The sequence below is a fragment of the Bos indicus genome, chromosome 5 (genome assembly GCF_029378745.1).
Source record: "Bos indicus isolate NIAB-ARS_2022 breed Sahiwal x Tharparkar chromosome 5, NIAB-ARS_B.indTharparkar_mat_pri_1.0, whole genome shotgun sequence".
Classification (NCBI taxonomy): Eukaryota; Metazoa; Chordata; class Mammalia; order Artiodactyla; family Bovidae; genus Bos; species Bos indicus.
Window position 1 is genome coordinate 31,240,404 of NC_091764.1, and position 68,381 is coordinate 31,308,784.

A 68,381-nucleotide genomic window follows, 5' to 3' on the forward strand; every position below is an offset into this window, starting at 1 on the left:
AACGTTGAGCATCTTTTCAGGTGTTTGTTATCCATCTGTATGTCTTCTTCATATAGCTAGTGGAGGTGATGGAATTCTAGTTGAGCTATTTCAAATCCTAAAAGATGATGCTGTGAAAGTGCTGCACTCAATATGTCAGCAAATTTGGAAAACTCAGCAGTGGCCATAGGACTGGAAAAAATCAGTTTTCGTTCCAACCTGGGAAAGGCAATGCCAAAGAATGTTCAAACTACTGCACAATTGCACTCATCTCAATGGCAACCCACTCCAGTACTCTTGCCTGGAAAATCCTATGGATGGAGGAGCCTGGTGGATTGCAGTTCATGGGGTCACGAAGAGTCGGACATGACTGAGTGACTTCACTTTCACTTTTCACTTTCAAGCATTGGAGAAGGAAATGGAAACCCACTTCAGTATTCTTGCTTGGAGAATCCCAGGGACGGGAGAACCTGATGGGCTGCTGTCTATGGGGTCATACAGAGTCGGACACGACTGAAGTGACTTAGCAGTAGCAGCAGCAACACAGGCTAGCAAAGTAATGCTCAAAATTCTCCAAGCAAGGCTTCAACAGTACATGAACTGTGAACTTCCAGATGTTCAAGCTGGATTTAGAAAAGACAGAGGAACCAGAGATCAAATTGCCAACATCCGTTGGATCATCAAAAAAGCAAGAGAGTTCTATTAAAATATCTACTTTTGCTTTATTGACTATGCCAAAGCCTTTGACTGTGTGGATCGCAACAAACTGTGGAAAATTCTGAAAGAGATGGGAATACCAGACCACCTGACCTGCCTCCTGAAAAATCTGTATGGAGGTCAAGAAGCAACAGTTAGAACCGGGCATGAAACAACAACTGGTTCCAAATAGGGAAAGAAGCACATCAAGGCTGTTTATTGTTACCCTGCTTATTTAACTTATATGCAGAGTACATCATGAGAAGTGCTGGGCTGGATGAAGCACAAACTGGAATAAAGATTGCTGGGAGAAATATCAAATACCTCAGATACACAGATGACACCACCTTATGGTAAAGTATCTTTAATATTAATTTATTATTAATTTCTCATTTAAATGCTTTCTTCTCTGCAATCACCTTCTATGCTTTTTTCAGTCTAACTGTATAGAGGCTTTTGATGGCCAAGTCGAAAATCTCTCTTGGTGAATGTCACATTGCACTTAAAAATATGTGGGTTATTTTCAGATGTATTTTTATATTGATTTCTAACTTAATTCCACTGTGATAAGAGAATGGACTGTGCATGATTTCAATACCTTTAGACAATGAAATTTTTTCATCTTGTTTTATGTCCCTGGATATGTTTCAGTGTCTACTAGTTTATAGTCTATGGGAACATGAATGGAATTTGTATCCTACTATTGTGTGAAAATTGTATAAATCTTAATTATGCTGAATTGGTCATACTGCTTTTCAGGTCTAGTATATCCTCCTACTTCTCTGTATATTCATTCTATTAATTTTTGAGAGTTTGATATTGAAACTTCAACTAAAAATCTTAATTTCAGTTCAGTTCAGTTCAGTCGCTCAGTCATGTCCGACTCTTTGCGACCCCATGAATTGCAGCATGCCAGGCCTCCCTGTCATCACCAACTCCTAGAGTTTACTCAGACTCATGTCCCTTGAGTCAGTGATGCCATCCAGCCATCTCATCCTCTGTTGAGCTACTTAAAAAATAATTGTAATATATAGTGGAACTATATATAACCTTGTTTTGTATTTTCCATGTCTTCTATAAATGAGTATCATACTTTCAAAATTAAAAAAATATATATATATATAAAGAAGAAAAACCAAACCAAAATTCTGCAACTGAAAAATGTAATAACTGGATTGACTAATGTAATATAGGGCATCAACAGCAGACTTTACCAGGCAGAAGAATGATTCAGCAAATTTAGGATTTTTGAAACTACTGGGGCAGAGGAGCTGAAAGAAAAAGGAGAGAAGAAACATGAAGATAGCCTCATGGGATGCCATCATGCAAAGAAACATATGCATTATGGGAGTCACAGAAGGAGGAAAAAGAGAGAAAGGGGCAGAGAGCATATATGAAGAAATAATAGGTGAAAACTTTCTAGATCTGAGGAGAGATTTGGACATACAACTTCAAGAAGCTCAAAAAAACTCCAGTAGGATCAAACTAAAGAGACCTACATTAAAATACACTATAATCAAACTGTCAAAAGTCACAAAGAGAGTATCTTAAAACTAGTTTGAGGAAAGTGACTTGTCACTTACAAGGGGGCTCTTAGTAGATTATCATCCAATTTCTCAGCAGACACCTTGCAGGACAGAGGAAGTGGGATGATATATTTCAAGTGTTAAAAGAAAAAACCTGCTAACCAGAATACCGTATCAAGCAAAAATGTCCTTCAAAAATGGAGAAATTAAGAGTTCCCCAGATAAAGAAAAACTGAAGAAATTCATTACCACTAGACCTGCCCTACCGGAGAAGGTGATGGCACCCCACTCCAGTACTCTTGCCTGGAAAATCCCATGGACAGAGGAGCCTGGTGGGCATGGGGTAGTGAAGAGTCGGACACGACTGAGTGACTTTCACTTTCACTTTTCACTTTCATGCATTGGAGAAGGAAATGGCAACCCACTTCAGTGTTCTTGCCTGGAGAGTCCCAGGGACGGGGGAGCCCATTGGGCTGCCGTCTATGGGGTCGCACAGAGTCGGAAACGACTGAAGCGACTTAGCAGCAGCAGCAGCAGCAGACCTGCCCTACAAGAAATACTGAAGAAGTTCCTTCAAGTTGAAACAAAAGGATGATAAACAGCAATACAAGACCATTCCAAAGTATAAAACACTCTGGTAAAGGTAAATATATGGACAAACATAGAATCCTACAGTATTGTAATGTAGGCATGTAAATCACATTCAAAGTTGGTATAGAACTTAAAGTACAAAAGCATAAAACGTAATTATAAATCTATGTTACTGGATATACAATATAAAAGATACCTTTTCTTTGACCACAGGGAATGTAAATTAACAAATCAATAGGGTTAAAATATCTAGAAACAGCTCTAAATATTGAGAATTTAAACAACATACTTAAAATTTTTTTTTTTTTCTAATTTTATTTTATTTTTAAACTTTACATAATTGTATTGGTTTTGCCAAATATCAAAATGAATCCGCCACAGGTATACATGTGTTCCCCATCCCGAACCCTCCTCCCTCCTCTCTCCCCATACCATCCCTCTGGGCCGTCCCAGTGCACCAGCCCCAAGCATCCAGCATCATGCATCGAACCTGGACTGGCAACTCGTTTCCTACATGATATTTTACATGTTTCATTGCCAATCTCCCAAATCTTCCCACCCTCTCCCTCTCCCACAGAGTCCATAAGACTGTTCTATACATCAGTGTCTCTTTTGCTGTCTCGTACACCGGGTTATTGTTACCATCTTTCTAAATTCCATATATGCGTTAGTATACTGTATTTATGTTTTTCCTTCTGGCTTACTTCACTCTGTATAATAGGCTCCAGTTTCATCCACCTCATTAGAACTGATTCAAATGTATTCTTTTTAATGGCTGAGTAATACTCCATTGTGTATATGTACCACAGCTTTCTTATCCATTCATCTGCTGATGGACATCTAGGTTGCTTCCATGTCTTGGCTATTATAAACAGTGCTGCGATGAACATTGGGGTACACGTGTCTCTTTCCCTTCTGGTTTCCTCAGTGTGTATGCCCAGCAGTGGGGTTGCTGGATCATAAGGCAGTTCTATTTCCAGTTTTTTAAGGAATCTCCACACTGTTCTCCATAGTGGCTGTACTAGTTTGCATTCCCACCAACAGTGTAAGAGGGTTCCCTTTTCTCCACACCCTCTCCAGCATTTATTATTTGTAGACTTTTGGATCGCAGCCATTCTGACTGGTGTGAAATGGTACCTCATAGTGGTTTTGATTTGCATTTCTCTGATAATGAGTGATGTTGAGCATCTTTTCCTGTGTTTGTTAGCCATCTGTATGTCTTTTTTGGAGAAATGTCTATTTAGTTCTTTGGCCCATTTTTTGATTGGGTCATTTATTTTTCTGGAGTTGAGCTGTAGGAGTTGCTTGTATATTTTTGAGATTAGTTGTTTGTCAGTTGCTTCATTTGCTATTATTTTCTCCCATTCTGAAGGCTGTCTTTTCACCTTGCTAATAGTTTCCTTTGATGTGCAGAAGCTTTTAAGGTTAATTAGGTCCCATTTGTTTATTTTTGCTTTTATTTCCAATATTCTGGGAGGTGGGTCATAGAGGATCCTGCTGTGATGTATGTCAGAGAGTGTTTTGCCTATGTTCTCCTCTAGGAGTTTTATAGTTTCTGGTCTTACATTTAGATCTTTAATCCATTTTGAGTTTATTTTTGTGTATGGTGTTAGAAAGTGGTCCAGTTTCATTCTTTTACAAGTGGTTAACCAGATTTCCCAGCACCACTTGTTAAAGAGATTGTCTTTAATCCATTGTATATTCTTGCCTCCTTTGTCGAAGATAAGGTGTTCATATGTGCGTGGATTTATCTCTGGGCTTTCTATTTTATTCCATTGATCAATATTTTTGTCTTTGTGCCAGTACCATACTGTCTTGATAACTGTGGCTTTGTAGTAGAGCCTGAAGTCAGGTAGGTTGATTCCTCCAGTTCCATTCTTCTTTCTCAAGATCGCTTTGGCTATTCGAGGTTTTTTGTATTTCCATACAAATTGTGAAATTATTTGTTCTAGCTCTGTGAAGAATACTGTCGGTAGCTTGATAGGGATTGCGTTGAATCTATAAATTGCTTTGGGTAGTATACTCATTTTCACTATATTGATTCTTCCAATCCATGAACATGGTATATTTCTCCATCTATTAGTGTCCTCTTTGATTTCTTTCACCAGTGTTTTATAGTTTTCTATATATAGGTCTTTAGTTTTTTTAGGTAGATATATTCCTAAGTATTTTATTCTTTCCGTTGCAATGGTGAATGGAATTGTTTCCTTAATTTCTCTTTCTGTTTTCTCATTATTAGTGTATAGGAATGTAAGGGATTTCTGTGTGTTGATTTTATATCCTGCAACTTTACTATAGTCATTGATTAGTTCTAGTAATTTTCTGGTGGAGTCTTTAGGGTTTTCTATGTAGAGGATCATGTCATCTGCAAATAGTGAGAGTTTTACTTCTTTTCCAATTTGGATTCCTTTTATTTCTTTTTCTGCTCTGATTGCTGTGGCCAAAACTTCCAAAACTATGTTGAATAGTAATGGTGAAAGTGGGCACCCTTGTCTTGTTCCTGACTTTAGAGGAAATGCTTTCAATTTTTCGCCATTGAGGATAATGTTTGCTGTGGGTTTATCATATATAGCTTTTATTATGTTGAGGTATGTTCCTTCTATTCCTGCTTTCTGGAGAGTTTTTTATCGTAAATGGGTGTTGAATTTTGTCAAAGGCTTTCTCTGCATCTATTGAGATAATCATATGGTTTTTGTTTTTCAATTTGTTAATGTGGTGTATAACATTGATTGATTTGCGGATATTGAAGAATCCTTGCACCCCTGGGATAAAGCCCACTTGGTCATGGTGTATGATCTTTTTAATGTGTTGTTGGATTCTGATTGCTAGAATTCTGTTAAGGATTTTTGCATCTATGTTCATCAGTGATATTGGCCTGTAGTTTTCTTTTTTTGTGGGATCTTTGTCAGGTTTTGGTATTAGGGTGCTGGTGGCCTCACAGAATGAGTCTGGAAGTTTACCTTCCTCTGCAATTTTCTGGAAGAGTTTGAACAGGATAGGTGTTAGCTCTTCTCTAAATTTTTGGTAGAATTCAGCTGTGAAGCCTTCTGGACCTGGGCTTTTGTTTGCTGGAAGATTTTTGATTACAGTTTCAATTTCCGTGCTTGTGATGGGTCTGTTAAGATTTTCTATTTCTTCCTGGTCCAGTTTTGGAAAGTTGTACTTTTCTAAGAATTTGTCCATTTCTTCCTCATTGTCCATTTTATTGGCATATAATTGTTGATAGTAGTCTCTTATGATCCTTTGTATTTCTGTGTTGTCTGTTGTGATCTCTCCATTTTCATTTCTAATTTTATTGATTTGATTTTTCTCCCCATAGATCAATGGAACAAAATAGAAAGCCCAGAGATAAATCCACGCACATATGGACACCTTATCTTTGACAAAGGAGGCAAAAATATACAATGGATTAAAGACAATCTCTTTAACAAGTGGTGCTGGGAAATCTGGTCAACCACTTGTAAAAGAATGAGACTAGAACACTTTCTAATACCATACACAAAAATAAACTCAAAATGGATTAAAGATCTAAATGTAAGACCAGAAACTATAAAACTCCTAGAGGAGAACATAGGCAAAACACTCTCTGACATACATCACAGCAGGATCCTCTATGACCCACCTCCCAGAATATTGGAAATAAAAGCAAAAATAAACAAATGGGACCTAATTAACCTTAAAAGCTTCTGCACATCAAAGGAAACTATTAGCAAGGTGAAAAGACAGCCTTCAGAATGGGAGAAAATAATAGCAAATGAAGCAACTGACAAACAACTAATCTCAAAAATATACAAGCAACTCCTACAGCTCAACTCCAGAAAAATAAATGACCCAATCAAAAAATGGGCCAAAGAACTAAACAGACATTTCTCCAAAGAAGACATACAGAGGGCTAACAAACACAGGAAAAGATGCTCAACATCACTCATTATCAGAGAAATGCAAATCAAAACCACTATGAGGTACCATTTCACACCAGTCAGAATGGCTGCGATCCAAAAGTCTACAAATAATAAATGCTGGAGAGGGTGTGGAGAAAAGGGAACCCTCTTACACTGTTGGTGGGAATGCAAACTAGTACAGCCACTATGGAGAACAATGTGGAGATTCCTTAAAAAACTGGAAATAGAACTGCCTTATGATCCAGCAATCCCACTGCAGGGCCTACACACTGAGGAAACCAGAAGGGAAAGAGACACGTGTACCCCAATGTTCATTGCAGCACTGTTTATAATAGCCAGGACATGGAAGCAACCTAGATGTCCATCAGCAGATGAATGGATAAGAAAGCTGTGGTACATATACACAATGGAGTATTACTCAGCCATTAAAAAGAATACATTTGAATCAGTTCTAATGAGGTGGATGAAACTGGAGCCTATTATACAGAGTGAAGTAAGCCAGAAAGAAAAACACCAGTACAGTATACTAACGCATATATGGAATTTAGAAAGATGCTAACAATAATGCTGTGTACGAGACAACAAAAGAGACACTGATGTATAGATCAGTCTTATGGACTCTGTGGGAGAGGGAGAGGGTGGGAAGATTTGGGAGAATGGCATTGAAACATGTAAAATATCATGTATGAAACGAGATGCCAGTCCAGGTTCGATGCACAATACTGGATGCTTGGGGCTAGTGAACTGGGACGACCCAGAGGGATGGTATGGGGAGGGAGGAGGGAGGAGGGTTCAGGATGGGGAACACATGTATACCTGTGGGGGATTCACTTTGATATTTGGCAAAACTAATTATGTAAAGTTTAAAAAATAAAATAAAATTAAAAAAAAAAAGATGGAAAGTAGTGAAACAGGTAAAGTGCTTACTAGAAGGAAAAGAGCATAGTATGTGTGGGTAGACACACAGGTAGGCTCAGAGAATCATGCCTTGTGGTAGCTTGAATCACTTTTACGGGGCATGTCTGTTGAGTTTCTTTGGCTATCATTTTGATTTGCCTGTATTTGGTATATCTCAGGATCTTCCCATATGTGCATGTACGTCTCTCAACCAAGATGGCCTATGAGTAGCTTTGACCTCACTCCCAATTTGACCTCCAAGAAACTCTCTAGTTGAGAAGGTTTTCTTGACTTCAAGAGTGAGAAATATGTGGTCTCTTATCTTTTATCTGGTCAAGGTCCAGCCTCCTCTCTCAATTGTTTTTTTTTTTTTAAATTTAAATTTATTTATTTTAATTGGAGGCTAATTACTTTACAATATTGTATTGGTTCTGCCACACATCAACATGCATCTGCCACGGGTGTACATGTGTTCCCCATCCTGAACCCCCCTCCCACCTCCCTTCCCATACCATCCCTCCGGGTCATCCCAGTGCACCAGCCCAAGCATCCTGTATCGAACCTGGACTGGCGATTCATTTCTTATATGATATTATACATGTTTCAATGCCATTCCCCCAAATCATCCAACCCTCTCCCTCTCCCACAGAGTCCAAAAGACTGTTCTATACATCTCTGTCTCTTTTGCTGTCTCGCATACAGGGTTATCATTACCATCTTTTAAAATTCTATATATATGCATTAGTATACTGTATTGGTGTTCCTCTCTCAGTTGTTCTGCTATTGATGTTTTGGAATTTCTGTCCATAGGGAATGAATTAAAGTTACTCGCCCTGGGGCTGGGCGCAGATCTACCTCTTGCCTCAAATGTATATTGTGAACATAGACAAAAAAGTCCTTAACAGAACTTTAGCAAACTAATTCTAGCAATATTCAAATATGCTTATATGCTATGACCAACTGTGGTTTATTTCAGGAATGCAAGATTGGTTTAATACTCAAAAATTAATTAGTGTTATTCACCACATTAAAAAATGGAAGGGGAGGGAATTCCCTGATGGTCCAGTGGTTAGGACTCTGTGCATCCACTGCAAGGGGTCTGGATTTGATCCCTAGTTGGGAAACTAGATTGTGTGAAATTACAAAAGATCTTGAATAACAAAAGCTATCCAGTGAAAGAACAAAGCTGGAGGTGTCACACTTCCTTATCTCAAACTACGTTACAAGGCTACAGTAATCAAAACAGTATGGTACTGGCATAAAAACATACAGGTTGATGGGACAGAATAGAGAACTCAAATATAAACCAATGCATACACAACTAATCTTTGAGAAGGGAGTCAAGATTACTCAATGGAGAAACAATAGTATCTTAATAAATGGTGCTGAGAAAACTGGATATTCACATGCAAAACAATGTGAATTGGACTATCTTATACCACTCACAAATATTAACTCAAAATAGATTAAAGAGTTAAATGTAAGACTTGAAATGATAAAAATTCTAAAGGAAATTTATTTTAAAAATAGTTTTCAGAATATAAACTTGCATAACTTATTAGAATAAAAAAATAATGTTACTATAGCACCAGGTACACAATGGGATATTATTCAGCTTTAAAAAAGAAGAGATCCTGACAGTCCAATATGGATGGAACTTGATTATGCTAAAGGAACTAAGTCAGAAAAAACACTCACTCCCCAAATTTTATTTGCTTTAAATAACTAATTCATTTAGGAATTTGTCTAAATTTGGGTTTCAATTCTAAAATCTAACTTTATTTTTCACCTAGTGATAACTTACCTTAATTATAGGAGGAAGCAGGAAAAGGTGAGGATATTAATGGTAATGTGTGAGTGTTAGTCGCTCAGTCTTATCTGACTTTTTGCGACCCCATGGACGGTAGCTCGCAAGGCTCCTCTGTCCATGGAATTCTCCAGGCAAGAATACTAGAGTGGGTTGTCATTCCCTTCTCTGGGGGATCTTCCCCACCCAGGGATCGAACATGGGTCTCCTGCATAGCAGTCAGATTATTTCTGTCTGGGCCACCAGGGAAGCCCCCATAAGGAGTAAGGAGTAATGGTCAATATTATTATGGCTCTCAGGGTGTTCCCTCCAAGTGGTGGCCGAGGTCTCTATCAATTACTAATCATCTACAAACCACAGTGTCGGATGGCTGCTGCCAAATGTGTTTTGAAGAAGGTGCTTCTGATTCCTCAATCTCTGGAAGTCCTTCATAGGACTGGTTTGAGAAACTTTGATTTTTGCCATCAAAATTTTACCCTCAAAAGCATCCAAGGGAATGAGCATAGCTTCTTAACGTATTTCTGAAAAATCCAGCATCTTGTAAATATCTCTTCACTTGCTTGAGCCAGATCTTGGCCTGCACAGAGAGCACCCTGTGTCTCTGGAGAGATTTTGGCAGAGGCTTTCCTTCATCAGCAATGCTCACGTCTTTCCATACACTTCCTCAATGCTGAGATTGTTGTTTGTTCTTCTTCTTTGATCCATCTCTAAGAACTGACATCTTTCTCTGAAAAGTTTGTAATTGTTTCCGAAAGATACCTATCTTCTTTATCAGACAACCCAGATATGCTATTTTATAAACATTTCTAAGGAAATAATGGTTCCTCTTGCCTGGGGTATATTTCTTTTCTTTTTTGCATTTAGTTGTGATTCCTTGCCTAGTATGCTGCTTCTTGGAAGGGCAGAAGCGTATAGAGTACCGAATTATAGGCAAATAGGCCACTGCCATAAACCTTGACTTGGCTGAAAGTGTAAGAAAGCCCCTGTGATTCATGACACATGGCCCATCATTTTATTCTATTACAGGTACTTTTAGTCCACAGCCCTGGGCAGGAGACATTTTACACCAGGTACCTCTGTTGAAAAGACTATTCTTTAGGACTAGATTTTCTCATCTATCCCTCTTCCACATGGTTCAAGGTCATCCTCTCACTCCCAGCCATATTTTTAATCATACTTGCTTAGGGTGATAGAATTTCTATTCCTGTTCTCCATGTACTCTTAGAATTTCTATTCCTATTCTCCATGTGCTCTTCCAATGCCTCTGAATGGAATGGAGGAGAAATGCAGTTGAAGCACTTCTGATATTAGGACTTTCTGCTCATCTCTCTTGGAACACCAAGATCCTCTACACTCATTTCACTCATGGTGCTGATGCCAAAAACTTGGTCTCTGCACTGAATTGAATCTTGGAGATAGAGTTTTGGGTGAAGTAGAAGATAATAGCTGTATTGCTTTTCAAAGCAAAGGAAGGACACAATGGGCTCATGCCCCTCAAAACTGTATGTCTCAACCTGGGAAGATTTGGTGAGGGTTTTTTTTGCAATGGTTCAAGGGCGGGGTTGTTGATAAGAGTAGGATGTGTTCAGGGCCTTCACTTTGAGCATTCTTTGGCATTGCCTTTCTTTGGGATTGGAATGAAAACTGACCTTTTCCAGTCCTGTGACCACTGCTGAGTTTTCCAAATATGCTGGCATATTGAGTGCAGCACTTTCACAGCATCATCTTTCAGCATTTGGAATAGCTCAACTGGAATTCCATCACCTCCACTAGCTTTGTTCATAGTGATGCTTTCTAAGGCCCACTTGACTTCACATTCCAGGATGTCTGGCTCTAGGTCAGTGATCACACCATCGTGATTATCTTGGTCGTGAAGATCTTTTTTGTACAGTTCTTCCGTGTATTCTTGCCACCTCTTCCTAATATCTTCTGCTTCTGTTAGGTCCATACCATTTCTGTCCTTTATCGAGCCCATCTTTGCATGAAATGTCCCCTTGGTATCTCTAATTTTCTTGAAGAGATCTCTAGTCTTTCCCATTCTGTTGTTTTCCTCTATTTCTTTGCATTGATCGCTGAGGAAGGCTTTCTTATCTCTTCTTGCTATTCTTTGGAACTCAGCATTCAGACGCTCATATCTTTCCTTTTCTCCTTTGCTTTTTGCTTCTCTTTTTTTCACAGCTATTTGTAAGGCCTCCTCAGACAGCCATTTTGCTTTTTTGCATTTCTTTTCCATGGGGATGGTCTTGATCCCTGTCTCCTGTACAATGTCACAAACCTCATTCCATAGTTCTTCAGGCACTCTATCTATCAGATTTAGGCCCTTAAATCTATTTCTCACTTCCACTGTATAATCATAACGGATTTGATTTAGGTCATACCTGAATGGTCTAGTGGTTTTCCCTACTTTCTTCAATTTAAGTCTGAATTTGGCAATAAGGAGTTCATGATCTGAGCCACAGTCAGCTCCCGGTCTTGTTTTTGTTGACTGTATAGAGCTTCTCCTTCTTTGGCTGCAAAGAATATAATCAATCTGATTTCGGTGTTGACCATCTGGTGATGTCCATGTGTAGAGTCTTCTCTTGTGTTGTTGGAAGAGGGTGTTTGCTACGACCAGTGCATTTTCTTGGCAAAACTCTATTAGTCTTTGCCCTGCTTCGTTCCGTATTCCAAGGCCTAATTTGCCTGTTACTCCAGGTGTTTCTTGATTGCCTACTTTTGCATTCCAGTCCCCTATAATGAAAAGGACCTCTTTTTTGGGTGTTAATTCTAAAAGGTCTGTAGGTCTTCATAGAACCATTCAACTTCAGCTTCTTCAGCGTTACTGGTTGGGGCATAGACTTGGATTACTGTGATACTGAATGGTTTGTCTTGGAAATGAACAGAGATCATTCTGTCGTTTTTGAGATTGCATCCAAGTACTGCATTTCAGACTCTTTTGTTGACCATAATGGCTACTCCATTTCTTCTAAGGGATTCCTGCCCACAGTATTAGATATAATGGTCATCTGAGTTAAATTCACCCATTCCAGTCCATTTTAGTTCGCTGATTCCTAGAATGTCGACATTCACTCTTGCCATCTCTTGTTTGACCACTTCCAATTTGCCTTGATTCATGGACCTGACATTCCAGGTTCCTATGCAATATTGCTCTTTACAGCATTGGACCTTGCTTCTATCACCAGTCACATCCACAGCACAATTGCACTCATCTCACACGCTAGTAAAGTAATGCTCAAAATTCTCCAAGCCAGGCTTCAGCAATATGTGAACCGTGAGCTTCCAGATGTTCAAGCTGGTTTTAGGAAAGACAGTGGAACCAGAGATCAAATTGCCAACATCCACTGGATCATCAAAAAAGCAAGAGAGTTCTAGAAAAACATCTATTTTTGCTTTATTGACTATGCCAAAGCCTTTGTGTGGATCACAATAAACTGGGGAAAATTCTGAAAGAGATGGGAATACCAGACCACCTGACCTGCCTCTTGAGAAACCTATATGCAGGTCAGGAAGCAACAGTTAGAACTGGACATGGAACAACAGTCTGGTTCCAAATAGGAAAAGGAGTACGTCAAGGCTGTATATTGTCACCCTGATTATTTAACTTCTATGCAGAGTACATCATGAGAAACGCTGGGCTGGAAGAAACACAAGCTGAAATCAAGATTGCCGGGAGAAATATCAATAACCTCAGATATGCAGATGACACCACCCTTATGGCAGAAAGTGAAGAGGAACTCAAAAGCCTCTTGATGAAAGTGAAAGAGGAGAGTGAAAAAGTTGGCTTAAAGCTCAACATTCAGAAAACTAAGATCATGGCATCTGGTCCCATCACTTTATGGGAAATAGATGGGGAAACAGTGGAAACAGTGTCAGCCTTTATTTTTTTGGGCTCCAAAATCACTGCAGATGGTGACTGCAGCCATGAAATTAAAAGATGCTTACTCCTTGGAAGAAAAGTTATGACTGACCTAGATAGCATATTCAAAAGCAGAGACATTACTTTGCCAACAAAGGTCCGTCTAGTCAAGGCTATGGTTTTTCCAGTAGTCATGTATGGATGTAAGAATTAGACTATAAAGAAAGCTGAGCGCTGAAGAATTTATGCTTTTGAACTGTGGTGTTGGAGAAGACTCTTGAGAGTCCCTTGGACTGCAAGGAGATCCAACCAGTCCATCTTAAAGGAGATCAGTCCTGGGTGGTCATTGGAAGGACTGATGCTGAAGTTGAAGCTCCAATACTTTGGCCACCTGATGCGAAGAACTGACTCATGTGATAAGACCCTGATACTGGGAAAGGTTGAAGGCAGGAGGAGAAGGGATGACAGAGGATGGAAGAGTTGGATGGAATGACCAACTCGATGGACATGAGTTTGAGCAAGCTCCAGGAGTTGGTAATGGGCAGGGAAGCCTGGCGTGCTGCAGTCCATGGGGTTGCAAAGAGTTGGACACTACTGAGTGACTGAACTTAGCTGATAGTGTAATCCATGGTACAGAATATAGGATAATAAAGAGGAAGAGTTTGCCCTGATTCTGAAGAGTTGTAGGATATAAAAGTTTAGAATACCTTTAGTTTGGAAGTCAAATTATTTACTTAGGATGGGTACCCACTGCAATATAAGAAATCAGGCTTTAGAGACTGATGTAGAGAGAATGAGCCCTGGCATACAAGAAGCTAACAGCTATTGGTTATAGCTGTTATAACCAATATATAACCAATATATTGGTTATATAGCATGAAGCTTGATGCCAGCAATTTGAAGGAACCATTTAGAACTAGTATCCTAAACTCTACATGTTCCAGGACACTGATCTTAAAGCTCAGGTTCAGAATCTTGTTTTATAGGCTCTAGGTGTATATTGTGGGGCTTCCCTGGTGGCTCAGATGGTAAAGTGTCTGCCTGCAATGTGGGTGATCTGGGTTCGATCCCTGGCTTGGGAAGATCCCCTGGAGAAGGAAATGGCAACCCACTCTAGTACTCTTACCTGGAAAATTCCATGGACAGAGGAGCCTTGTAAGCTACAGTCCATGGGATTGCAAAGAGTTGAACACAACTGAGCAACTAAGCACAGCACAGTACAGTATACACCTGTGAGGTGAAGTGAAGTGAAGGTTCAATGCAGGGTCTCCTGCATTGCAGAAAGATTCTTTACCATCTGAGCCACCAGGGAAGCCCAAGAATACTGGAGTGGGTAGCCTATTCCTTCTCCAGGGGATCTTCCCATCCCAGGAATTGAACTGGAGTCTCCTGCATTTCAGGTGGATTCTTCACCAGCTGAACTACCAGGTGGATACTACTCCAATATTCAAGTGCTTAAAGTCCAGTTTTCCCACCTTTCCCAAAAAGGTTGGGTCACTCTTTTTTAACCTTCTGTGGCCTACTCTGAGGCTGTCTACAAGCTTATATATTTATGAACACATTTATTGCAAGTTGTTAGTTTTAGATTTACAATGTGGTATCTGGCTATTTAGTGGTATTGGTGGTTGGGGATGGGGAGGCTGATAGCACCTCAGAGGGCAGCTAGATACTGTCATACACACTTTTCAAGTTCTCCATTTTTGTGAAATAGAAAGTCTCTGGATCTAAGTTATATGTGATTCTCAGTCTCTGTGGTCATATTCTATTTCTACTCCTGACCACTCAACAAGGAACCAAGATATCAAGGGACACTTCTTTTGTTTCATGCCTGGGTTGAGTGGACCATGACATATGATGATGTACAGTCCTTTCCCATATTCTGTATGTCTCTAAGGGGAAGGAGGAGTTGGCCGTGGACCCTTTGTGCATTTTCTGATTGCTTCACTTGTATTAACCCTGAGGCCCCCTTTGTTCCTGAAATAGGTTGGGCACATCTTGCTTCCTAGAACCAACACTACCAGAAACAGCATAAATAAAGCCAAATGGGAAACAGGATCATGTTTGTAACACTCTTTGGGCAGGTAACAATACCTAGTATGGACTAGAGATTCTGGGGAGGAAAGGAAAAGTGGGGTGAAATTACTGAAGGAAGCTCAATGTTTCTTTGTTGGTTTTACTGGCCTCTCTCGTCATCCTCTTCCTGGATGTAAGGCTTGATGCCAGGGCCCCTGAGGCTTTTTCCACAAATAAAAGGAGGTGAGCAGTGTGGTGACCCCATTTCAGAATCTTGGGGGGTAACCAAAATGATGTCCTTTGTCTCTCTGCTCCTGGTAGGCATCCTATTCCATGCCACCCAGGCTGAACAGTTAACAAAATGTGAGGTGTTCCGGGAGCTGAAAGACTTGAAGGGCTACGGAGGTGTCAGTTTGCCTGAATGTGAGTTCCCTGCTATTTTGCTTTGTCCCATAATTCATCCTCTTCACTCTTTCCCTCCATTCTCTTCATCCTCTTTTTCCCCTCTACTTTTAATTATCAAACAATTCTCTTATTTGTTTACTCTTTTATTACATTTATTTATCTGTCTCTCCTTTTTCCCATTGTCTGATCCTTTGGAACTCTTTTCACCTTAACAAGATACTCTGTGGTCTGCCATATTTGGAGATTGGTTGGAGAGCCTTTTTCGGTCTGGGAATACAGGTCCTCATTTATGCTATACATGAACATCCTTGTGAAATCTCTTTTTCATCTTTCTTTCAGGGGTCTGTACCACGTTTCATACCAGTGGTTATGACACACAAGCCGTAGTACAAAACAATGACAGCACAGAATATGGACTCTTCCAGATAAATAATAAAATTTGGTGCAAAGACGACCAGAACCCTCACTCAAGCAACATCTGTAACATCTCCTGTGACAGTGAGTAACTTCTTTTTACTCTGTTCCTGTGTTTTTCTGAAACCTACTCCTGGGATAACCTCCTTTTTTTTGGTGTGAAGCACACCTCTGGCTTCACTGCCTTGGACTCCAAATTAACTGTGGGACTTGATAATACCGAGTAAGAGGCTCTTAGAATTTTTCATTAACACTAAATCCCCAGACAGTTTCTTAAAGTTCCTGGGTAGGTGACCTGAGCTGTTTGGGGATCTTGATGTATAATACCCTGTATTTTCAGACTAAGTTGGTTGATGAAGTTGATAATTCCTAAGGAGCTGCCCCAGAGAAGAGAAGGGAGTCCTTACCTAGGGATAGGCATTACTGTATTAAATTTCTCACCCAGAAGGCAACAGGCATAAGCCTCTAGTTCAGAGAAAACCAGAGAAGAGGGAAATTCATTATCCTTCTGGGTAATACTTAGCTCTCTCATTTTTTCCACCTATAACTCCTGCCAGAGTTCCTGGATGATGATCTTACTGATGACATTATGTGTGTCAAGAAGATTCTGGATAAAGTAGGAATTAACTACTGGTGAGTCACCTCTCTATTTTTCACTTAATCTTTCCTCTCTTTCTTCTCAGTCCTTTCGTCCCAGCACTGTACTCCTTTCTCTCTATTTCCTGGTCTTTTAAGCTAGAATGTAATCTTAAAAACAAAACTCATCAAGCAGACTCCGGTTTCCAATTTTGAAGCTTCACTTCACTCCCGTTAGCAATTTTCCTACCTAAGGTTCCCTAATAGAGGGCTGAGATCCAGGATTTCCTTCACCAGGACTTGAACATCTAATTCTACTTGTTCAGTCCTACATCCTAAGGCACGCCCTTTGACCACTGCCCCGCAATTTTCTTGGAGTTTTAAAAAATGGACCTTACTCCACTAAGTGGCTCAGTGTCTCTAGCCATGTGGCTAGGAAAGTCTGTCTGTAATTTTAACCCACAGTCTTCCACCTCAGCCTTCCTGGGGATAAAGCTAGATGTAAATCTAACCAAGATCCTGTCAGTAATTTGCCTTGTCTCCTTCTTCATGATCAGGTTGGCCCATAAAGCACTCTGTTCTGAGAAGCTGGATCAGTGGCTCTGTGAGAAGTTGTGAACACCTGCTGTCTTTGCTGCTTCTGTCCTCTTTCTGTTCCTGGAACTCCTCTGCCCCGTGGCTACCTCGTTTTGCTTCTTTGTACCCCCTTGAAGCTAACTCGTCTCTGAGCCCTGGGCCCTGTAGTGACAATGGACATGTAAGGACTAATCTCCAGGGGTGCATGAATGGCGCTCTGGACTTTTGACCCTTGCTCGATGTCCCTGATGGCGCTTTTAATGCAACAGTACATATTCCACTTTTGTCCCGAATAAAAAGCCTGATTTTGAGTGGCTGGCTGTATTTTCTTCCTGGTGGGAGAGGGAGGAAATAGGGTGAGTAGGTAGACCTGGCCATGGGTCACAGACCCCTTCATCTCTACTAAAGAGGATAGAGAGGCTGAACTTATAACAACTCAAAGATGGAGATTACTTTCTGTATTAATTCAATTCAACAGAGTTTTATTGATCACCTAGCATAATTTAAAGAGCTATGGAGGGGATCTAAAGTTGACTAAAAGCATCTCTTACCTAAACTGCTGCTAAGTCACTTCAGTTGTGTCCGACTCTGTGTGACCCCATAGACGGTAGCCCACAAGGCTCCCATGTCCCTGGAATTCTCCAGGCAAGAACAATGGAGTGGGTTGCCATTTCCTTCTCCAGTGCATGAAAGTGAAAAGTGAAAGTGAAGTCGCTCAGTCGTGTCTGACTCAGCGACCCCATGGACTGCAGCCTACCAGGCTCTTCCATCCATGGGATTTTCCAGGCAAGAGTACTGGAGTGGGGTGCCATTGCCTTCTCTGCTTACCTAAACTAGTATACTACAAACATTAATAAATAGTTATAATACAAGATTCAATGGACATGGACTTGGGCAAACACTGGGAGATGGTGGGGGACAGGGAGTCCTGGTGGGCTGCAGTCCATGAGGTCACAAAGACTCAGACATGACATAGTGACTGAGCAGCAACAACAACAGCAACATAATACAAGATATAGTGTCACAAGTATCATTAGAGAGGTTAGAAAACTGTCAATATCTTCTAATTCCCTCCTCTTACCTCTATACCCACTGGGCCTTTTGGCATTCAGACTATATTTGTCTTGTCTCTGAGACGAGCAGCTCCCAAATGAAGCTGCCATAATCTGTTTAGGGACATATAGGCCCTGTCGAGCAGTGAACAGGACATCCCTCTCTTACACTTATGAAAACAAACTCTCAGGAAATAACTTGGTATTCATCATATGATTTTAGTCTGAATTTGAACACAATGTGACACATCTCCCAGGGGTACTGTATGCTATTCCTTCCCTAATTATGGGACAAAATGTTTTTCCCCAAGTCTACAAGGTTTTAGAATAATTGCTGTTCACAGTTGTATATGGGAGGGTAGGATTGAATGACCATTCCACCAACTAAACGCACACATCTCCTTATTATATGCTTCAGTTACAGTCTCAGGAAGGCATCACTTCAGTTCAGTTCAGTCACTCAGTCATGTCCAACTCTTTGCAACCCCATGAACCGCAGAGCGCAAGACCCACCTGCCCATCACCAACTCCAAACTCATGTCCATTGAGTCAGTGACGCCATCCAACCATTTCATTCTCTATCGTCCCCTTCTCCCCCTGCCCTCAATCTTTCCCAGCATCAGGGTCTTTTCAAATGAGTCAGCTCTTCATATAAGGTGGCCAAAGTACTGGAGTATCAGTTTCAACATTAGTCCTTCTAATGAACACCCAGGACTGATCTTTAGGATGGACTGGTTGGATCTCCTTGCAGTCCAAGGGACTCTCAAGAGTCTTCTCCAACACCACAGTTCAAAAGCATCAATTCTTCAGCGCTCAGCTTTCTTTGTAGTCCAACTCTCACATCCATACATGACTACTGGAAAAACCATAGCCTTGACTAGATGGACCTTTGTTGGCAAAGTAATGTCTCTGCTTTTTAACATGCTACCTAGGTTGGTCATAACTTTCCTTCCAAGGAGTAATTGACTTTTAATTTCATGGCTGCAATCACCATCTGCAGTGATTTTGAGCCCTCAAAAGTAAAATCTCTAACTGTTTCCATTGTTTCCCATCTATTTGCCATGAAGTGATGGGACTGGATGCCATGATCTTCGTTTTCTGAATGTTGAGCTTTAAGCCAACTTTTTCACTCTCCACTTTCACTTTCATCAAGAGGCTTTTGAGTTCCTCTTCACTTTCTGCCATAAGGGTGGTGTCATCTGCATATCGGAGGTTATTGATATTTCTCCCAGCAACCTTGACTCCAGCCTGTGCTTCTTTCAGCCCAGTGTTTCTCATGATATACTCTGCATAGAAGTTAAATAAGCAGTATACAGCCACAATATACACAATATACATCCTTGACGTACTCCTTTTCCTATTTGGAACCAGTCGACTATTCCATGTCCAGTTCTAACTGTTGCTTCCTGACCCGCATATAGGTTTCTAAAGAGGCAGGTCAGGTGCTCTGGTATTCCCATCTCTTTCAGAATTTTCTACAGTTTATTGTGATCCACACAGTCAAAGGCTTTGGCATAGTCAATAAAGCAGAAATAGATGTTTTTCTGGAACTCTCTTGCTTTTTCCATGATCCAGTGGATATTGGCAATTTGATCTCTGGTTCCTCTGCCTTTTCTAAAACCAGCTTGAACATCTGGAAGTTCACGGTTCACATATTGCTGAAGCCTGGCTTGGAGAATTTTGAGCATTACTTTACTAGTGTGTGAGATGAGTGCAATTGTGTGGTAGTTTGAGCATTCTTTGGCATTGCCTTTCTTTGGGATTGGAATGAAAACTGACCTTTTCCAGTCCTGTGGCCACTGCTGAGTTTTCCAAATTTGCTGGTATATTGAGTGCAGCACTTTCACAGCATCATCTTTTAGGATTTGAAATAGCTCAACTGGAATTCCATCACCTCCACTAGCTTTGTTCATAGTGATGCTTTCTAAGGCCCACTTGACTTCACATTCCAGGATGTCTGGCTCTAGGTGAGAGATCATATCATCGTGATTATCTGGGTTGTGAAGAGCTTTTTTGTACAGTTCTTCTGTGTATTCTTGCCACCTCTTCTTAATATCTTCTGCTTCTGTTAGGTCCATACCATTTCTGTCCTTTATCGAGCCCATCTTTGCATGAAATGTTCCCTTGGTATCTCTAATTTTCTTGAAGAGATCTCTAGTCTTTCCCATTCTGTTGTTTTCCTCTATTTCTTTGCACTGATCACTGAGGAAGGCTTTCTTGTCTCTCCTTGCTATTCTTTGGAACTCTGCTTTCAGATGCTTATGTCTTTCCTTTTCTCCTTTGCTTTTCACTTCTCTTCTTGTCACAGCTATTTGTAAGGCTTCCTCAGACAGCCATTTTGCCTTTTTGCATTTCTTATTCTTGGGGATGGTCTTGATCCCTGTCTCCTGTACAGTGTCACGAACCTCCATTCATAGTTCATCAGGCACTCTGTCTGTCAGATCTAGTCCCTTAAATCTATTTCTCACTTCCACTGTATAATCATAAGGGATTTGATTTAGGTCATACCTGAATGGTCTAGTGGTTTCCCCCACTTCTTCAATTTAAGTCTGAATTTGGTAGTAAGGAGTTCATGATCTGAGCCACAGTCAGCTCGCAGTCTTGTTTTTGCTGACTGTATAGAGCTTCTCCATCGTTGGCTGTAAAGAGTATAATCAATCTGATTTTGGTGTTGGCCATCTGGTGATGTCCTTGTGTAGAGTCTTCTCTTGTGTTTTTGGAAGAGGGTGTTTGTTATGACCAGTGCATTCTCTTCGCAAAACTCTATTATCCTTTTCCCTGCTTCATTCTGTACTCCAAGGCCAAATTTGCCTTTTACTCCTGGTGTTTCTTGACTTCCTACTTTTGCATTCCAGTCCCCTGTAATGAAAAGGACATCTTTTTTGGGTGTTAATTCTAAAAGGTCTTGTAGGTCTTCATAGAACCATTCAACCTCAGCTTCTTCAGCCTTACTGGTTGGGGCACAGGCTTGGATTACCATGATATTGAATGGTTTGCCTTGGAAATGAACAGAGATCATTCTGTCGTTTTTGAGATTGCATCCAAGTACTGCATTTCAGACTCTTTTGTTGACTATGATGGCTACTCCCTTTCTTCTAAGGGATTCCTGCCCACAGTATTAGATATAATGGTCATCTGAGTTAAATTCATCTGGAAAAGGTGAAGGACCAGCTTCATCAGATGGGCAGACCAGAAATTTAACTAAAGTTGGGACTGTTTCATTTAGTTCCATATCCCTGGCCTTCAATATTTTCATCTTGGAAATCTCACTTGTGAGTGTACTGTATATGAGGCCATGATTTTCAGAGGGTTTGCCAAAGGAAATTGACAATTGCAGAGAGGATCTTAGCCTAGGCTCAACGGATTGAGAATAGATAGAAACCAGGGAGCCCGCGTGGAAGTGGTCTTGACTGCTGCAGGCTTGTCAGCCTTTGAGTAGAGCAATTGCTATTGTTCTCTTTTTGAGAACTTTCTTCGGAGCTGAATGAGAGATTGAGGTGGCAGCCGAGTCATTTTTTCTGCATTCTCCAACTACTTCTTCCTCTAGGCCTGGAACAAGTCTTTTTCCCCCCAATTTTAGACTTTTTATTTTGTATTTAGGTATAGCTGATTAGCAATGTTGTGGTAGTTTCAGGTGAGCAGTGAAGGGACTCAGCTATATGTATACATGCATCCATTCTCCCCCAAACCCTGCTTCCATCCAGGCTGGCACATAACATTGAGTATAGTTCCGTGTGCTATATAATAGCTCCTTGTTGGTCATCCATTTTGAATATAGCAGTGTGTACATGACCTCCCCAAACTCCCTAACTATCCCTTCCCCCTGAGCAACTGTAAGTTTGTTTTCTAAGTCTATGAATCTCTTTCTGATTTGTATCACTTATTTTTAGATTCCACATATAAAGGATTTCATATGATATTTCTCTTTGTCTGACTTACTTCACTCAGTATGACACTCTCTAGGTCCATCCATGTTATTGCAAACAGCATTGTTTCATTCTATTTAATGCCTGAGTAATATTCCATTCTATATATGTACCACGTCTTCTTTATCCATTCCTCTGATGGGGGGCATTTATGTTGGCTCCATGTCTTGGCCATTGCAAACAGTGCTGCAGTAAACACCGGGGTGCATGCATCTTTTTGGATGATGTTTTTTTCATGGTATATGCCCAGGAGTGGGATTGCAGGGTCATATGGTAGCTCTATTTTTCATTTTTTAAAAAAAATTTTATTATTATTATTTTTGCTTTACAATATTGTATTGGTTTTGCCATATATCAACATGCATCCGCCATGGGTATACACGTGTTCCCCATCCTGAACCCCCTTCCCACCTCCCTCCCCATACCATCCCTCTGGGTCATCCCAGTGCACCAGCCCCAAGCTTCCTGTGTCATGCATCAAACCTGGACTGGCGATTCATTTCTTATATGATATTATACATGTTTTAATGCCATTCTCCTAAATCATCCCCCCCGCCGACAGAGTCCAAAAGACTGTTCTATACATCTGTGTCTCTTTTGCTGTCTTGGATACAGGGTTGTCGTTACCATCTTTCTAAATTCCATATATATGCATTAGTATACTGTATTGGTGTTTTAGGAACCTCCATATTGTATTTCCTAGTGGCTGTACTGATTTATATTCCCACCAACAGTGTAGGAGGTTTCCCTTTTCTCTCCACCGTCTCCAGCATTTGTTGTTTGTGGATTTTTTGGTGATAGCCATTCTGACCAGTGTGAGGTGATATGTCATTGTAGTTTTAATTTGCATTTCTCTACTAACTAGTGACATTGAACATCTTTTCACGTACCCATTGGCCACCTGTATGTCCTCTTTGGAGAAACGTCAGTTCAGGTCTTCTGCCCATCACAAGCTGGAATCAAGATTGCCAGGAGAAATATCAATAACCTCAGATATGCAGATGACACCACCCTTATGGCAGAAAGTGAAGAGGAACTCAAAAGCCTCTTGATGAAAGTGAAAGTGGAGAGTGAAAAAGTTGGCTTAAAGCTCAACATTCAGAAAATGAAGATCATGGCATCTGGTCCCATCACCTCATGGGAAATAGATGGGGAAACAGTGGAAAGAGTGTCAGACTTTATTTTTTTGGGCTCCAAAATCACTGCAGATGGTGACTGCAGCCATGAAATTAAAAGACACTTACTCCTTAGAAGGAAAGTTATGACCAACCTAGATAGCATATTGAAAAGCAGAGACATTACTTTGCCAACAAAGGTCTGTCTAGTCAAGGCTATGGTTTTTCCAGTGGTCATGTATGGATGTGAGAGTTGGACTGTGAAGAAGGCTGAGCGCCGAAAAATTGATGCTTTTGAACTGTGGTGTTGGAGAAGACTCTTGAGAGTTCCTTGGCCTGCAAGGAGATCCAACCAGTCCATTCTGAAGGAGATCAGCCCTGGGATTTCTTTGGAAGGAATGATGCTAAAGCTGAAGCTCCAGTACTTTGGCCTCCTTATGCGAAGAGTTAAGACTCTGATGCTTGGAGGGATTGGGGGCAGGAGGAGAAGGGGATGACAGAGGATGAGATGGCTGGATGGAATCACTGACTCGATGGAGGTGAGTCTGAGTGAACTCCGGGAGTTGGTGATGGACAGGGAGGCCTGGCGTGCTGCGATTCATAGGGTCGCAAAGAGTCAGACACGATTGAGCGACTGAACTGAATTGAACTGAAGCATCATAAGCTGTTTGTACATTTTAGAAACTCATCCCTTATTAGTCACATCATTTGCAAATATTTTCTCCCAGTCTGTGGGTTGTCTTTTTGTTTTGTTTATTGTTTTCTTTGCTGTGCAAAACCTTTTGAGTTTAAGTAGGTCCCATTTGTGTATTTTGTTGTTATTTCTGTTGTTCCAGGAGATGGATCAAAAAATCTCTTGCTGTGATTTATGTCAAACAGTGTTCTGCCTGTGTTTTCCTCCAAGAGTTAATTGTGTCTGGTCTCACCTTTAGCTCTTTAATCCATTTTGAGCTTATTTTTGTGTATGGAGTTAAAGAATAATTTAATTTAATTTTTTTTTTTTTACATGTGGCTGTCCAGTTTCCCCAGCACCATTTGTTGAAGAGACTGTCTTTCTAACATTGTGTAGTCTTGCCTCCTTTGTCATAGATTAATTGGCCATAGGTGCATGGGCTTATTTCTGGGTTTTCTATCCTGTGGAACAGATCTTGAAGCAGACAGAGATCTGAAGTGGTCTGGGCTCAGGTGGGTGGTAGTTCTTATGCTCAGCTTTTTTTTCTTATACTCAGGGCAGGGTGGCCAGACTGCACACAATTCAGTGAGCTCTGTGAGGATGACCCAGGTTGGCGTCCCAAAATATGGACTTTTTTCTCCCTTCCTGTCCTGATCTCTCCTCCATGCTACTTTTCTCTGACATCTATATTGTCATGAAGGCAGGAATTTTACAGGACAAAATTAAATGATTTTTTCATATATTCCTTCTCTCACTTCCTTCAATCTCATTCATTCTTTTTTATTTTGCACACTAATTGAGAGTCAATTAAGTGATAGGATCTACTAGACACTGGGGATACAGAACCTGTTAGCCTGGGCTTTGCTGTCAAGACTTACACTTTATTTTAAAATTTTATTTATTTATTTAGGTGAATGTGTTTATTTTAAACTTCAACTTCAGTGTATATTAACTTTCTGAATATTAGTTCCTTGTTTAAAATGGATGTGATGAGCCAGAACTCAATAAGACCTTTAAGTCCTGTGTTTCTGTGTGATTGCTAAATATCACAGCTCTGTCTTCCATTTCCCAAGACTTACACTTTAAATGTGGATAGTTCCTTCTGTTTTCTAGGATCATGTAAGAGACAGGACTGCTCAGACAGATCCACCATTCATTCCATCACTCACTCCATAATCAACAAATAGTTACTGAGGATTTGCTATTTGCTATGTTCTACTTTAGGTGTTGATAGTTAAGGACAAAGACAGGAGGAGATATACTGATTTTCATTTCTTTCCAAGTTACTCTGGACCTCTAGATTTTGTCAGGCAGTATTTGGTATGGGAACACAGGGGGAGCTGGGTCTCAGTACTAAGATGGGACTCTTCCAGAATGAAGTGGTAAATTTGCTAGTGGTCAGATTTCTACTTTGTGCATAGACAAAAGTAAAAGATTGAGGGAGAGGCAAAAGGGGATAGGTCAAAAGGGTAAGCAATGAAAAGGAAAAGCAATAGTTGTGGAAATGGCTGGTAGAGCTGTGAAGATATTCTTTATTTCCCCACCCACCTCTAGATTATTGGAGAGACAGTTGACATACATTACTGCATAAATCTGTATAAGTGCAAGGTGTACAGCAGGATGGTTAGATATACATATATAAATGAGTATTGCAACAGGTTCAGTCAATATTCTTCATCTCAAAACTCCTAATTGAGAAAATCCTGAAAGTTCCCTCTAATGGAGAAAATTTTCACACACTGAGGTATGGGAAAGTCATTTTGGCTCATACGCGGTTCAACCTGAATTTTGTGTGAACCTGAACAGCTTGTAAACATGTACAGCATGTCTGCTTCAATCATTAAGGTAAAGGATGTCTGTTTTGAAGATAGGGATAAAGAAACTCCATTCTCATGACATCCATATTAACATTCCCTGAAAGATTGTGTTCCATTCCTAGACACTAGGGTCCTGCTGTTAAAAAGAGTCCAAGCTTGCTCTGCTCGCTGCACAATAGGCCAATGAATCTGAGAGACGAGGTGTTAAGGCAAGGAAAACAACTTCATTCAGAAAGCTGGCTGACCAAGAGGATGACTTGTTAGAATAATGTCTCAAAATAACCATATTGTTGGGGTCTGGATGCCAAGTTCTTTTATGGATCAGAGATGGGGGGAGATGAGGAAACAAATTGAAAAGGCCATTTAACCTTGTAAGTACCTCCTAGATTGGCAAGCCTCAGGCAGGGACGTGTATTAATTTCTCCCTTCCTGTCATCTAAGGTGGACAGGGTTTTGAATAAAGGCACTTGAGCTGAACAGTCAGGTTGAGGGGCAGGATTTTCTGAGGCTGGCCATTATGTGTGATTATAATAATAAAAGTGGCCAAGGAAACAGATACAGCATGGAAGAATCAAAACTGACTCTTCCCTGTTAACACTGCTGTGTCGCTGTCTATATACTTAACCTGTGTCTTTTGGAAACTGGATGGAATACACCCCGTCACATTTGATGTATGTTCTGTGTTCTGATAATGTAAATGACTGTGCAAAAAATAATGGTTCAACGGAGCAGTTTCTCAGAGTTATCTGAGAGGCTGTCTTCTGGGCTATAGTTCTCAATGTGACTCAAATATAACTCTTTTCTATATCTAAAAAAATCAATTATCTTATAAAAATAAGTATAAAGAAACAAAGAAGTAAAAAAAGGGAAAACTTTACTCCTAGTGATGTAAATCCCTAATATTTACTCTCTTAACAGATTTCCTATATATCATACAATGGTGTTAACTAGAGTCATATTGTCCATCACATCCCTAGTGCTTATGTTACACTGGAAATTTTATGATCACCTTATGATCACCTTCCTCCAAACCCCCTTCTTCCCACCCCTCTACCTCTGATGACCATTTGTTTTCTATGAGTTTGATTTTTCCCCATGTTCTGCAAATAAGGGAGATCATATTGCATTTGTCTGACATTTCACCCAGCATAATGTTTTCTTTTCTTTTTTTAAATTAAATTAAATTTAATTTTTAAACTTTACAATATTGTATTGGTTTTGCCATATATCAAAATGAATCTGCCACAGGTATACATGTGTTCCCCCTCCTGAACCCTCCTCCCTCTTCCCTCCCCATACCCTCCCTTTGGGTCGTCCCAGTGCACCAGCCCCAAGCATCCAGTATCGTGCATTGAACAGGGACTGGCGACTTGTTTCATATATGATATTATACATGTTTCAATGCATTCTCCCAAATCATCCCACCCTCTCCCTCTCCCACAGAGTCCAAAAGACTGTTCTATACATCAGTGTCTCTTTTGCTGTCTTGTATACAGGGTTATTGTTACCATCTTTCTAAATTCCATATATATGCATTAGTATACTGTATTGGTGTCTTTCTTTCTGGCTTACTTCATTCTGTATAATAGGCTCCAGTTTCATTCACCTCATTAGAACTGATTCAAATGTATTCTTTTTAATGGCTGAGTAATACTCCATTGTGTATATGTACCACAGCTTTCTTATCCATTCATCTGCTGATGGACATCTAGGTTGCTTCCATGTCCTGGCTATTATAAACAGTGTTGTGATGAACATTGGGGTACACGTGTCTCCTTCAATTCTGGTTTCCTCAGTGTGTATGCCCAGCAGTGGGATTGCTGGATCATAAGGCAGTTCTATTTCCAGTTTTTTAAGAAATCTCCACACTGTTCTCCATAGTGGCTGTACTAGTTTGCATTCCCACCAACAGTGTAAGAGGGTTCCCTTTTCTCCACACCCTTTCCAGCATTTATTGCTTGTAGACTTTTGGATTGCAGCCATTCTGACTGGCGTGAAATGGTACCTCATAGTGGTTTTGATTTGCATTTCTCTGATAATGAGTGATGTTGAGCATCTTTTCATGTGTTTGTTAGCCATATGTATGTCTTCTTTGGAAAAATGTCTGTTTAGTTCTTTGGCCCATTTTTTGATTGGGTCATTTATTTTTCTGGAATTGAGCTGTAGGAGTTGCTTGTATATTTTTGAGATTAGTTGTTTGTCAGTTGCTTCATTTGCTATTATTTTCTCCCATTCTGAAGACTGTCTTTTCACCTTGCTTATAGTTTCCTTTGTTGTGCAGAAGCTTTTAAGTTTAATTAGGTCCCATTTGTTTATTTTTGCTTTTATTTCCAATATTCTGGGAGGTGCCAAAAGCTGGTTCTTTGAAAGGATAAATAAAATTGACAAACCAGCATAATGTTTTCAATGTCAATCCATGTTATCATGAATGGTAGAATTACCTCATTTTTATGGGTGAATAATATTCCACTGCTTTATCCATGCCTTCTTTATCCATTCATCCATTAAGAAAACATAGGATCTTTCCATGTGTTGGCTATTGTAGATAATGCTACTATGAACATGGGTGGTTGTAGATATCTTTTTGAGTTAATGTTTTCATTTACTTTGGATATGCTCCCAGAAGTAGAATTGCTGGATCATATGTTGGTTCTATTTTTAGTTTCTCAAAGATCCTCCATATGTTTATTGAGAAGATTTTCTTGTGCAGTGACTGGGTGCCCTGTGGATGGGTGCCATTAGTTCTCTAGAGGTTTCCCCATCTTGCTTGACTTGGGGAGGGCACAGGGATCAGACTAACAAAGACTTCTGTTGTGGAGAAGAATTCATGCTGAGATAGCTTAGGAGTGAAGTCTTTCTGTCTCCTCTTCTTTCTCATGACTTTTCCTGCTATTTTCCTCCTATTATGAGGAGGCAGTAGAGCCTGGCTTAGAAGGTAAGCCTGGGCTTCCTGGCCAGCATCCTCCTTAGAGCTGCCTTCACCTCCTGGTTCTTCAGACTGTAGATAAGGGGGTCCAGTAGTGGGGTCACCACTCTGTACTGTAAGGATAGGACTTGCTCCAGGACTGAGCCGGAAGCTGGAGTCATGTACCTTGAAGGGAATTGCACAAATAATAAAATGAGGTCCAGACAAAGGCCACAATGCTGTTGGGCAGTCAGGGTCCATCCCATCCCAGATTCTGCAAGGATGGTCCTCTGGACTGTCAGCTATCAGTGGTAGAAGCATCTAGAAATGACTATTATCAGTGAGAAGTCAGTCATTTCTGCTTTCAAATGCCTCTAACATGAGTGATCATATGCAAGACATTAGAGAAACTGCCCTGGAGAAAAAGGAAGTTCTGCAGCATATTAAGTGCTACAGGTTAGAATAAAACTAAAAAAAAAAAAAAAAAAATCATGCATTTCTATAGCACTTCACAGTTTTCAAAGTGTCTTTCCTTAGTAGTTATGATGATAATCTGAGGATTTTTGCCTCTTCTTTTTCCTATATATACAACTGCATGCTCTTATCTTGTGATGATTGTTCCTAACAAAACTATATGATAGTCTAATAAAGTTGTCATTTTTCCCCTACCATTTATGGCTCTGGGAATCACCTCAGAATCACAGCCCATTATTTTTATAATGCTTAGTGGACCAAAATTTTGTCCTTTTTAGCACATTTGTCTTTGACTTGGGAAAGAAGCCAAGCTTTGTAAATAAAGTGAAAGATACAAATGTATCTAGCATGAGATACAAATCCAATATAGTAAGATTAAGATTGTGGGTGTATGTTGCTGCTGCTGCTGTTAAGTCGCTTCAGTCGTGTCTGACTCCGTGCGACCCCATAGACGGCAGCCCACCAGGCTCCCCCGTCCCTGGGATTCTCCAGGCAAGAATCCTGGAGTGGGTTGCCATTTCCTTCTCCAATGCATTAAAGTGAAAAGTGAAAGTGAAGTCACTCAGTCGTGTCCGACTCTTAGTGACCCCAGAGACTGTAGCCTACCAGGCTCCTCTGTCCATGGGATTTGCCAGGCAAGAGTACTGGTGTGGGGTGCCATTGTCTTCTCCTCATGGGTATATATTGTTAAGTGTCATTGTGAGTATTTTTGAAAGAAGCATTCAAATTTTATTTTTGCAATTGTGTCATTATCACTGGAATGATCTTCATGGGTTTTATGTACTTGGTTAAAAAAGATACTAATTTTACTGTCATTTTTATTTTTAAATTTATCCCTCCTAACATTTTTGCAAAGTGGTTGGAAGAAGTCTTATCATTCCCCTTATGGCAAACGAGGAAACTGAGAAAAAGAGAGCTGAAGAGTTTTGTCTTCAGGACAGGTGAGCTCTCTTGGACCTTATCGTTTCCCATCCCTTACTTCGCACCAAGAAACAACCAGGTGAGGAAAGTTCAGGGCAATTTGTGCAAATACATCTCCAGTTCACTAGTAGAGAGCACAGGCCGTTAGTTACTCTGTTTCCTGGGAGCAAGGACCCATCAACTAGAGCTGTTTGTGTCTGAGAGAAACACGATAGAAAAGAGCTTGAGGTTCCAAGTCAGTGAGCCTTAGTTTATATTTTGGCTCCATTCCTAGCTTGTTCTGGCAGCTTTTGTAAGGTACCTGGTTACTCCTGAAACTCGGTGTTCTTTTGGAAAATGAGGTTAATAGTGTTCATATTGTGGTGTGATACATACTGAAATTGATCTTGATTGTGTAAAGCAGCTGTAGTATAGTAACTAGCTAATCAATAGTTACAGTACAAATAAGCTTTGGAAACATCATCTTCCAGTAGGAAAGAGAAATGGCATGTTTTAAGGATGATGTATTTAATTCTTTTGTCCAACACTGAATAAAAGTCTACTAAAGACTTTCATTTTCCCCTTTGATGACTCCCAAATAATGCTCAAAATTCTCCAAGCCAGGCTTCAGCAATATGTGAACCGTGAACTTCCAGATGTTCAAGCTAGTTTTAGAAAAGGCAGAGGAACCAGAGATCAAATTGCCAAACATCCGCTGGATCATTGAAAAAGCAAGAGAGTTCCAGAAAAACATCTATTTCTGCTTTATTGACTATGCCAAAGCCTTTGACTTTGTGGATCACAATAAACTGGGGAAAATTCTAAAAGAGATGGGAATACCAGACCACCTGACCTGCTTCTTGAGAAACCTATATGCAGGTCAGGAAGCAACAGTTAGAACTGGACATGGAACAACAGACTGGTTCCAAATAGGAAAAGGAGTACGTCAAGGCTGTATATTGTCACCCTGCTTATTTAACTTATGTGCAGAGTACATCATGAGAAACGCTGGGCTGGAAGAAGCACAAGCTGGAATCAAGATTGCTGGGAGAAATATCAATAACCTCAGATATGCAGATGACACCACCCTTATGGTAGAAAGTGAAGAAGAACTAAAAAGCCTCTTGATGAAAGTGAAAGAGGAGAGTGAAAAAGTTGGCTTAAAGCTCAACATTCAGAAAATGATCATGGCATTCGATTCCATCACTTCATGGGAAATAGATGGGGAAACAGTGGAAAGAGTGTCAGACTTTATTTTTTTGGGCTCCAAAATCACTGCAGATGGTGACTGCAGCCATGAAATTAAAAGATGCTTACTCCTTGGAAGGAAAGTTATGACCAACCTAGATAGCATATTGAAAAGCAGAGACATTACTTTGCCAACAAAGGTCTGTCTAGTCAAGGCTATGGTTTTTCCAGAGGTCATATATGGATGTGAGAGTTGGACTGTAAAGAAAGCTGAGTGCCGAAGAATTGATGCTTTTGAACTGTGGTGTTGGAGAAGACTCTTGAGAGTCCCTTGGACTGCAAGGAGATCCAACCAGTCCATTCTAAAGGAGATCAGTCCTGGGTGTTCTTTGGAAGGAATGATGCTAAAGTTGAAACTCCAGTACTTTGGCCACCTCATGGGAAGAGTTGACTCATTGGAAAAGACTCTGATGCTGGGAGCTATTGGGGGCAGGAGGAAAAGGGGACAACAGAGGATGAGATGGCTGGATGGCATCACTGACTCAATGGATGTGGGTTTGGGTGAACTCTGGGAGTTGGTGATGGACAGGGAGGCCTGGTGTGCTGCGATTCATGGGTTCGCAAAGAGTCGGACACGACTGAGTGACTGAACTGAACTGAACTGAACAGAAATCATGGTTTAATGGAAACAAGAAAAACCTCAGTCTTTGTATAAGCTTATTTTTCAGAATTAGACAATTGAGACCTCAGAAAGAAAATGATTTTTTTTTTTTTAATAATTCACACATCTAGTCCACAGCCGAGGTGGAACTGGAGCCCAGGCCTTCTGAGTTCCAATAAAAATTTTTTCCTGCTACTTTGCAATGTTTTGATTTATAGACCAAGGTTACTTTAGAGTGGAAAATATTGTACATTATATTCAAAGGTTCAGCAATGATATACCTCAATGTTCATGAACCATAAAGGATGGTGATCACAATAAAATGAGATGAGCAGATAGAGAAGATCTTGTTCCAACCTGTGGCAGAGTTGATTCCCAAGGCTGTCTTGATGATACAGGTATAAGAAACCAGCACTAGGACAAACCTGCTGAGGCCCAGGACCATTATGGTGGTCTGAACGGAGGCAACGCTCATGTAGAGATCAGAACAGGCCAACAGGAGCATTGGAAGAAACCCACAGGCAAAACTGGGGACAAGGTTGGGGCCACAGAAGTGCTGCTGAGACAGGAGGATGGAGTTAAGCAGGCCAGTCCCCATTCCTATGACCCAGGGGGCTCCCGCCAGGCCAGCACACACCTTCTTGTTCATGGTCACCACATATGACAGCGGGTGGCACACAGCCTGGTACTGGTCACAGGCCATGACTGAAAGGAGGCGGGTTTCAGTGCCCCCTGAAAATATGATCAAGGAGATCTGGGTGAAACATTCAAGGAAGGAGATAGTCTTCCACTTGGAAAGTAGATTATCTAGCAGCTTAAGCACAATGACTGAGGAACAGAAAGCATCTGGGAAGGAGAGGTGACTGAGGAAGAAGTACATGGGGGTGTGGAGGTGCGAGTCAGTCCTGATCACCAGCAGCATCAGCAGGTTCACTGTGAGGATCAGGAGGTAAATCACCAGGAATGTTACAAAGAGTACTACCTGAATGTGAGTGTTATTGGATAGTCCTTGGAGAATAGAGAAAATGACTGTGGTTGTGTTCCCAACTCTCATGGAGCATTGGAGTTTCCCTTTAGAAGGACAAGAACAGAAATAATTCCCCAACGTGTTATGAGTCTCAGAGCATGGCTGGGGATGAGGTGTCAGCTTCAGGACTGACCCTGGACAGATCGTGTAGCAGAGGCAACCTTGCCATGTCAGATCTCATCAACCCTTCCCAGCTCAGGGCAATAATCTATTGGTTTATTGGCTAAGGTGGAGATGGTGGGGAGGAAGATATAGAGAATCAAACTTAGAAAGGAAGATTATTCAGACTGGAGAAGGAAAGGAAGGGATTTGTAAACAGCCTCCAGAGCACCGCAAAGTCCTGTTATTGGTTCCAAAAAGAATGGAGTTCAAACCACAGAAAGGTTCCCTGACATAGTGAATAAGCCATAAAGATGTTGACCGACCATCCTGCTTGACGGTCCGTGATGCGTGTTTGAATGATTGCTGGAGGGATTGTGACAGCTGATGATGCCACAAGACCTTTCGGTGTCACTAAGTTCATGAATAATTTCCTTGGGTTTCTCATTAAGAAAAAAATTCTGGGAAAAACAAATGGTTCCTAAAATCCATTCCAGCTTAGAAATTCTAAGGTCTAGTGGCCGAGACTCAGCAATCCCAATGCAGGCAGCCTGGGTTTAACCCCTATTCAGGGAACTAGATCCCACATGCTGTAACTAAAGATCTGAAATGTCACAAAACAAAGGTTGAAGATCCTGCTTGCTGCAACTGAGACCCAGTGCAGCCAAATAAATAAACAATAATAAATATTAAAAAAAAAATTTGGGAACAACATTCCTTGGGTTTCTCTGTTACTAAATGGAAACCCTCTCCCTTTCTGTGTCAACACAAGCAGAACTGGCACAGGAGTAGTCTGGTTTCATGGAAGCCAGGCAAGAGGAAGTCCTTAGATGGGAGGCAAGGGCTGTGCACATCAGTTACTCAAGGGCTTCTGTGAATTTATAATGTCCACTGTTTGCACTATAACATCAGAACTTAACATTAGAGCCCACGAAGACCATGTTTTTCTGTGAGTTGCTACTAGGGATTTGGATGAAGCCAAGTCAAATTTGGACCACCTTCTGTGCATAACAGAGATGGAAAAGGAAAAAAAAAGCAAAGGAAAAGACTGTACAGAACACCTGATAAAATAAAAAGTTAGAGGGTTTCGTGTAGAGCAAAGGAATATAGCATGGTCACCCCTCTCCCCTTAAAGGGTGACTCAGGAGGGTGATGAATGAGGATGCAGTTACTGTTTATGGCTTGTACACTCACAAGTTCCCAGAGTGGATAGTTTTAGAAGAAGATGGAATTGAATGAGAAGGGCAATTTTCTTCACTTGGTCTCTTTCAGCCAACAAGAGATACTTTCAGTAGAGGATACCTAAATGGCATCCTTTCTAACCAGCAAAAGCCAGAGATATGATTAGGACTTGGTGGGCTTCCCTGAACTTTGTCATTCTTTCAGAAGATGCCACCTCATGAGAAGAGTTGACTCATTAGAAAAGACTCTGATGCTGGGAGCTATTGGGGGCAGTAGGAAAAGGGGACAACAGAGGATGAGATGGATGGAAGGCATCACCAACTTGATGGACATGGGTTTGGGTGAACTCTGGGAGTTGGTGATGGACAGGGAGGCCTGGCATGCTGTGATTCATGGGGTTGGAAAGAGTCGGACACGACTGAGTGACTGAACTGAACTGAAATCATAGTTTAATGGAAACAAGAAAACTTCAGTCTTTGTATAAGCTTATTTTTCAGAGTTAGACAATTGAGGCAGAGGTGGAGCTTTTCAGCAAGGAAATATCCGTATAGTCCTTCTGTCCAACAGAAAGATTTCTTGACTCAGCCTCCAATATAACAATGGCCAGAGGGACTTGATCTCAGCTCTAGGCCTTGGAGAGTGATGGTGGTCTCTGGAGAGTCCATTAAGCAGGAGTTCTGCTCTGATCTGTATGAATTCTCCAGGGCCAACAATTCCTTCCCTGTATTACTTTTTTCAGTGAGTTGCATTATCTAAGAGGTACTTGTCCATGCCAATTATTTCTAAAGATTAAAATACAGAGTTCTAAGATTTCTTAGTTGTAAATCTTGGAATTCCTTCCCTTCTTCCCTCTCTCCTTCCTTTTCCTCTCTTATATTTTAAATAATATTTGATTATAGAAAGATAATAATAAAGGATATAACATGAAAACTGATATTGAAGGTATTTTAAATTGAGAAGTGTATTAAAGATATTTTAATGATAAAAGAAAGTACAAGTTTATCATGTTATCCAAAATTAATTGTTTTATTTATTGCAACAGTTAGACCTGGACATGGAACAGTAGACTGGTTACAAATCAGGAAAGGAGTGCGTGAAGACTGTATATTGTCACCCTGCTTATTTAACTTATATGCAGAGTACATCTGCATCTGTGAAATGCTGGGCTAGATGAATCACAGGCTGGAATCAAGATTTCCTGGAGAAATATCAATAACCTCATATATGCAGATGACACCATCCTTATGGAAGAAAGTGAAGAAGAACTTAAGAGCCTCTTGATGAAAGTGAAAGAGGAGAGTGAAAAAGTTGGCTTAAAACTCAACATTCAGAAAACTAAGATCATGGCATCCGGTCCCATCACTTCATGGCAAATAGATGGGGAAATGGTGGAAACAGTGACAGACTTTATTTTCTTAGGCTCTAAAATTACTACAGATGGTGACTGCAGCCATGAAATTAAGACGCTTGTTCCTTGGGAGAAAAGCAATGACCAACCTGCTGCTGCTACTGCTAAGTCGCTTCAGTCATGTCCGACTCTGTGCGACCCCATAGACGGTGGCCAACCAGGCTCCCCCGTCCCTGGGATTCTCCAGGCAAGAACACTGGAGTGGGTTGCCATTTCCTTCTCCAATGCATGAAAGGGAAAGTGAAAGTGAAGTCGCTCAGTCGTGTCTGACTCTTCGAGACCCCATGATCTGCAGCCTACTAGGCTCCTCTGGGTGCCATTGCCTTCTCCAATGACCAACCTAGACAGAGACATTACTTTGCCAACAGAGGTCCATCTAGTCAAAGCTATGGTTTTTCCAGTAGTCATGTATGGATGTGAGAGTTGGACTATAAAGAAACCTAAGCGCCGAAGAATTGATGCTTTTGAACTGTGTTGTTGAAGAAGATTCTTGAGAGTCCCTTGGACTGCAAGGAGATCCAACCAGTCCATCCTAAAGGAAATCAGTCCTGAATATTCATTGGAAGGACTGATGCTGAAGCTGAAATTCCAATACTTTGGCCACCAGATGGGAAGAACCGACTCATTGGTAAAGACCCTGATGCTGGTAAAGATTGAAGGAGGGAGGAGAAGGGGATGACAGAGGATGAGATGGTTGGATGGCATCACTGACTCAATGGACATGAGTTTGAGTAAGCTCCGAGAGTTGGTGATGGACAGAGAAGCCTGGCATGCTTCAGCCCATGGGGTCGCAAAGAGTTGGACATGACTGAGCAACTGAACTGAACTGAAAATATCCAAATAAGTTAAAAACTTTAAAACAGTTTTGAGTTAGCAGATACACACTATTAGATATAGGATGGATAAACAACAATGTCCTATTGCATAGCACAGGGAAGTATATTCAACATCCTGTGATAAACCATAATGGGAAAGAACATTTAAAAAATGCATATATAGATGTATAACTTAATCACTTTGCTGTACAGCAGAGATTGGCACAACATATAAATCAACTAACGTCAATTAAAAAAAGTTAAAAAACTTTGAAACATTAACTGTGGTAGAAAGTTTTTATTATGGAAAAATAAGCATCTACAAAAATAAAAAGAATAGTGTAATAATTCCTCTCTATCCATCACCTAGCTTCAATAATTATCAACTCATTGACTGCTTTGACCTCATGGGAGTGAAAAATGTGGTCTCTGTATTACATGAATAGTTGTGTCTAAAACATGGACATATTTTACTACTCAAAGGTAAAAAGGAAGGATAGATATTGAAGATATCTATGATATTAGATATCAGTCTTTGCCATGGATAAGGACTGAATGATGGTTGACTGAATAACTCCCTAGGAAATAACAAAGAACAATATAGGAGGAACTTGGGTTTTCATTCTGGACTATTCAGTACGTCTCTGGACTGAAAAGAAAAAATAATCTTTTATTTTGTTTGATTCACTTTATTTTGGGATCTCTTCTACAACAGCTTAGCCATTTCCCCCCTAAAACAGATTTCCTAACTAAGCCCAATTATCTTCAGCTTCCCACCATCAAAAATAATATTACAAGAATAAATTTTTTTGTGCCTTCAGAAGCATGTCTATTATGTTTGCGATGATACATCAGGTGCTCTCTGAGCTACAAAGGGGTAAAAGGACACCTCATTACAAACTGTTAAAAGTAAAAAGTAAAGCTTTCTCTTTTTTTTTTGTAGAACATGAACCACAAACTCAGAAATATAGCTGTGTTTAAAACAACTTACATAATTCTTAGTCTTTTATAATTTCATAAAGATAATGATGTCTTTAGTACATTGCAAAATACATTTTGATATATCAAAGGAATAAGAATTACAAGTAGGCATTTTAAGCATAAGTAATCTAAAGCTACAAAGTTGTACTCTTGATAGCATTTATGTTTTGGGGAGTCTCCCAGCCTTCAAAGGACAAAAGCAGAGTAGAGTCAGTGTAACATCTACATAGACTCCATACTATAAAAGGCATAAACATTTGTAGCATCATGAGAAGATGTCTTCTGCTCCTTTACATTGCGCACAAATTATGAGAATTACGTTGTACATCTCTTGGTCCACTGTCCAGCTCTCTTGTCATTTTCTGCTCTGTTGATCAAATACTGAATGTATATGCAGTTGAGCAGAGGATCCACAGGGTTGCAGTCAGTCAGAAGACAACAAACGGACAGCAAAACCTTTGAAATAGTCAAAGGTACTCCAGTTGTCTTTAAGGATGTACAGACAGATGACTCCTGGACTGTTGATGTTGCCATAATAGATTCTGGTGCAGAACACAAGGACCTACTGGGTAGCACAGAGAGCTCTACTCGCTACTCTGTAATAACCTACATGGGAAGAGATTTTGAAAAAGAAGAGATACATGGATATTTATAACTAATCACTTTGCTGTACACCTGAAACTAACACAACATTGTTAATCAACTATACTACAATATAAAATAAAAATTAAAGAGAAACCACTGGTGTGGACAATAAGATGAAAATGTATATCCAGAAAGAACATGTCACCTTCACACACAGAACCTGGTGGGCCAAGTGTAGTCGATCTCCACTCATCAGTGTTGTCTCCATTGGCCCAGCATGGCAGTTAGGAGGGGGAGAATCAAGGGTTATCTCAGCTAGTTCCTGCTGAGTTCTTATGGTGCTAGTGGATAACTTAGCAGTGGTTTTGCTAGAGTGTGGTGGTTTTCTTCTCCTGGGCAGCAGAAAGTTTTCTCACTTGTTCTTCAGGCTCTGGAGTGGCTGGATCTCTGATCCATGTCTGAATTAGCACTGTCGGTCTGTAGCTCTCATCATGAGACATTCACCAGATTTGGACATCTTGGAGAAATTATTTCTTGGAAAATTCTGCTGCCTGCTCAGCCCAGTCCCTGGATGCTATGGTTGTTGGAGGAGGTGAGAAAGAGGCGGTCAGGGCAAAAAGGAAGCTGAGGAAGTTCAGGCCAAGAGTGTGGAACACTGAAAGTTGAACAGAGTTGTCTGCAATAAACATTTAATACATATTTCCTTAAGAACTTATATGGCAATATTTTTGAGAATTTTACCCAGATGAAGAGTATCTGGGACATAATTATGTGTAGGCATAGTTTGATCAAATACTCATGCCTTGGAGAGGTTGCTGGTGGCTTAGCTGGTAAATAATCTGCCTGCAGTGCTGGAGACCTGGGTTCAATCCCTGGGTTGGGAAGATCCCCTGGAGAAGGGAAAAGCTACCCACTCCAGTATTCTGGCCTCAAGAATTCCATGGACTGTATAGTCCATGGGGTCGCAAAGAGTCAGACATGACTGAGTGACTTTCAACTTCACTGGAGAGGTTGCAACTTTCACTGTAATCCTTGTGGGTTTCTCTATCACAAAATACTTGCCAACTAACTAATATTTGGTCATCTATCAGGTGTGGAGTGTCATCTCTTTGCTGTTTTAAATTATGATATTAATAACTAGTGAGTTTGAGCATCTCCCTAACATTTTTTCCATTATCATTTACCATAGGATATTGAATATTATTCCCTGTGCTACACAATAGGACTTTGTTGTTATTCATTCTCTTTATAATAGTTTGCATCTGCTAGTCCCAAACTCCCAATTCGACTCTCACCCCGCTCCTACTCCTAGGCAACCATAAGTCTGTTCTCTATGCTTGTGAGGCTGTTTCTGTTCCATACCTTCTGTAGTCACGTGTTTCCTTTTACAGGAGTATATGTATCATATCATTTGGTGTCACACTTAGAACAGCAGAGTGTATCCCAATTTTATGCCCATATTTCCTATGTTTAAAATCTCATTTTGTACATCGCATCTGTAATGCATCTGAATTCCTCTTTCAAGTAACAAAAATGCTATTTCAGATAAAAATAAAAAGTAACCAGTTATTTCTTAAAATATGTGGACAGACACAAAAAGCCACATTTTTAATCATTTCATTTATAGGAAACATTGACAATAGGTAAAGAAACAAAGAAAGAGGAATTCCCTGGTGGTACATGGATAAGAATCTGTCAGTGCAGGAGACACTGGTGTGATTACCTGGTCCGTGAAGATTACACATGCCAAGGAGCAACTAAGTCTGAGCACCACAACTACTGAGTCTGTGCTCTACAGCCCACAAGCCACACTACAGAGCCTGTGTGCCGCAGCTACTGAAGCCTGCAAGCCCTAGGGCCTGTGCTCCACAGAAGTCACTGAAATGAGATGCCTGTGCATCACAACGAAGAGTAGCCCCCATGCGCTGCAGCTGGAGAAAGCCCGTACAGCAATGAAAGCTCAGGGCAGCCAAAAACAAATAAATTGAGTTAAAAAAAGAAACAGAGAAGAAAGAGGATTATGGTTGTCAGAGTCTGGGGGAGGAGGAATCGGGAGCTGCATTCTTTGGATATAGGGTTTTATTTGGGGAATAAAATGTAGAAACTAGTAACTAGGCAGTGGTGATGGTGGCACAGTATCATGAATGCATTTAATGCTCCTGAATGGCAATATTAAAAAGGCTTAAATTGTATTGTTATAAACTTAAAACACGAAATACACAATGCTGTAAATAATATGAAAGACAAAACAATAAAAACTGTAACACAAACAATGACCGGAGATGAAAAGTAAAGTTTGGATGAAGGAGCGGGAGAGGGTTGATGATGTGTATTGAAAGTGATGGTGGCTGCAGATCCAAATCTGCCCTTGAGGGTGCTGATTCCTGAAATAGCTCTGGGTCTCCCTTCAGAGGTGCAGTTCAACCCGCAAGGGCACTGGTTCCTGACCTGGCCCAGAGTCTCCTACAGGAGCCAGAGCAGGTTCCCCTGCAGCAGTGGTGAATCCACATGGGTCTCCTGCAGGAGCAGTTTTCAGTTTTCAGGGGGGAAGGTTCCTGATGTGGCTCTGGGTCTAATGCAGGGCAGGAGCAGCTTCTCCATGAGGAGTTCTATACGCTGACCTGGTCTGCGTCTCCTGCAAGAGCAAGAGCAGGTTCAACCTGCCCCGTGTTGGTTTCTGACCTGGCTCTGTGTCCTCTGCAGGAGCAGCTGCAGGTTCAATCTGCGAGGATCTTGGCCCCTGACCTGACTCTGGATTTCCTATAAAAGCAGGCACTCGTTGGTTTCTGAAGTGGCTCTGGGTCTCCTGCAGGAGATGGTGTAGATTCTACCTACAAAAATCCCACTGTTTCTGTCACATCCAGGTCATCCGCAACACTGATGTCCTTCCTGTATGGCTTCTTTCACATGGGGTGTTTTCAACGTCCATCCATGTTGTAACATGTATCAGTATTTCTTTCATTTATTTCATTGTGCCTAAATATACAAACATTTACTATTCAAGCCATTTTAAATATACAGTTCTTTGGGATTAATTACATTCACATTGTTGTACAACCATATCCCCAACAAGCACATTCAGAGCATTCCAATTTTCACTAGTGAAACTCTGTAGCTATTCAACACTAATTCCCGGAGTCCCTGGCAGTGACATTCTTCTTTCTGTCTTTGACTTCAGTGGATACCTCATGCAAGTGGATTCATATATTTTTGTCATTTTGTGACAGGGTTATTTCACTTATCATAAAGACTTTAAGGTTAATATTGTAGCATGTGTTGGTATTTCCTTTGTTTTTGAGGCTGAATTATACTCCTTTGTGAATGCCACATTTAGGTTATCCATTCATTTATTGATGGACACTTGGGTTGCTTCTTCCTTTTGCTCTTGTGGTTAATGCTGCTATGAGTATGAGTGTACCCATACCTGTTCCAGTCCCTGCTTTCAACCTTTTATGTATGTACCCTGATGTGAAATTTGTGGATCATACGTTAATTCTATATTTAAGCTTTTGAAGAACTGCCATACTGTTTTTCACAGAGACTTTATTCTTTTATTTTACTCCCTCTATGGTGAATAATACGTCTGTTTACAGATGTGCACAATTTTGTTTATTCATTTACCCGCTGATGGACTTTTGCATTGTTTCTGCCTGTTGGCTATTGTGAACAGTGCTGCTGTCAATATATGTGTACACCTGTTATCAATTCTTTGGGGTATATTTCTAGGATGGAGTTGTTGAACAATATACTAATTATATATTTATATTGTAAATGTGGACTTCCCTGGTGGTAAGCCCATCTTCTCAGATGGTAAAGAATCTGCCTGCATTGCAGGAGACCTGAGTTTGATCCCTGGGTTGGGAAGATTCCCTGGAGAAGGGATTGGCTACCCACTCCCGTATTCTTGCCCGGAGATTTCCATGGACAGAAGAACCTGATGAGATACAGCCCATAGGGTCCCAAAGGGTTGGACGTGAATGAGAGGCTAACACATCACATTGCAAATGTAGGTCTCACCCTTTTCTATTTTTACAAGTAATGTTTGAAGGTTCCAATTTCTTTACATTGTTGTGAACCGTTGTTATTTTTAGATTTCTTTATTTTAACCATTTTAGAATATGTGAAGCAGTTGCTGCATTGCGGTTTTAATTTGCATCTCCATCATGACTAATGATCTTTGACATATTTTTATGGCTTGGTGACCATTTGTATGACCTGTGTGGAGAACAGTCTATTGAAGTCATTTATCCATTATTATAATTGTTTTTTTGGTCTTTGTGTTGGTGAGTTGTAAACATTCTTGAGATTCTTTGGATAATGATTTATCAGATATATAACGTACAAATATTTTTTAAAATTCTGTATGCTTTAAATGAACTCTATAAATGTGAACCCTGTGGATATTGGATGTTGACTGTAATTTCACTTCTTACATTTAAGCCTTTTATGTATTTTGGGTTACATTTTGTATGTGGAAGGAGGAGAGGGTCCAATTTCATTGCTATGCATGTGGATAACCAATTGCCTAGCACTGTTTGTTGAAAATATCATTTTCCCCCCAGTTTAATGTTGTGGACTGTTGTCTAAAATGAGTTCACCATAGATGGGTGGGTTTATTTCTGTGATCTCCCTTCAATTTCATTCATCTCTATGTATATCTTTATGCCAATCTCATAGTGTTTTATTCAGTGTTTTTTGTATTAACATGTAAAAATGGGAAGTGTGAGTATCTGTAGGGAGAGAGCAAATTAGCCAAGATGGTGGTCAGGCTCTCTCGCCCCACATTTGGTAAATACATGGCTATGTAACAGCTGAGATCATTTACAGCGTGCCACGAGGTACTCACTTGGTCACGGGCTACTTTGTGTGATATGCTTATAGAAGCACCATCTGAGAAGTCCTTGAGGCTGCCTTATGGCTCCGTGTGACTGCCTATGGTTATGTTGCTGGATCAGCCATGAGAGGAGAGAATACAGTGCGTCTGCTGCTGCAGCTGCTGTGCCAGCCAGGAGAGAACAAACGTGTCTGCAGTTCCTACAGCTCCTTGAGTTTTCTTCCAGCTTCCCAGCTCACATCTTGCCTACCATGGATTCAGTGAACAGTGCGCATAGTGAAATACAATGAGACAGCAGCCAACTTTGATTTTCTTTTTTAAGACTGCCTACTTCTGGGATAAATTCTTTTTTCTGTGTCAAGCGCACCTCTGGTTTCATTGTCTAGGACTCTACATCAAGTGTGGGACTTGAACTGATATTATTAAGAGGCTGTTAGAAATTTTCATTATCACCAAATCCCCAGACAGTCCCTTAAAGTTCCTGGATAGATGATCTGAGTTGTTTGGGGATCTTGAAGTCTAATACTCTGCGTTTTCAGAGGAAGTCGGCTGATGAAGTTGATAATTCCTCCAGAGATGCCCTGGAGAAAGGAAGGGAGTCTTTACCGAGGGGGAGGCATTATTGTATTGGATTGCTCACATAAAAGGAAAACAGGCTTAAGCCTCTAATTGAGAGAAGGACCAGGGAAGAGGGAAACTCATTACCTTTCTGGGTAATACTTAGCTCTCTTGTTTTTTCCACCTATAACTCCTGCCAGAGATCCTGGATGATGACCTTACTGATGACATTCTGCATGTCAAGAAGATTCTGGATAAAGTGGGAATTAACTACGGTGAGTCTCCATTCTATTTTCTATTTTACACTTCCTCTCCCTCTTCTCAGCCCTTTAGTCCCAGCACCATACCCCTTTCTCTCTATTTCCTGGTTTTAAGCTACAATATAGTTTGCAAAACAAAACTCATCAAGCTGACTCAGGTTTCCAATTTTCAAGCCCCACTTACTCCACCACTGTTTAGCAATTTTCCTAACAAGGATTCCTTAATAGAGGACTGAGTCCCAGGATTTCCTTCACCTGGACTTGAACATCTAATTCGACTTGTTTAGTTCTAAGCGCTAAGACAAACCCTTGTTACCACTGCACTACAATTTTCTTGGAGTTTAAGAAAATGGACCTTATTCCACTAGGTGGCTCAGTGTCCCTTGCCACCTGGCTAGGAAAGTCTGTGTCTGTAATTTTCACCCACACTTCCACGTCAGCCCTCCTGGGGATAAAACTGAGTGGGAGTTTGAGCTAAAATCCTTGTCTCCTTCTTCATGATCAGGTTGGTCCATAAAGCACTCTGTTCTGAGAAGCTGGATCAGTGGCTCTGTGAGAAGTTGTGAACACCTGCTGTCTTTGCTACTTTTGCTGTCTTTCTGTCCCTGAAATTCCTCTGCCCTTTGGCTACCTCATTTTGCTTCTTTGTACTGCCTTGAAGCAGATTTGTCTCTGAGCCTGGGCCCTCTAATGATGTTGTTGGACATACAAGGACTATTCTCCAGGGATCTGTAAACAGTGCTCTGAGACTTTTGACTCTTGCTCAGTGCCCCCAGTAGCACTTCCACTACAATAGTGTCCTGTGTCCTAAATAAAGGGCTTGGTTTTGAGTGGCTGGTTGTTATTTTCTTCCTGGAGGGAGAGGAAGGAAACGGGGTGAAAGGCGGAGATGGCCAAGGGTCACAGCCACCTTCATCTCTACCAGAGAAGAAATAGGCTGAACTTACAACATCTCAATGATGGAGATTCCTTTCTGTATCAATTCAATTCAACCAAGTTTTATTGATCACCTAGCATAATTCAAAGAACTTTGGAGGGGATCTAAAGCTGGCTAAAAACATCACTTCCCTCATGGACTAGTAGGAATCATAAGATAAACATTAATAAATATTTATAATACAAGATATAGTATCATTAATATTATGAGAGAAGTTAGAAATGTGCCCTGAGTATTGGTAAGAGGAAAGATAATTTATATTTGGTGGAAGGCTGTGAGCAAAAGGGCTCAAGAAAAGATTCATGACAAGAGTGAATTTAAGCTCGTTTTGAAGTATTGGTGGGATTTTAACAGGTAGAGATGTGGAGTGGGAAAAGGACAGGAAGAGCAGGGGCTCCAAGAATCTGAAATGGGTGACTTGAGGGGGGTTGAGGTACTTCCTTACCCCTAAGATAAGAAAATACCCTTCACGAATTGGTTACCATCTAGATCTACCATATCTTCTTTATCTGTTTCTCTGTTGATGGAAATTTAGGTTGCTTCCATGTCCTGGCTATTGTAAATACTGCTGCTATGAACATAGGGGTGTATGTGTCTTTTTGAATTATGATTTTCTCTGGGTATATACCTAGGAGTGGGATTGCTGGGTCATATGGTAGTTCTATTTTTAGTTTTTTAAGGAAACTCCATATTGTTTTCCACAGTGGCTCTATCAATTTACATTAGCACCAACAGTGTAAGAGTTTCTCTTTTCTCCACACCCTCTCCAGTGCCTACTGTTTGTAGATTTTTTGATGAAGGCCATTCTGACGTGTGTAACGGTGTACCTCACAGTAGTTTTCTAGTAAATAGTGATGTTAAGCACCTTCTCATATGTTTGTCATCTAGAAAAATGGTATAGATGACTTTATTTCTGTTGCTGGCCAAAATCTTGGCTTTCTATGCCCACCAAAGCTGAATAAAAAATATGGAGACAGAGTTTGGAAATAGAAAGTTGATTTAGTTCTCAGCTGGCAGAGGGGGGAGTATAGTAGGCTCATGCCTCAGGAACTGTGCTCCCACTCCATGAAGATTCTAGAGGCTTATATAAGATGAGGGTTCCCAGTCAGGAATCTTTGATGAGGAGCAAGCATTTTAGGATCTTGTCAAAAGCAGCCATAGGCTGGCATCTGTAATGCAGTAATCGAGTGTAGCAGTTCAGTGGCTCTGTGGCCTTCTTTCTAATATTTAACAAGGGGAAGGATGTTGTAAGGGTAAACACCATATACAGGCTGTATTGAGCATAGAGACAAAGGAAAATAGGTGTGAAGTGTAGCTCCTGCAGAGTTAGGGGCAGAAACACAAACTTAGTTATAGACATGCAGAATTAGGAGCAGTTAAAGTGAACAAAACAAAACAAAACAAAACACTAGGAATGTTCGGTCCTGCTCACTGCTCTCTTTATCTTCTTTGTTCTCAGCAAAGAGAAAGAAAAAAACTCATTCCTCTTTTTTTCCTTTTCACTGCAACATTTCCAAAGCAGAAATAGAGACTTAAGAGAACAAATGTATGGAGCTCAAGGGAGAAAGGGGTAGGGTGGGAGGAACTGGGAGATTGGGGTTGACACATAAACACTTTGGATACTGTGTACAAAATAGACAACTGATGGGAACATGCTGAATAGTACAGGGTACTCTAATTAATGCACTGTGGTATCCCAAATGGGGGTGAAATCACAAAGGGAAATGATATATGTGTATGTAGGGCTGATTACTTTGCTATGGAGTAGAAACTAATACGACATTTTAAAGCAACTATACGGCAATAAAAATTAATTAATAAAAATAAATGAATAGATAAGAACAGCTTGGTAATGGAAGAATCTGGACACTTGGGGCCTTTTGGTTGGGACCCTGCACAGTATTACTCATCCTTGCTGCTTCTCTGGTTTATAGGAGGATGTTTGCAGAGCTTTATTCTAATTTGATTATAAGGAATGCGAAAGATGGAGAAGCAGGAGATATGAGTCCTAAAGTCTGTTTCTGCTTCTTACTGATGGTCTAAACCTGGGCAAGTCATCTTTGTTTCTGTGGCTCACTTTCCTCATTTTTAAATGAAGATTTTGGTCTGGTGATTTTTATGAGATCTTTTCCTGCTTTGACAATCCAGCCTACCAAAACTCCAATTTATACCCCATTTCTGTATTAGACAAGTTATATTTTCTAATTCCCTTTTCCTACCCTATATATGCAATAGGGCTTTTGGCATTCAGACCATATTTCTCTTGTTTCAAAGCCCAGCAACTCCCTAATGAAGTCCCCATAGCCTGTTTAGGGACATTTAGTGCTAGGCAAGGGGGGAATAGGACATCCCTCTCCTATTCTTAATGAAAACTAAGACTTAGGAAACAACTTGGTATTCATCACATAATTTTAGTTTGAATTTGAACCCAGTGTATTCCCATGCTCTTCCTTCCCTAATTATGTGACAAAAGGCTTTCCCTCAAGTCAACAGGGTTTTAGGAATAATCCCTGTGTGTGTTTGTGTGTGTGAGGGCAGGATTAAACGGCTATTCCTCCACTGATCTCACACATCTACTATTATTTTGCCTTAGTTACATCCTCAGGAAGAAATATGCTCTGGAAAACGTAAAGGACCAGCTCCACCAAGTGTGCAGAGCAGAAACGCCATTGAAGCTGGGACTGTTTGACTCAGTTCCACTCCCTAGCCTTCCTCTCCAGAGAAATAGCCCCATCTTGGAAATTTCTCCTGTGAGTGAACCACATTATGAGGCCATGATTTTCAGAGAGCTTTGCTGAAGGAAACAGACAATTGCAGAGAGGATCTTAGCTTGAGGGTCAAAGGATCAAGAACAGATAGAAGTCAGGGAGCTGGCATGGAAGTGGTCTTGGCTGATGTGACCTGTCAGTTTTTGGATAGAACAATTGCTGTTGTATTTCTGAGAACTCTCTTGAGAGCTGAATGGGAGATGGGGTGGCAGTTGAGCATTTGTTCTGCATTCTCTAACTCCTTCTCTTTCCTCTACACCTGGAACAGGTCTTGAACCAAGTCAGGGATCTGAAATGGTCCAGGGTCAGATAGGTGTTGGAGAGACTCTGGGGAGGGGGTCAGAGTGCTCATGCAAGCTCTTGTGATGATGACCTTGGGTGGTGAACCCAAATTTGGACTCTTATCTCTTTGGATCCCAATCTCTCCTATAGTACTTCCCTCTGACATCCGTATTGTCATGAAGGACACACATTTTTTTTTTTTCATATGCTCCTTCTCTCACATTCATTATTTTTCTTTGCACACTATTCCCTTGTAGCCCAGCTGGTAAAGAATCCACCTCCAATGAGGGAGACCTGGGTTTGATCCCTGGGTTGGGAGGATCCCCTGGAGAAGGGAAAAGCTACCCACTCCAGTATTCTGGCCTGAAGAATTCCATAGACTGTATAGCCCATGGGGGTTGCAAAGAGTCAGACAGGACTGACAGACTTTCACACTTCATTAACACTAACAGAACATACTAAATATTGGAGATACAGAATCTGTTAGACAAGGTTTTAGAGGAGGATATGTGCTAAGTTGCTCAATTGTGTCTCTTTCTGACACTATGGACTGTAGCCTGCCAGGATCCTCTGTCCATGGAATTCCCCAGGCAATAATACTGGAGTCAGTTGCCATGTCCTCCTACAGGGGAATCTTCCCAACCCAGGCATTGGACCCACATCTCCTATGCCTCCTGCATTGACTTTACTACTAGTGCCACCTAGAAAGTCCTTAGAGGTGGATGCTGCTGCTGCTAAGTCACTTCAGTCGTGTCCGACTCTGTGCGACCCCATAGACGGAAGCCCACTAGGCTCCCCTGTCCCTGGGATTCTCCAGGCAAGAATACTGGAGTGGGTTGTCATTTCCTTCTCCAATGCATAAAAGTGAAAGTGAAGTCGCTCAATCATGCCCGACTCTTAGCGACCCCATGGACTTCAGCCTACCAGGCTCCTCCGTCCATGGGATTTTCCAGGCAAGAGTACTGGAGTGGGGTGCCATTCCTCTTATTTCCTAGGACCATATAAGAGAATGGACTCCTCAGACAGGTCTACTATTCAATCCTTCATTCACTCTATAATCAACAAATAGTTATTGAAGATTTACTATTTGCTATGTTCTACTCCATGTGTTACTTATTAAGGACAAAGACAAGAGGAGACACACTGATTTTATTTCATTTCTTTCCAAGTTACTCTGGAGCTCTAGATTTTGCCAGGCAATTTTTGGTATGGGAACAAAGAAGGTCTCAGTACTGAGATGGGACTCTCCTGAAATGAAGTGGGGTATTTACTAGTGGTCACATTTCTACTTTGTGCATAGTAAAACAAGTGAGGGAGAGGCAAAGAGGAGGTGTGGAAAGGGCAAGAAATGGGAGGAAAAGCAAAAGCTGTGAAATGGCTGATGGAATTGTAAAGATCTTTTTTACCTTTTCCCCCTAATTTTATGGAGAGATAATTGACATAACGGAGAAGGCAATGGCACCCCACTCCAGTACTCTTTTTTTTTTTTTCTAATTTTATTTTATTTTTAAACTTTACATAATTGTATTAGTTTTGCCAAATATCAAAATGAATCTGCCACAGGTATACATGTGTTCCCCATCCCGAACCCTCCTCCCTCCTCCCTCCCCATACCATCCCTCTGGGCCGTCCCAGTGCACCAGCCCCAAGCATCCAGCATCGTGCATCGAACCTGGACTGGCAACTCGTTTCCTACATGATATTTTACATGTTTCATTGTCATTCTCCCAAATCTTCCCACCCTCTCCCTCTCCCACAGAGTCCATAAGACTGTTCTATACATCAGTGTCTCTTTTGCTTTCTCGTACACCGGGTTATTGTTACCATCTTTCTAAATTCCATATATATGCGTTAGTATACTGTATTTATGTTTTTCCTTCTGGCTTACTTCACTCTGTATAATAGGCTCCAGTTTCATCCACCTCATTAGAACTGATTTAAATGTATTCTTTTTAATGGCTGAGTAATACTCCATTGTGTATATGTACCACAGCTTTCTTATCCATTCATCTGCTGATGGACATCTAGGTTGCTTCCATGTCTTGGCTATTATAAACAGTGTTGCGATGAACATTGGGGTACACGTGTCTCTTTCCCTTCTGGTTTCCTCAGTGTGTATGCCCAGCAGTGGGGTTGCTGGATCATAAGGCAGTTCTATTTCCAGTTTTTTAAGGAATCTCCACACTGTTCTCCATAGTGGCTGTACTAGTTTGCATTCCCACCAACAGTGTAAGAGGGTTCCCTTTTCTCCACACCCTCTCCAGCATTTATTATTTGTAGACTTTTGGATCGCAACCATTCTGACTGGTGTGAAATGGTACCTCATAGTGGTTTTGATTTGCATTTCTCTGATAATGAGTGATGTTGAGCATCTTTTCATGTGTTTGTTAGCCATCTGTATGTCTTCTTTGGAGAAATGTCTATTTAGTTCTTGGGCCCATTTTTTGATTGGGTCATTTATTTTTCTGGAGTTGAGCTGTAGGAGTTGCTTGTATATTTTTGAGATTAGTTGTTTGTCAGTTGCTTCATTTGCTATTATTTTCTCCCATTCTGAAGGCTGTCTTTTCACCTTGCTAATAGTTTCCTTTGATGTGCAGAAGCTTTTAAGGTTAATTAGGTCCCATTTGTTTATTTTTGCTTTTATTTCCAATATTCTGGGAGGTGGGTCATAGAGGATCCTGCTGTGATGTATGTCGGAGAGTGTTTTGCCTATGTTCTCCTCTAGGAGTTTTATAGTTTCTGGTCTTACGTTTAGATCTGGAAAATCCCACGGACGGAGGAGCCTGGTGGGCTGCAGTCCATGGGGTCATGAAGAGTCGGACATGACTGAGCGACTTCACTTTCACTTTCCACTTTCATGCATTGGAGAAGGAAATGGCAACCCACTCCAGTGTTCTTGCCTGGAGAATCCCAGGGATGGGAGAGCCTGGTGGGCTGCCATCTATGGGGTTGCACAGAGTCGGACACGACTGAAGCGGCGCAGCAGAAGCAGCAGCAGCAGCAGCAGCAATTGACATAAATTAATGTGTAAATTCTAGGCATACAGCATGATCGTTTTACAGATATATATATTGGAGGAAGATATGGCAATCCACTGCAGTATTCTTGCCTGGAGAATCCCGTGGACAGAGGAGCCTGGTGGGCCACAGTCCATAAGCTTGCAAAGAGTTGAACATGACTGAAGTGACTGAGCACACATGCATATATATACATACACACATATGTGTGCATGTATATATATGTATATATACATATATGTGTATATATATATGCATTGCAATAGGTTTAATTAATATGCATCATCTCAAAACAACTAATTGGGAAAATCCTGAGAGTTCTCTCTGATGTAGAATATTTTTACACATTGAGGTAAGGGGAAGCATTTTTGGCCCATACATGGTTCAGCCTGAATTTTGTTGAACCAGAACAGCCTGTCAAACTCACAGAGAATATCTGTTTTAACCACTGAGATAAAGAATGTCTGTTTTGAAAATAAGGATAACAAACTCCCTTCACATAACATCCATATTAACATCCTCAAAAATATGGTTCCATTCCCAGACACTAGGGTCCTGCTGTCTCACTGTATATGGATTATAACTGTCTCTTTTTGGACACTTGAGGAATACACCCCTGTCATGTTTGATGTATGTTCTTTTTTCTGTTAAGGTAGATGATCATGCTAAAAATCATGCTTCAGTGGGGAAGTTTCTCAGAATTATCTGAGAGGCTGTCTCCTGGGCTATAGCCCTAAATTTGGCTCAAATAAAACTCCTCTATTCTTAAAAAAATTCCCATCATCTCATAAAAGTGAAAGTGAAGTCGCTGAGTCTTGTCCGACTCTTTGCGACCCCATGGACTATAGCCTACCAGGTTCCTCCATCCATGGGATTTTCAAGGCAAGAGTACTGGAGTGGGGTGCCATTTCCTTCTCCAGGAGATCTTCCTGACCCAGGGATTGAACCCAGGTCTTCTGCATTGTAGGCAAACGCTTTACCATCTGAGCCACCAGGGAAGCTCTCATAAAGATATCATATAAAGAAAAGAAAGAAGAAAGAGGAAGATCTTTTCTCCTTGTGATGAGAACTCTTAGGATTTACTCTCTTAACAAATTCCCTGTATATCATACAGTGGTGTTAATTATAATCATCATGTTGTGTACATCCCTATACTTATTTTACACTGGAAATTTGTACCTTTTGATCACCTTCCTCCCACCCTCCACTCCTGATAACTACATGTCTGATATCTTTTTCTATGAGTTTGGTTGATCTCTAGGTTCCACATGTATGTGACATCATATTGCATTTGTCTTTCTATGTCTGACCCATTCCACTCAGCATAATGCCTTCAAGGAACTTCCATGTTGTCACAAGTGGTAGAATTTCCTCATTTTTAAGGCTGAATAATATTCCATTGCTTTATCCATACCTTTTTAATCCATTCATCCATACCTTTTTTAATCCATTCATCCATTAATGAATACCTAGATTCTTTTCATGTCTTGGGTACTGTAAATAATGCTGCTATGAACTTGGGACTTCCTGCATGGCTCAGTGATAATGAATTTGCCTGCAATGCAGAAGGCACAGGAGACAGGGGGTTGATCTCTGGGTTGTAAAGATCTCTTGGAGGAGGAAATGGCAATCCACTCCAGTATTCTTGGGTAGATAATCCCATGGACAGAGGAGCCTGGAGGGCTACAGTCCATAGGGTCGCACAGAGTCAGATGTGACTGAGCACACATGTATCAACATGGGAGCTCATATATTTTTAAAAGATATTTATTATTTATTTACTTATTGGCTGTGCTGGGTCTTTGCTGTGGCCCCTAGGCTCATGGAGGTGTGCAAAATTTCTCTAGCTGAGGTGGCCGTGGGTGTATTTAGTTGCCCCACACAGGCTTCTCTTACTGCCCTCCAAAGGCTTCTTGAGGGGCTGATTTCATGGGCTCTAGAGTGTGCAGGCTCAGTAGCTGTAGCTCATTGACTTAGTTGCTCTTCTGTATGTGGGATCTTAGTTCCCTGACCAGGGATTGAACCTATGTCCACTGCATTGCAAGGCAGATTCTTTACGACTGGATCACCACAGACGTTCTTGCACATGTCTTTTTGAGTTAGTATTTTCATTTCCTTTGGCTCTATTCCCAGAAGTGGAGTTGCTGGGACATTTGGTGGATCTATTTTTCACTTTTTGAGAATTCCTCTATATGGTTTTTGAGAAAATTTTCTTGTGTAGTGACTGGGTCATCTGTGGATGGATGCCATCAATTCTCCATCTTGCTTGACTAGGGAAGCGCACAAGGGTCAGAGGAACTAAGACTTCCATTTGGGACAAGAATTCATGCTGAGATATCTTAGAAATGAAGCTCTCTATCTCCTCTTCTTCCCCATGACTTTTCCTCTTATTATGAGGAGGCAGTAGAGTCTGGCTTAGAAGGTGAGCCTGGGCTTCCTGGCCAGCATCCTCCTAAGAGCCGCCTTCACCTCCTGGTTCTTCAGACTGTAGATAAGGGGGTTCAGTAGTGGAGTCACCACACTGTACTGCACAGATAGAACTTGCTCCAGGGCTGAGCCAGAAGCTGGAGTCATGTACCTTGAAGGGAATTGTGCAAAGGAATAAAATGAGCTCAGGACAACAGATACTTGGCTGTAGGCAGCCAGGGTCCATCCCATCCCAGACTCTGCAAAGAGGGTCCTCTGGGTTGAATTAGCTATCACTGGTAGAAGCATCTAGAAATGACTGTATTATCATGAGAAGTCAGTCATTTCTGCCTTCAAATACCTCCATACATGAGTGATCTTATGCTGAACATTATAGGAGCTGCCCTAAGGAGAAAAAGGAAGTTCTGCAGTATATGAAGTGCTCCAGGTTAGAAGAGAACTAAAAATGATTTCACGCATTTCTATAGTACGTCATACTTTTCAAAGTGTTGAGAATATGAAGAATGTTTTCTCTTCTTTTTTTTTAAATATATACAACTGTATGTTCCCATCTTGTCATGATTGCTCCTTACAAAACTATATGCTAGTCCAATAATGCTGTCATTTTCCCCAACATTTATGGCTCTTGAATTATCCCCGAATGACAGCACATTTTTTTTCTAACGCTCAGTGGAACAAACATTTGTCTGTTTTAGCACATTTAGCACCTTTGGCTTAGAAAAGAAGCCAAGACCTGTAAATAAAGTGAAAGATAAAACTATGTTTAGCACGATATGAATGCTAAATGATTATGAATCCAATAATGGTAAGACTAATTGTGCAAATCCATCTCCAGATTCACTAGTAGAGAGCACAGGCCACTAGTGACTCTATTTCCTGGGAAGCAAGGGCTCATCGACTAGAGCTGTTTATGTTTGAGAGAAAGGTGGTAGAAAAGAGCTTGAGGTTTTCAAGCCAGTGAGACTCAGTTTATATTTTGCCTCCATTCTTAGCTTGTTCAGGCAACTTTGATAAAGCACCTAGTTACTCCTGAAACTCAGTTTTTTTAAATCAGAAATTGAGCTTAATAACATTTATCTTGTGGTATGACACATACTAAAATTGATCTTGATTGTGCAAAGCAGTTGTTGTAAGTAGCTGCCTAATTAATAGTTATAGGACAAATAGGCTTTGGATCATCATCTTTCAGTAGGAAAGAGAAATGGCATCTATTTCAAATACAATATATTATATATATATTTTATCAAACTCTGAATAAAAGCCTACTAAGGTCTCTCTGATTCCCTTCCAAAACTCCCAAAACGTAGGTTAATGAAATTAGGAAATCCTTTAGTCCTTGTATAAGCTTATTTTTCAGAGTTAGACAACTGAGGTCTCGGAAAGAAAATAAATTTTTAATACTCCACACAGCAGAGCCAGAACTAGAACTCAGGACTTCTGAATTCTTGTGCAGTTCTTTTCTTACTACTTTGCAGTGCTCTGTTCTACAGAACACCATTAATTTCAAGTGAAAAATATCCCACTTCCACATTCTGGAGGTATAGCAATGACATACCTGAAAACTCCTGAGCCATAAAAAATGGTGACCACAAGAAAATGAGATGAACAGGTAGAGAAGATCTTATTCTGACCTGAGGCAGAGTTGATCCCCAAGGCTGTCATGATGATATGGGTGTAGGATCCCAGGAGTAGGACAAGGGTCCCAAGGCCCAGGACCACCATGGTGGTCAGGATGGAGGCAACGTTCATGTAGGGGTCAGAACAGGCCAACAGGAGCACTGGAGGAAACTCACAGGCAAAACTGCGGATGAGGTTGGGACCACAGAAATGCTGCTGAGCCAGGAGGATGGTGTTAAGCAGGCCAGTCCCCATTCCTATGGCCCAGGAGGCTCCCACTAGGCCAATACATATCTTCTTATTCATGGTCACCACATATGACAGGGGGTGGCACACAGCCTGGTACCGGTCATAGGCCATGACTGAAAGGAGGCAAGCTTCAGTGGCCCCAGAAAATATGACCAAAGAGATCTGGGTGAAACATTCAAGGAAGGATATAGTCTTCCACTTGGAAAGTAGGTTCTCTAGCAGCTTAGGCACAATGACTGAGGAATAGAAAGCATCCAGGAAGGAGAGGTGACTGAGGAAGAAGTACATGGGGGTGTGGAGGTGGGAGTCAGTCCTGATCACCAGCAGCATCAGCAGGTTCCCTGTGAGGGTCAGGAGGTAAACCACCAGGAATGTTACAAAGAGTACTGCCTGGATCTGAGGGTTGTTGGATAGTCCTTGGAGAACAAACACAGTGACTCTGGTTGTGTTGCCAACTTCCATGGAGCATTAGAGATTCCCTTCAGAGGCACAAGAACAGAAAAGAATGGTCCAGTGTGCTATGAGTCTCAGAGAATGTCTGGAGATGAGATGCTATGAATAAAGCTTCAGGGCTGACCCAGGATGGATTGTGTAGCAGAGGCAACCTTGCCATGTCAGACCTCATCAACACTTTCCAGCTCAGGGCAGTAATCTATTGGCTAAGGTGGAGGTGTAAAATGGGAAAGAAATATGTAGAGAATCAAACCTAAAAAGAAAGGAGAAGAGAAAAGAGATTATTCAGGCTGGAGAAGGAAATGAAGGGAATAGAAATAGACACCAATGCACTGAGAACTGTCATTCTCCAGTTTCAAAAGGAACAAAGTTCAAACAACTGGAAAGCTCACTGGCATAGTGAGTAAGCAATAAAGATATTGACTGGTCATCTGGCTGATAGTCTATGATGCACGTTTGAATGACTGGCAGAGGTACTGTGACAGCTGTTGATGCACAGAAGCTTTCTCTGTCACTGTAAGTTCATGAATAAATAACTTGGGTTTCTCATTAAAGAATAATCTAGGAAAACTAGATGGTTTCTAAAGTTCTTTCCAGCTTAGAAATTCTAAAGAATGGGGAATAATCTTCTTTGGATTGCTCTGGTACTAAATGGAAAATTTCCCCCTTTTGTGTCAACATAAGCAGAAGCAGCACAGTAGTAGCCTCATTTCACAGAAACCTGGTGGAAGAAAGCCCTCAAATGGGAGACAAAGGTTGTGTACTGCAGTGACTCCAAGGGCTTCCCATTCCAGGATTTTTGTGAATTTATAATGTCCACTGTTTGCACTGTCATCTCTGTACTTAACATGAGATTCCATGAAGGCTGTGCTATTCTATGAGTTGGTACTAGAGGATTTGGATGAAGCCAAGTCAAATTTGGAGCACCTTCTGTGCATCACAGAGATGGTAAAAGAAAAAAAGAGGAGAGATAAAAGGCCGCCTAGAACATGTGGCTAAATGGGGAGTTAGTGCATTTAGTATAGAGCAAAGCAAGTTACAATATTGACTTCTCTCCCCTTGAACGGTGACTCAGGAGGGTGATAAATGAGAATATGATCTCTATTTATGCCTTGTACAGTCATGAGTTCTCAGAATGGATAGTTTTAAGATAAGATAGAGCTGAATGAGAATAATATTTGTCTTCGCCTGGGCTCCCTAGGCCGACAAGAGATGCTCTCAGTTGAGGGCACCTGAATGTCATTCTTTCCAACACTGGAGCAAAAGCCACCTATATGGCTAGGGCTTCATGAGCTTCCCTGAACTTTGTCCTTCCTTTATAAGATGCAGAGGTGGTGCTTCTGAGCAAGGAAATATTCCTATAGTCCTTCTGTCCAAGGGGAAGTTTTCTTGACTTTGCCTCTAAAATAACAATGGCCAGAGGGACTTGATCTCAGCTCTAGACCTTGGAGAGTGTTGGTGGTCCCTGGAGAGGCCCTTAAGCAGGAGGCCTGCTCTGATCTGAATGAGTTCTCCAGGGCCAACATTCCTTCCCTGTGTTATTCTTGTTTCAGTGAGTTGCATCATCCAAGAGTTACCCATGGGTGGCCAATAATTTCTAAAAATAAAAATATAGAGAGAGTCTTAAGTTTTCTTAGTTCTAAACCTTGGAATTCCTTCTCCTCTTCCCTCCCTCCTTTCTTTCCTTCTCTTTCTGTTAAGTTAAAAAAAAATATATATATACATCTATTTGTTCAAATTTATTTTCGCTTGCAGTGGGTCTCTTGCTGAGTGTGTGCTTTCTCTAGATGTAGAGAGTGGGGGCTCCTCTTCGTCGCTGTGTGGCTTGTAGGCTCTAGAATGAATACTCAGAAGTTGTGGTGCAGGAACTGAGTTGCTCCCTGTCATGCGGAATATCCTGGACTAGGGATAGAACTCATGTCCCCTTCATTGGCAGGCAGATTCCCAAGCATTGTACCACCAAGAATGTCCTCTTTTTCTTTCAATTTTAAATAATATTTATGATATAGAAATATAATGATACTATATATAATAGGAGAAAAGATATTTTAGGTATTGTAAAATTGAAAAGTATACTAAAGATATTTTCATGATAGCAAGAGAAAATACAATTTTATTATGTTATCCAAAATTAATTATTTTATTTATTGCAATTCAAAAAAAATCCAAATAGATTAAAAATCATAAAACTGTTTTGGGTTAGCAGATGCAAAGGAGTATGTATAAAATGAATAAACAACAAGGTCCTACTGTGTAGCACAGGGAAGTATTGTTAATATACTGTCATAAACCATTATGGAAAAGAATATAAAAAAGAAATATATATATATGCATAGCTGAAGTTTTTTTATGTACAGCAGAAATTAACTCAATATTTTAAATCATCTAACTTCAATTAAAAAAGGAAAAAAACAAAAAAAATTTTAAACTGTGATTAAAACTTTTTGTTATGGAAAAATTTAGACATATTTAAAATAAAGAGAATACTGTAATAATTCTTCTTTTTCCATTCTCCAGCTTCAACAATTATCAACTCGTTGACTATTATCCATCTTTGACCACATGGACAGAAAAAAATGATCTCTATGCTACACGAACAGTCAAGCATCTAAAACACGGACCTGTTAAAAGGAAGAAGGGAAGGATAGGTATTGAAGAGCCATTATCAGTCTTTGCCATGGATAAGGACCTAATGATGGTTGACTGAATAAATCCCTAGGAGATCAGTTTAGTTCGGTTCAGTTCAGTCACTCAGTCGTGTCCAACTCTTTGCGACCCTATGGACTGCAGCATGCTAGGCCTCCCTGTCCAATGCCAACTCCTGGAGTTTACTCAAACTCATGTCCATTGAGTCAGTGATGCCATCCAACCATTTCATCCTCTGTCATTCCCTTTTCCTTCTGCCTTCAACCTTTCCCAGCATCAGGGTCTTTTCAAATGAGTTAGCTCTTCACATCAGGTGGCCAAAGTATTGGAGTTTCAGCTTCAACATCAGTTCTTCCAATGAATACTCAAGATTGTTTTCCATTAGGATGGACTGGTTGGATCTCCTTGCAGTCCAAGAGACTCTCAAGAGTCTTTTCCAATACTACAGTTCAAAAGCATCAATTCTTTGGCACTCAGCTTTCTTTATAGTCCACCTCTCATATCCGTACATGACTACTGGGAAAACCAAAGTTTTGACTAGATGAACCTTTGTTGGCAAAGTAATGTCTCTGCTTTTTAATATGCTGTCTAGGTTGGTCATAACTTTTCTTCCAAGGAGCAAGTGTCTTTTAATTTCATGGCTGCAGTCACCATCTGCAGTGATTTTGAGCCCCCAAAATAAAGTCAGCCACTGTTTCCACTGTTTCCCCATCTATTTGCCATGAAGTGATGGGACCGGATGCCATGATCTTCATTTTCTGAATGTTGAGCTTTAAGCCAACTTTTTCACTCTTCTCTTTCACTTTCATCAAGAGGCTTTTTAGTTCCTCTTCACTTTCTGCCATAAGGGTAGTGTCATCTGCTTATTTGAGGTTATTGATATTTCTCCTGGCAATCTTGATTCCAGCTTGTGCTTCTTCCAGCCCAGCATTTCTCATGATGTACTCTGCATAGAAGTTAAATAAGCAGGATGACAATATACAGCCTTGTTGTATACAGCTTTTCCTATTTGGAACCAGTCTGTTGTTCCATGTCCAGTTCTAACTGCTGCATACAGATTTCTCAAGAGGCAGGTCAGGTGGTCTGGTATTCCCATGTCTTTAAGAATTTTCCACAGTTTGTTGTGGTCCACATAGTCAAAGGCTTTGGCATAGTCAATCAAGCAGAAGTAGATATTTTTCTGGAGAACTCTTGCTTTTTCAGTGATACGACAGATGTTGGCAATTTGATCTCTGCTTCCTTTGCCTTTTCTAAAACCAGCTTGAACATCTGGAAGTTCATGGTACAGGTACTGTTGAAGCCTGGCTTGGAGAATTTTGAGCATTACTTTCATGTGAGATGAGTGCAATTGTGAGGTAGTTTGAGCATTCTTTGACATTGCCTTTCTTTGGGATTGGAATGAAAGCTGATCTTTCCCAGTCCTGTGGCCACTGCTGAGTTTTCCAAATTTGCTGGCATATTGAGTGCAGCACTTTCACAGCATCATCTTTTAGGATCTGAAATAGCTCAACTGGAATTCCATCACCTCCACTAGCTTTGTTCGTAGTGATGCTCCCCAAGGCCCACTTGATTTCGCCTTCCAGGATGTCTGGCTCTAGGTTGGTGATCACACCATTGTGATTATCTGGGTCGTGAAGATCTTTTTTGTACAGTTGTTCTGTGTATTCTCGCCACCTCTTCTTAATATCTTCTGTTTCTTTTAGGTCCGTACCATTTCTGTCCTTTATTGTGCCCATATTTGCATGAAATGTCCCTAGGAGATGACAAAGAACAATATAGAAGGAACTTGGATTTTTCACTCTTGACTATCAAGTACATGTCTTGGATTAAGAGAAAAATAATCTTTCATTTTGTTTGATACACTGTTTTGGGATCTTTTTTGTAATAGCTTAAGCCTTTATCTTTCTAAAACAGATTTCCTAACTGACCAATTACCTCCAACTTCCCACTACAAAAAATAAGGTTGCATTTTTTTTAGTGTCTTCAGAAGCAAGTCTATTATGTTTGAGAGGTACATTAGGTGCTCTATTAGGTATTGAAAGAGCATATTCAAAGTTGGGATGCTCTGGATTTGACTTTCTGTTGGGCTTCTCCTGTGACCTATGTGTATGTGCTCATTCTTCAGATCAGCCAGGAATGTGTGTGGACATGTGAGCAGCCTCAGCCAGGAACAAGCTTACTTCACACATGATTGAAGCTGGATGTGCTCAGCTGGGCAGCTGATTGGTGGTGGCGGCAGTGGTGGTTAGAGCCTGCAGTAGGGAGCCCAAGGAGAACCAGGAAAAGCTGGCAGAGAACTGAGTAGGCACCCAGGGCAAGCCTGTGAGGAAGGAGGCTGAAGGAGGAGCACGAGGAGTCTTGTAAAATATTATGATACAGGAAGAGGCTGGAACCCACCAAAAAAAAAGAGACCTTATACCCAAAGAGAAAGAAGAAGCCAAAACGAGCCTGTAGGAAGAGTGTAATCATGTTAAAATCAAATCCTATGCCAGCCAGGTGGGCGACCCACAAATTGGAGAATAATAATACTGAAGAAGTTCTCACACTTTTGTGAAAGTTCTGAGCTCTACGTCAGGCTTCCCAGCCTGATGATCTGACGAAGGGACTGAGAATCCCCAGGGAATCTGACTTTTAAGGGCAGCAGAGTTTGATTACAGAACTTTCACTAGACTGGGGGAAACAGAGACTCTTGGAGGACATGAACAAAACCTTGTGTATGTCAGGATCCAAGGGAAAAAAGTAGTGACCACACAGGAGACTGAGCCAGACCTGCCTTTGAATGTTTGAGGGTCTCGTGCAGAGGTATGGGTCAACAGTGGCCTGCCTTGGGGACTGGGGCACTGGCAGCAATAGTCCTGGGAGGCATGTGTTGGCATAAGTCCTCCTGAAGTTCTCCAATAGCCCTACTATAGAGCCTGTAGACTCTGTAGACTGAGATGCCTCAGGCCAAACAACTAACAGGGAGGGAGCACAACCCCACCCATCAGCAAACAATTAGACGAAAATTTTACTGAGCATAGCTCTGCCCACCAGAAGAAGATTCAGCTTTCTACACAGCCAGTCCCTCCCATCCTGGAAGCTTGCATAAGCCTTGAATTCTCATCCATCAGAAGGCAGTCAGAAGAAACAAGAACTACAATCCCACAGCCTCCAGGATAAAAACCACAATCCCAGAAAGCTAACCAAAATGATTACATGGATCACAGTATTGTAGCAAAGGGACTTGTGTAACTCAGTGAAGCTACAACAAAACATGGTCCACTGGAGAAGGGAATGGCAAACCACTTCAGTATTCTTGCCTTGAGAACACCATGAACTGTATAAAAAGGCAAAAAGATATGACACTAGAAGATGAGCCTCCTAGGTCAGAATGTGTCCTATATACCACTGGGGAAGAGTAGAAAAATAGGTTCAGAAACAGGGCTGGGCCAAAGCAGAAATGGCACACAGTTGTGTATGTGTCTGGTGGTGAAAGTAAAGTCCAACGCTATAAAGAGCAATATTGCATAAAGACCTGGAATGTTATGTCCATGAATCAAGGTAATTGGACATGGTCAACCAAGCTAGGTAGCATATTGAAAAGCAGAGACATCACTTTGCCCACAAAGGTCCATCTAGTCAAGGCCATGGTTTTTCCAGTGGTCATGTATGGATGTGAGAGTTGGACTGTGATGAAAGCTGAGTGCTGAAGAATTGATGCTTTTGAACTGTGGTGTTGGAGAAGACTCTTGAGAGTCCCTTGGACTGCAAGGAGATCCAACCAGTCCATTCTAATGGAGATCAACCCTGGGTATTGTTTGGAAGGAATGATGCTAAAGTTCAAACTCCAGTACTTTGGCCACCTCATGCGAAGAGTTGACTCATTGGAAAAGACTCTGATACTGGGAGGGATTGGGAGCAGGAGGAGAAGGGGCCGACAGAGGATGAGATGGCTGGATAGCATCACTGACTCGATTGATGTGAGTCTGGGTGAACTCCAGGAGATGGTGATGGACAGGGAGGCCTGGCATGCTGCGATTCATGGGGTCGCAAATAGTCAGACACGACTGAGTGACTGAACTGAAGCAGGATGTGGCAAGAGTGAACATCAACGTTTTAGGAAACAGTGAACTAAAATGAAACAGGAATGGGTGAATTTAATTCAGATGACCATTATATCTATTATTGTGGGCAAAATCCCCTAGAAGAAATGGAGTAGCTCTCATAGTTAACAAAAGAGTCTGAAATGCAGTACTTGGATGCAGTCTTAAAAACGACAGGATGATCTTAGTTCCTTTCCAAGGCAAACCATTTAACATCACAGTAATCCAAGTTGATGTGCCAACACTAGACCCAAAGAAGCTTAAGTTGAATGGTTCTATGAAGACCTACAAGATCTTCTAGAACTAACACCAAAAAAAAAAAAAAAAAAAAAAGTCCTTCTCATTATAAGGGATTGAAATGCAAAAGTAGATAGTCAAGAGATACCTGGTATAACAGGCAAGTTTGGCCTTGGACTACAAAGTGGGCAGGGCAAAGTTTTGCCAAGAGAACCCACTGGTTATAGCAAACAGCCCCTTCCAACAACACAAGACAACTCTATACATGGGCATCACCTGATGGTCAATACTGAAATTGATTATAGTCTCTGCAGCTGAAGATGGAGAAGCTCTATATGGTCAGCAAAAGCAAGACCTAGAGCTGACTGTGGCTGTGATCTGAACTCCTTGTTGCAAAATTCAGACTTAAATTGAAGAAAGTAGGGAAAACCACTAGGCCATTCAGGTATGATCCTTATGATACTAGTATCAAATCTCTTACGATAATATGGTGGAGGTTACAAATAGATTCCAGTGTTGTTGTTCAGTTGTTATGAAGTATCTAACTCTTTGTGACCCCATGGACTGCAGCATGCCAGGCCCCTCTGTTCCACTGTCTCCTGATGTTTGCTCAGATTCATGTCCTTTGAGTTGGTGATGCTATCTAACCATCTCATCCTTCACCTCCCCTTTCTCTTTTTGCTTTCGATCTTTCCCAGCATCAGGGTCTTTTCCAATGAGTCGGCATCAGTGGCCAAAGGGTTGAGCTTCAGCTTCAGTATCAGTTCTTCCAATGGATATTCAGGGTTGATTTCCTTTAGGATTGACTGGTTTGATGTCCTTGCAGTCCAAGGGACTCTCAGGAGTCTTCTCCAGCACCACAATTAAAAAGTATCAATTCTTCAATGCTCAGGTTTCTTTATGGTCCAACTCTCAAATCCATATATGACTACTGGAAGAACCATAGCTTTGAATATATGAACGTTTGATGGCAGAAAGTAATGTTTCTGCTTTTTAATATACTATCTAGGTTTGTCCTAGCTTTCCTTCCAAGGAGCAAGCAACTTGAAAAAAATTTAATTGAAAGATAATTGCTTTACCGAATTTTGTGGTTTTCTGTCACACATCAACAAGAATCAGCCATAGGTACACCCATGTCCCCTCCCTCCTGAACCTCCTTCCCATCTCCCTTCCCACCCCTCCCTTCAGCCTGTCACAGAGTCCCTGTTTGACTTCCCTGAGTCACACAGCTAATTCTTATTGGCTATCTATTTTACATATGGTATTGTAAGTTTCCGTGTTACTCTCTCCATACACCATACATCTCATCTTCTCCCTCCTCCCCTCCCCCCATATCCATAGGTCTGTTCTCTGTCTGTTTCTCCATTGATGCCCTGAAAATAAATTCATCAGTACCATCTTTTTAGAGTCCATATATATATGTGTCAGTATATGATGTTTATATTTCTCTTGCTGACTTACTTCACTCTGTATAATAGGCTCTAAGTTTGTCCATCTCATTAGAACTAATTCATGTGCATCATTCCTTTTTATGGCTGAGCAGTATTCCATTGTATGTATGTACCACAGCTTCTTTATCCATTCATCTGTTGATGGACGTCTAGGTTAGCAAGCGATTTTTAATTTCATGGCTGCAGACATTGTCTGCAGTGATTCTGGAGCCCAATAAAATAAAACTTGTCATACTTCCACTTTTTCCCCATCATTTGCCATGAAGTGATGGGACAAATGCTATGATATTAGTCTTTTGAGTGTTGAGTTTTAAGACAGTATTTTCACTTTCCTCTTTTACTCCATCAACAAACTCTTTAGTTCCTCTTCATTTTCTGCCATTAGAGTGATATCATATGCATATCTGAGATTGTTGATATTTCTCCTGGAAATCTTGATTCCAGTTTGTGATTCACCCAGCCCAACAATTCACATGACGTACTCTGTATAGAAATTAAATAAGCAGGGTAACAATATACAGACTTGATGTACTCCTTTCCAAATTTTGAGCCAGTCTGTTGTTCCATGTCCGGTTCTAACTGTTGCTTCTTGACCTGCATACAGTTTTCTCAGAAGACTGGTAAGGTGATCTGGTATTCCCCTCTCATTAAGAATTTTCCATAGTTTGTTGTGTTCCACATAGTCAAAGGCTTTAGCGTAGTCAATGAAGCAGAAGTAGATGGTTTTCTAGAATCCCTTTGCTTTCTCAAGATTCAGTGAATGTTGACCATTTGATCTCTGGCTCCTCTGCCTTTTCTAAACCGGCTGGTACATCTGGAAGTTCTCAGTTCACCTACGGCTGAAGCCTAGCTTGAGGAATTTCAAGCATAACCTTACTAGCATGTGAAATGAGCAAAATTTTACAGTAGTTTGAACATTCTTTGGCATTGCCTTAAAGCTGACATTTTGGAATCCTGTGGTGACTGCTGAGTTTTCCATATTTGCTGGCATATTGAGTGCAGCACTTTGACAGCACCATCTCTTAGGATTTGAGATAGCTCAGCTAGAATTCCATCATCTCCACCTTAGATGGAGGGGATCTAAAGTTGGCTGAAACCATCTCTTTCCTCAAGGAATAGTAGGGAAGATAAGATAAACATTAAGAATTAATTAAAATGCAAGCTATAGTGTCATAAATATCATAAGAGATATTAGAAATGTGCCCTCAATGTTCATTAGAGGGAAGATAATTTATATTTGGTGGGGGAGCTGTGGGTAAAAGTGCTCAAGGAAAGATTCATGAGATTCTGACAAGTAGAGATGTGTGATGGGAAAAAGAAGCCAGGGCAGGAGCTCAAAGTATTTGAAATGAATGACTTGAAGGGGGTTTGAGTTATTTCCTTACCTCTGAAATAAGAAAATACCTTTCACAAATTGCTGTGAGAGGAACAACTCTTTCTGAAAACAATAGAGGAGGAGAGCTGAGCAATGGAAGAATCTGGACCCCTGGGGCCTTGTTGTTGGGACTCGATTACATTACTGCTACTTCTTGTTTGATCATTAAGGAGGATGTTCGCAGAACTTTATTCTAATTTAATTATGAGAAATGCGAAAGAGGGTAATCAGGAGATTTGAGTCCTAAATCTGTTTCTGCTTCTCATTGGTGGTCCAAAGCTGGGCAAGTCATCTCTGCCTCTGTGGCTCAGTTTCCTCATTATTAAATGAAGATTTTGTTCTAGTGATTTTTCTGAGATCTCTTCCTGCTTTGACATTCCAAAGCAAGTATTCCAAAGCTTCAATTTAAATTGCCCATTTCTGTATTAGCCAAGTTATATTTTCTAATTCCCTATTCTTACCCTATATACCCACTGGAGTTTTGGCAGTTAGACCATATTCCTCTTGTCTCAGAGCCCAGCAGCTCCCTAATGAAGGCCCCATAGCCTATTTAGGGACATATCAGTTCAGTTCAGTTCAGTCGCTCAGTCATGTCCGACTCTTTGTGACCCTATGAATCGCAGCATGCCAGGCCTCCCGGTCCATCACCAACTTCCAGAGTTCACTCAGACTCATGTCCATCGAGTCAGTGATGCCATCCAGCCATCTCATCCTCTATCGTCCCCTTCTCCTCCTGCCCCCAATCCCTCCCAGCATCAGAGTCTTTTCCAATGAGTCAACCCTTCGCATGAGGTGGCCAAAGTACTGGAGTTTCAGCTTTAGCATCATTCCTTCCAAAGAAATCCCAGGGCTGATCTCCTTCAGAATGGACTGGTTGGATCTCCTTGAAGTCCAAGGGACTCTTCAAGGGTCTTCTCCAACATCACAGTTCAAAAGCATCAATTCTTCGGCGCTCAGCTTTCTTCACAGTCCAACTCTGACATCCATACGTGACCACTTGAAAAACCATAGCCTTGACTAGACGGACCTTTAGGGCCGGGCAAATGGTGGGCAGGACATCCCTTTCCTATACTTAATGTCAACCAAGTCTCAAGAAATAGCTTGGTATTCATCCTATGATTTTAGTCTGAATTTGAACATAATGTAACACATGTCCCAGAGGGTACTGTATACATTTCCCTCCCTAATCATGGGGTAAAAGACTTTCCTCCAAGTCTTCAGGGTTGTAGGAATAATCCCTGTATGTGGTTGGGTTGTATGTGAAGACAGGATTGAATGGCCCTTCCTCCCACTGATCTCACACATCTACTGAACTTTGCCTCAGTTTCAGCCTCAGGAAGGAATATGCTCTGGAAAATGTAAAGCATAAGCTTCTCAGAGCAGAAATGCAGCTGAAGCTGGGACTGTTTTGCTCGGCTCTACATCCTTGGCCTTCATCTACAGAGAAATAGCCTCATCTTGGAAATTTCCCCTGGGAGTGTACTACATATGAGGCCATGATTTTCAGAGGGTTTGCTGAAGGGAACTGACAACTGAGGAGGGGATCTTAGCCTGAGGGTCAAAGGATCACGAACAGATAGAATTCAGAGAGCTGGCATGAAAGTGGTCTTGGCTGATGTTGACCTGTCAGTATCTGGATGGAACAGTTGCTGTTGTCTTTCTGAGAACTCTCTTTGGAGCTGAAGGGGAGATGGGGTGGAAGCTGAACATTTATTCTGCCTTCTCCAACTACTTCTCCTTCTTTTAGGCCTGAATGAGGTCTTGAACCAGTCAAGGATCTGAAGTGGTCCAGGCTCAGGTGGGTGGTGGAGAGATTCAAGTCAGGGGTTCTCACAGTGCACAGGTTTCAGTGAGATTTTGGGAGGAATACCCAGGATGATGTCTCAAAATATGGACTCTTTTTCTTCCTTTCTATCCCAATCTCTCCTCCATGCTACATTCCTTGACATCTGTATTGTCGTGAAGGCAGCAATTTTACTAAACAAAATTAAATGTTTCTTTTCATATGTTCCTTCTCTCTTATTCATTTTTTTTTTGCACACTTATTGTTAGCCAATTAAGTGACAGGACTTATTAGACACTGGGAATACAGAAGGCTTAGACACAGTTTTGCTCTCAAGACTTACACTTCATTTTAAAATTTTATTAGGTAAATTTTTTTATTTTAATAACTTCAACTTCAGTGTACATTAACTTTCTGGATATTAGTTCCTTGTTTAAAATGAATTGTCTGATTGCTAAATATCACACCTCGGTCTGCTATATTCCAAGGCTTACAGGTAGATAGTCCCTTCTATATCCTAAGATCATACAAGAGAAAGGACTCCTCAGACTGATCCACCATTCAAACCTTCATTCACTCCATAATCAACAAATAGTTATTGAGGATTTACTGTTTTCAATGTTCTACTTTCAGTTCAGTTGCTCAGTCATGTCCAACTCTTTGTGACCCCATGAACCGCAGCACGCCAGGCCTCCCTGTCCATCACCAACTCCCGGAGTTCACCCAAACTCATGTCCATTGAGTTGGTGATGCCATCTAACCATCTCATCCTCTATCATCCCCTTCTCCTCCTGCCTTTAATTTTTCCCAACATCAGGGTCTTTTCAAATGAGTCAGCTTTTCGCATCAGGTGACCAAAATATTGGAGTTTCAGCTTCAACATCAGTCCTTCCAATGAATACCCAGGACTGATCTCCTTTAGGGTGGACTGGTTGGATCTCCTCGCAGTCCAAGGGACTCTCAAGAGTCTTCTCCAACACCACAGTTCAAAAGCATCAAATTCTTCGGCGCTCAGCTTTCTTTATGATCCAACTCTCACATCCATACATGAATATAGCCTTGACTAGACGGACCTTTGTTGACAAAGTAATGACTCTGCTTTTTAATATGCTATCTAGGTTGGTCATAATTTTCCTTCCAAGGAGTAAGCGTCTTTTAATTTCATGGCTGCAGTCACCATCTGCAGTGATTTTGGAGCCCCCAAAAATAAAGTCAGCCACTGTTTCCACTGTTTCCCCATCTTTTTGCCATGAAGTGATGGGACCAGATGCCATGATCTTAGTTTTCTGAATGTTGAGCTTTAAGCCAACTTTTTCACTCTCCTCTTTCACTTTCATCAAGAGGCTCCTTAGTTCTTCT

The 68,381-nt window shown here is 40.9% G+C and overlaps 2 protein-coding genes and 2 pseudogenes across 2 annotated transcripts; 1 reads left to right on the forward strand and 3 right to left on the reverse strand.

Moving 5' to 3' along the window:
• Window positions 1-15,418: 15,418 nt before the first annotated feature.
• On the forward strand, window positions 15,419-17,537 carry LALBA (lactalbumin alpha). Its single transcript, XM_019960037.2, has 4 exons — window positions 15,419-15,690; window positions 16,012-16,170; window positions 16,644-16,719; window positions 17,220-17,537. Exons 1-4 carry the CDS (start codon window positions 15,471-15,473, stop codon window positions 17,278-17,280), a joined length of 516 nt encoding a protein of 171 aa, XP_019815596.2. The 5' UTR covers window positions 15,419-15,470; the 3' UTR covers window positions 17,281-17,537.
• An 11,212-nt stretch (window positions 17,538-28,749) lies between these two features.
• Window positions 28,750-33,003, reverse strand: LOC109558699 (olfactory receptor 8S1-like; annotated as a pseudogene).
• A 4,773-nt stretch (window positions 33,004-37,776) lies between these two features.
• Window positions 37,777-46,545, reverse strand: LOC139182985 (ubiquitin-conjugating enzyme E2 E3-like; annotated as a pseudogene).
• A 6,572-nt stretch (window positions 46,546-53,117) lies between these two features.
• Window positions 53,118-55,457, reverse strand: LOC109558360 (olfactory receptor 8S1-like). The gene is made up of 2 exons (XM_019959800.2): window positions 54,685-55,457; window positions 53,118-53,280 (listed from the first exon to the last, which is right to left on the reverse strand). Exons 1-2 carry the CDS (start codon window positions 55,455-55,457, stop codon window positions 53,118-53,120), a joined length of 936 nt encoding a protein of 311 aa, XP_019815359.2.
• Window positions 55,458-68,381: the final 12,924 nt, after the last annotated feature.

Bases quoted from the DNA above. Each gene is read 5' to 3' on its own strand.
- LALBA (XM_019960037.2), top strand. From the start codon at position 15,471: ATGCCAGGGCCCCTGAGGCTTTTTCCACAAATAAAAGGAGGTGAGCAG. The intron at 15,691-16,011 runs GTGAGTTCCCTG...TCTTTCTTTCAG, and splicing joins AGGTGTCAGTTTGCCTGAAT to GGGTCTGTACCACGTTTCAT. The intron at 16,171-16,643 runs GTGAGTAACTTC...AACTCCTGCCAG, and splicing joins CTGTAACATCTCCTGTGACA to AGTTCCTGGATGATGATCTT.
- LOC109558360 (XM_019959800.2), bottom strand. From the start codon at position 55,457: ATGGAAGTTGGCAACACAACCAGAGTCACTGTGTTTGTTCTCCAAGGA. The intron at 53,281-54,684 runs GTATGTCATTGC...ATTCCCTTCAAG, and splicing joins TATGGCTCAGGAGTTTTCAG to GTACATGACTCCAGCTTCTG.